The sequence below is a fragment of the Rhipicephalus sanguineus genome, chromosome 3 (genome assembly GCF_013339695.2).
Source record: "Rhipicephalus sanguineus isolate Rsan-2018 chromosome 3, BIME_Rsan_1.4, whole genome shotgun sequence".
NCBI classification, from domain to species: Eukaryota; Metazoa; Arthropoda; class Arachnida; order Ixodida; family Ixodidae; genus Rhipicephalus; species Rhipicephalus sanguineus.
In genome coordinates, this window is record NC_051178.1 from 170,494,191 (window position 1) to 170,565,354 (window position 71,164).

A 71,164-nucleotide genomic window follows, 5' to 3' on the forward strand; every position below is an offset into this window, starting at 1 on the left:
CTGAAGCTGTGCACGACTTGATCGTTAAGATGAGGTTTCTGAAGACCAATTCGTGTGCCGTGCTCTCAATCATCAAGGAACTTGAGGCAGAGAGTACCCTGGTACACCAAGTTTATCCCATACTGGGGGTTCGTCTGCACGCACTCATCAGTCAATGGCGTTATCCAACCGAGGTCTTCGCATCAGATGTCGCAAGTCTGTTGGACCTCCTTGACGAGACTGACCGCTTAACGACTGTCGCAGACTTTCACGGATACTGCGCGGCTCTCGCCGAAAAGTGGAGACAGACATATGAGAGGAACGTGTGCGATCAACTCCAGTACACCAAAGAATCGTTTTGGTACTGTGTTCGAATTGTGAATCCAAATGTGAAGCATGAGCTGCCCTGCGCGTTCGAAACCTATGCGCCTATTTTTCAATTAGTGTTTCTTGAAACTGACGACATGAGCCAGCTGCTGAGTGATTTTGCGAACTATCAGTGCTATGAAAGATGTAACACTGTTGAACCCCTGTCGTTTTGGAGACTTCGCAATTTCCAGTAGCCAGTGCTTTCTCGCTGCGTGCTGCGTCTTCTGGCGCTTCCTGTTTCTAGCGCTAACGCTGAAAGGGCATTTTCAAAGCTGAGAGTCGTCAATCGAAAGCAGCGCTTCGATCACTGACAGCAACCTCGCAAAGTATGCTTGCTTGTTTTACCATAAGCTTTAAGCATAAGGTTTTTATACGCACAAATACAGGTGTTTTGTGTTCAAGTATTTCGCTTGTGCGTATGTGTTTTTGTGCAGTCAAACCTTCTAGAAAAAAAATGTGCGTCGTGTGTTCTGATGTTTTAGCATTCAGATATGATTTGATCTAAGATTTTGGGGTTTCCAGAATAATCCATAATTCCGAATTTCGGAGAACTCGGGACTTACGAGAAATAAACTCCAATAAACGCCGAATTTCTGCCAAAAATATAAACACTGATAAACACCCGCCGATTTTCAAGAAAAACAAACACCGAAAACGCGGAGCGCTAGTGATAGGCCTCAAGAACGGTGGTATTTTGAATTAGGGATAAGGTCAGTAGTGCATAAGGAAGAAAATATGCAGGTGAATATATGAAAGAAGATTTACTGAAAGCAAATCTGATGCATGTAATAGTAATTCTAATCAGCCTTACCTAGATATTAAGTCTAAGTAAACGAAAATAACGCATCACTAATAATTAAGGCGACTAGTTGAAGGGAATGACCCAAAGCTATATATATATATATATATATATGTTGTCATTTCCATCTTTAAATTTAGTACATGAGAAATTGGTCAGTGACGTAGAAATGAGAAATATTAAGACAGTTTTCGTTGGGCGTCCGCAGCAGTTCCACGGGTGCAGGTTGCCAGCCATTTGCAATGGCCCAACTAAAGCTGTCTCTTAACATGGTACTGCAAAACTACTGCAGCATTGCAGAAATAAACGAAGCGAGAGCCATATGTGCAAGTTTAAAATAGCAGTGTTATTTCGTGGGGATAATGATGAAGTACTTTCAGTATGGTTTATACGCGGCGAGTCTTGGGTATCTGAGCATTTAAATACTACTTTGAAGTGAACATGATAAAAAATGAAAAGAAAACATATAAAGGATAAACCGAAAGTATTGTGCGATTGTGAAATCAGAGCAGACATCTTTATTGATAACTTGAATGTAATATTTTCGAATAATGATACAAGAGTTTAAAACATTTTAAAAAAGTATTACTTTAAGAGTATATTTGGCGGGGGGGGGGGGTCTCTTACCTGCTTCGTTTTTCTTGCGCCTTTAGCAGCTTGTCCCTATTGGAAGTTCGTATGGGCTACTGCATAGTTTTTTAAGATTTGAGAGACAGCCGTGCCAGAGATAAGTAGTTGGTACGGTGACTGTCGGTGTTCCATTTAAGCGGGTGCGCAGTTTTCTGAATGATCCAAATTTAAGGTGCAAACGCGCAGTCAGTTATTGCTGTCGCGGTATGGAATTTTGTACACAGCTGATTCCTGCCGTGGCGGCCGTATTTTGATGAGCGTGACCTGCACAAGCGCTTATGTGCTAAAATGTGTGCTAGGAATTAAAAAAAAATCTATATGGTCAAAATTAACCCGGACTTTTCCATTGCGGCTTCTTTGACAGTCAACTCACGATTTCGGCACGTGAAAGGCTAGGAGAACTTGTTTGCAGTTTCCGATCTGCCGTGTATAGAGGAAAAAAATCACGCCATATCCACGAAGTGAATGTTGATGAGTGGGCGAAGCTCCGGAGGTAATCTGGTAAACCGTCAATCCCGGGCCCGTAAATTTTGCCCACTCGATGATCATATAAAGACCTGACACACAAACGCGGGGGTCCTCATATATGACGTTAAGCTCAGGGGAACGTTTGTTGTCGGCGCTGCCGTTTTGCCTTTCGAGGGCGAGAGCGCGTTCACGATCGTTTTCATCCATGGCAGAAAGAGAATGTGTGGTCTGGAACGCGCTTACACTTCATGGTCATCAGCGTCATCGTTATCGTTATCACGTGTAGTGGGTACATTCCACTATACTGGAACGCGCTTATTCTTCATGGTCATCAGTCGTCATCGTCATGGAACGCGCTTATACTTCATGGTCATCAGCGTCATCGTCATCGTTATCACGTGTAGTGGGTACATTCCACTATACTGGAACGCGCTTATTCATAGTCATCAGTCGTCATCGTCATCTTTATCACATTGAGTGGATACATCCCACTATGCGTGGCTACCTACTACTACAAAGGACGGACAGGCCCACACCCTGAGGAGCTTCGCCCCTAAAATCACAACCAGGGACGCTATCCCTGTTTGTGAAGCCACACCACACGAACTGTCTGCGGTGTGGCGTGGCTAGAGAGCCTCTACAGTGTTACCTGACTGAACTTAGTCTATCACTTCGTTTTGTTTCGCGCGCAGTGCTGAGGGTTTGATGATCGAAAACATCGCTCCCAAAATTTAGGCACATGCGTCGGAGAGAGATTTGTGCTTTACTCGGAATGCGCTTACGCGGGCGCAGTAGCCTGTGTAAATATACCACGATTTAAGGCTCATTCACGCCTGCGACTTCACCGGTCGCGCGACCATTTGCGAATGGCGAAGAAAAAGCGACTCAGGGCGACCGGTGCTCACACCTGCGTGCGACTTGTACCCGTCGCCACGCAGAATTGACGTCTGCTCGCATATGACTGGCATTTGCCATTGCCCCGTAAAATAGGCTGACTTTCTAATCCTGCGCATCTCTTTGCTTCAGAGGCTTGCGATTGAGCCAATGCAGTCGCTTTACGACAAAAGCGGCCATTTTCGAAAGTCACTTTGCGACTAACTTGATAGCGCGACCGGTTCTAGTCGCAGGCGTGAACGAACCTTTACAGCGGCCAAGCCATGACTGCATTGATCGACGCTTGCTTTTGATGCGCATACACGCAGAAAATATGCAAATACAAACGCGGCCTGCTCATAGATGCACTCATTCTCATGCCGCTGCAATGCCAGTTTGCTGCTTCATTCTTTACTGACGCGCGCCACATGTTCATGAAATTTCAACAGCAGGAACACTATAATGGAGCCGTCACAGCAACGACACGCGTAGTCGCTTACACACACACTGTTCAGGCTGCGCCGGAGGAGGGCATTACCTCTCCCTCGAATCTGAGAGTCTTCATCGACGACACCCTGGGCACGCAAGTCGTGGAAATCGGCAACGCAGAGTCAGGGTCGGTCGAGCTGGGCACCGACTTGCGTCGCGCCTGTAGGCGAAGAGACGCTTTCCTGGTTTCCGGGAACGGTCTGTTGACGCTCTTAATCACGGTCATTGTCGGTTGGGACGCGAGCTCTTCGAACTGCTCCGCTCCTGCCGCTTCGCACAGTTCGGGCACGGAGCCCAGACTGGGAGGCTGGCTCACAGGCCCCGCCGCCGACGACTGTCGTCGTCGCGTCACCGGCAGCGCCCTCAGCACGACGCGCTCGCTGGACGCTCCCGCGTGAGAGGGTCTGCTAGTAGCCGAGGCCCAACGCTGCCGCGCGAAGTCGCACGGCTTCGGTGACTGCGCCCGGGCTCTGAGGACAGTCAGGCGCGCCGTCTTGGAGCTGACGGACCTGACGGGAACGTTCGCGGCCGAAGGGCTCTTGGTGTACGCGCCGCCGCTCGCCACGCCGCGAATGCTGATGCGGCTTGGCGATGCCGGACCGAACGAACCGTTGCTGCAGCTCACCACAGGCGATGGAGACGAGACTTGGACGGTTGACGAGAAGTTTCGACGCCTTGTGGACACGTAGGACCAGCCCGCCATGGCGTCCGGCTGGATTTCTCACGGCGTTAAAGGAGTGAATTTACGTTACTTAAACATTTCTATTTCTGGTGGCGCGCCAAATTTTTTTCCGCCTCGATCGGCTCGGTTCCGAATCTGCCGGCTTCACATCGTCTTTCCTTTTGTGACTGGTCGAAGTAGCACGTATGCTTAGGGTAGCCGATGTTTCGTAGCTGCGCACATGTCGTGTTATCAGAACAACTCGCGGAAAAGGAAAGAGACGAAATGGCAAGAAGAAACATTTTATGAAACCACTCACAGTTAGAGTTGAACAAGAAGAAGAACATGAGAGCGGGGTAAATTGGGCGCGCAGTGAATGCGCGCCCAAATGCGCATTCATTTCAATGAAACTCGGTGCATATAGCGATTAGCGAAGTGTCACGCAGACAGACGCAATGGCGTTAGTTATATGAGAAACTGAATGCAGGTTAGCGCTTTGCTTGTCAGCTGCGAAGTTTGTATTTATTTCGGGAACGCTTTATATATCGCCCCGCCACGGTGGTCTAGTGGTTATGGCGCTCGACTGCTGACCCGAAGGTCGCGGGATCGAATCCCGGCCGCGGCGGCTGCATTTTCGATGGAGGCGAAAATGTTTGAGGCCCGTGTACTTAGATTTAGGTGCACGTTAAAGAACCCCAGGTGGTCGAAATTTCCGGAGCCCTCCACTACGGCGTCTCTCATAATCAAATCGTGGTTTTGGGACGTTAAACCCCAGATATTATTATTATTAACGCTTTATATAGTTGTGAAAACAGTTCCTGCCGTAGTCACATGTGCTGCGAAAACGCCATGCAGTACTGGCTTAAGCGATGAAAAGGATGATGTCTGCGTTGGGTACGATAACAACAGCAATGACGACAACAACAAACGAACAAAAAAAGAACATCAGCAACAACAACATATGACGACACAATGCTATAACATACGCCAACATGAGAAAGAAAAAAAAACGAAGTAGAAACTGTTTTCACTAGCTTCTTTCACTTTCTTTTTCTTAGCGCAATACACTGGTGTCGCGAAAAATTCGGTGACATATTATGAGTTCTGCAGAACATGGATACGGTAAGGCGGGCTAAAACGCGACAAAAATTTGCAAATAGTGAATGTTTTCTTTTATTAGTTCATTCGGTATCATAAAACAATAGAACAGGAACTTCTTTTGGGTGCAAGACATGCTGCACATAAACATGGCCATCTTCCCGCTGTTCGAAAGTTTTAAAAAAAAAGAAAATAAAAAAAATGTCACAAACGTCTCGTTTTGCCCCGTCCAGCGGGGAAAATGAGACGCAGAGCGGGGCAAGACGAGGCAGTGTACAAAAAAATGTGGTTGATCCCTCTGATATAGGAATCGGTATAGAACACGAAAGTGAAACAGTTGGCACATAAGAGGAAGTTTTTGAAAGACTCGCGACCGGGATGCATTGCCCGGAGACACTGCATTGCACGCGCCGGAGCATCGCGCAAATCACACGTGAACCACAGGCGTTCGCAAACCGTGCAGGCGAAACCGAACGGATTGTCACTGAATCGTTTGGTCAACTCGCGGTCCACTGCAGCGAAGGGTGCATGATTTGCGGGTCGTGGACCATCCTGTGGGTGTGCTGGGCATCCTGCGTCGTATTGTCGAGCGGCGTCCCGCTGGCGGGTCGCTTCGGCGAAGGTACGCTCATTTCGGTCTGGTTCGGTGCGTGTATGACAGCCAGTTGGGTCGCGATACGGTCAACTTCTGGAAAGCGAGAGGCAGAGTTCTCAGCTTGAGCCGTGAACGCGCGAAGACCTCCTGCTCCCCCCTGGCGTGCCCATCGCTGCACCAAACTCACTTGCGCGACGTTAGCTCGCCGACGTCGTTGTCTTTCGACGGCGCTTAATGCCGCAGTTCTCGTAGTCGGTGCCATCACACTCGTATCAGTAGACAGCGGAGAAACACCGTTTGTGCATATGGAAGCTGCATTACGCTGCACACGCTAGCACACTGCGAAAGGCCAAGCACGTAACTGACACACTAATACAACGCGAAAGACAAAGCACGTAACTGAATCGTCACCGAGTCAAATCAGCGCGTATAGCGCGTCGCAATTGCAGCCTCCGCAATCAACTTCGGAAACATTTTCAGAGCTAATTGCGGAGGCCACGCTCCGCTGTGCTGAGTAGGGCGAACACCACCTAGGTGGCGTTGGTAGTGCTTCTTGATGCCAGCCTCCCTTCGAATGCTGGCATCGAGGCGTCGTAGTGCTGAGACCACCGAAGCGTTCACTGTCGGTGCGCGTTAGTGTCATAATGCAGTACTTCTCTTTTCTGCTCGTAGGCGGCGGCACCGCCCCGAGCAAGGGCGCGGGTACACGGAGGAGTGTTAGATATATAAGGCGCGTCTGTGCAGCTCTCTGCAAATGCGTTTGTGGCGCAATGGGTTAAACGCTCGGCGATCTATCGTCGCGGACCCGAGAGGTCGTGGGTTCGATTCCCAAATTTTCCATCTTTGTAAAACTTTTTCTTCTGGTTTTTTTCTTTGTATTATGTTCGTGTACATTTTAAGAACGTCATATCCGTGACGGAAATACGTCAGTGAAGTCTTGGTGGACCCCGGCATAAAACACTTTCGTGTTAAAATATTTAAGTAGTTCAGCTTTCCAAAACGAGCGCTTGAAGAGCAATACGTGAGCGCCCGCGCAGGGTTCATGAACCAGCGCTTTCACGCTCCGCTCGCTGAATCTAAGCGGAGCCTTGTGTTGTGGTCCTCCACAATTACTTAAAATGCAGTATCACAAGACTTTTCTTTAGCACGATAAGCCGTTTTTCTTGTTTGTACGGTAAAACTCGTCGTTCCGATTTCAACTCGAATTTGTAAAATTCCATTTCCTGACGCGTCCCTGAAGAACATCCTTAGAGACACCGAACAACCTTGCAGTAGCGCCATTGAAGTAATCATGATGATGATGAAAAGACTCAAAGGAATATTGGCACCTGCCCACTCAGTGGGATTGGCTGAGAATAGGGTGGATATAAGTGATCTGAAAAATCTTACTTTACGTTAGAACTGACAATACCGGTTCGAGACGTTCAGGACAAGGTTGTAAGATTGATATTTATTAAAAGTAGCAATTTTAGAATGTTGTCCTGAATGGCTTCTAATGCATCTTTTATGCATCTTTCATTTTTCATCTTTCATCTTTCATTTCCGTTAGTCAGCGCCGTGGTTTGTGTCCTTTACTCGTCCCGTCTTTTAGCGCTGTTTCTACAGTTATTCATCCCAAGAATCTCTACATATCTCTCTCTATATATAATTTTCTCCTGTACGTCTGCATCATATTAAACGAAAAATATGATATAATTCGAGTAAAAATTTTTTTTTTTTGCTCAGTAGGAAACTTTTTATGATGATTCAACGTCTTTTTGTAGCGTTTTGTCATTTCAAGTGCCCCACTTTAAAAAAAAAATTCCCCTTTTTGCCTTTTGGCAGAATGTAGCTGGTGGTACAGAGCAAAAATGTCAATACTTACGTTGCTGTACTGACGCAGGAGTACCTTCATGCAGGGCTCCGAAAATTTCACCGATCAGAATTTCACCCCTTTTTAGGCGGATCATGGATTCACTGGCAACATTCGCGCATTCCCCTCCCCCCCCCCCCCTCGAACTCTTCAAACAATCGCGATGTTTTTATTATCAAAAAATACATTTTTTAATCATAAGTTCTGACAGATATTTTCGAAGTCCCATGAAGACTGTATTACTTACCCGCAAAGGCCAACATTTGCAGTGATATTTTGGGAACAGTTGGTGAGCTGCAGTTGCCATTATTTTTTTTACTGGTCAGCGACGGCAATTTTAGCCTTTCTCTTTTAACAATGATATTGTTGACGTGAAAGCTTTCTTTATGCCTGTCCAACTTTATCCAAGTTAGAATGCCTACCATTTTTAGTGATATTTTTTGTAACAGGTCTGCCTGTTTACAAAAATTAATGGCAGCTACACGGCGGTAGGGGTTTGCTCTCATTTAAGATAGCCCCCCTCCCCCTTTTTTGCAGTAGACAGACTGCACTCGTGACAAAATATTTAACGTCACTCAATGCTAGGTGATACGATATACGATACTCGCACGACTTTTATATATAGCATCGGCGATGATATTTCAAATAGACCATAAGGCAATATTACACGTCAAATAAGATATGGCACGGGTATACAGTTAGTCGATTTAGCCGGTCGCAGTAGATTCGTCATCCTGTAGTATAGGGCAACCTCCCCGTTTGCTCTGAGCATATAGTTGCAATGCCTGTGCGCGCAATGTCTAACGCAAGAGAACGCTACTACAGCGCTTTCGTTGCGTGGTGCAAACCGCTGCTCCCAGGACACATTGGCCTGTAACACGTGCTCCTGTGCTACAACCTTAACGAAAACCAGCGGATAATGAAACCAAAGAACGTAGAAGGGACGTTAACTGTACTGTTTTAAGTGTAGTGTAGTAAATGTGATATACAGATGTGAGGCACGTAAAGTGGACGAAAAGGCAACTTGCCGCCGGCAGGGACCGAAACCTGCTGCCTTCGGATTTCAGGTTCGGTCCCTGCCGGCGGCGAGTTACCTTTCGGTCCACTTTACTTTGCTCACATCTATATTACAATTACTACGGCACACTTAAAACAGTACAGTTAACGTCCCTTCTACGTTCCTTGGCTTCATTATCTGCTGGTTTTCATTAAGGCTGTGTCAAAGAAACGATCCCTCAAAATTCCCTTCCTTCATGCTCCTGTGCTTGTTACTTATGCATGCTGCGTGCCATGCGTTGCATGCATGAGCGGGACATTCCATGCATCGCGCTTTTCATCTGGAGTACGGCATGAAGGAAGATGGAGGTATTAGCCAACTTGCCTTGTCTCGCGTAATGCGCGGCTCTGATGGAGGAAACTAAGGGAAACCGCGACGTTCGAAGTAACGACAAAGACAATGCACCCGATGTGCAACGCTCCCAACGTACAACACAGTCGCCCACTATCGAATGGCCAGTGGTTTCAAAGGAGTTCACTGGAGGATGCTTTGCTGGCAGCGCATCTGTCCCCGGTATCCACTGGCCCACATCGACGAATCGAGTATGCGCTGCGTACGTTGGTCCCTCAGCGATCTCCCTCGGGGAGCTAAGGAAGGGCAGGAAGGCATCCTGTCTTTCTACATATGCGATCTATATATGTAGTCACGAGATATTACCAAATTCACGAAGATTGATACGTAAGCTCCAGAGCGCAGCCGCGTTTCGGTTTTCATTCAACCTGCCAACGAATATCACGTGTTTACTTACAATGTAGAAAAAACTGGCACAGTGGCAGCTCGAGAGAATCGAGTCGTCTCTTCGCAGTAGTGACAAGCAGACGAGAAAGTCGTTACGCTTTGATAGGGCATACACAAAGAAAAATAGAGTGATTTTTTTTCAGAGCTTTGCGCCCGCCACGACGGTTCGACGAAGTCACCACGAGCAGCGGGCTAGACAGTGGTGAGGCAGACGACTCTGCCGTAGCTGTGCAGGGGCTCTCTCTTGGTGTACACCAGGCGCCAGGGCTTCAGTTCGCGGGTGCTCAACTTGTCGAGGATGGGCCGCGTGGCAGTGGAGCGCAGGTAGAACGCGGCCACCACGTCCACTTCGTCATCGTGACTGCACGATGCCAGCAGGCTGTAAGTAATGACTCGGCTGTCTCGACGTCGTCGGCGAAGAGCCAGCGCAGCACCACGCGACCCTCCCTGTCGCGCTGCATGCCGCCGTAGCCACAAACGTTTCGTTCGTTGTGCGTCGCCACGCGAACGTCGAGTCCGACTTCCTGCAAGGTCGAGGCCAAGTAGCGCTTGCGGCTGAAGCCGAACACGTGCTTGTCGTACGAGGCGAGAGCATCGAAATACTTCTTCTTGTACTCGAGCACCAGGACGGTCCGTTTGAAGGCGGAACGCGAAAACCGAGCCGGCCCACACAGGATGCCCGTCGCTGGGTTTGACGGGAACTTGTAGATCTCGTGCAGCTCCCGACATGCGGGCTCGGGCAGCACGGTGAACAGGTTCTTGCCGCTAGTGACGTGCAGCATCTGGTTCCACAGCAGACAACCGATGTGCTCGAACGCGTACGTCTCGAGGACGTGGCAGAAGCCGCTGAAGGCGACCTCATCGTCGAACATGAGGACGCTTGCAGCGCCGCAGATGCCACCTGTAACGAGCGGGCGCGATCACTAACGCGCACCTGTACCATAAGCGCGCGCAGGTTTCTACATTATAGAAGGAACCAAGTTTCGCCCACCCCCCTCCTATCGTTCTAGTCCGAAATAAAACAAGCTTCCCAATGAATGAGAGAGTAAATATGAAGCCATGACGTGCTTCTCACAACGGCCTTCCTTTGGTCCCTGGCATAGGCGTGCGCACAGGGGGGCAGGGGGGGGGGGCGGCCACTCCCCCTAATCGCCGAAGAGGGGGGCCGCAAAATCTGCCCCGTACATTGACCCTTCTAGTCACCTAAGAGGGGGGGGGGGCGCAAAATCTGCCCCATACATTGACTTAGTAGGGTGGGGGGGGGGGCGCTGCCATGAACCTTTTCCCCTCCTGATGGGGAACCCTGCGCACGCCTATGGCCCCTGGCTTCCCGGGGTAAAAGTGTGAAGTAAACAGTTCGCTGTCATTATCGACAAAAACCTGCATAACCAAAACCCTACACTTCAAGCAATGACCAGGCAGGTTAGATTGAGTGAAGGCATTGGGTTGACTTGACGCTCCCTTAAGTGACTAGCGCCCCCCCCCCCTCCCTTTGCGCACGCCTATACATTCTATATACGCATGGTCAGGCGAACAAAAAAGAATGCAGCAAGATGGCAAGTTGGGCCAGTTGGATTACGTTCATAATTGAAAATTTTGTTGAAGCGCACTAAAAAACAGACGGACAGAAGAGACTGACAAGGACAGCGCTTGCTCTCACAACTGAAGGTTTATTGATCAGAAAAAGGTATTTAAAGCGGTTACATGGCTCATCGCGCATGTGCAACAGAACAGGGTGCAACAGAAACCACTCGTATCGGTATTACATAATTAGTGCGCTTCGTATCGGTATTACACATTTAGTGCGCTTCAACAAAATTTTCAATTATGAAAAAAGAATGCGCCAAGTGCGCTTATAAGAAACGTATAATTATGACGTCAACAGCTGTACATCGGAAAGTAGAAAGCTACTTGTCCGTTACAGTTGTGTTAATTTCGAGGGATGTTTCCTCGACGGTTCATAAAACACCGAGACCAGGAGCAAGCTACAGCTAGTGCTGCTCGGTGAAGGGGTGTATGCTGCTACGATATTCTAAAAAAAAAAAAAACAGATATGTGCGACTCTTTTCGGTGAGTTCTGACTTGCCACGTATATGACTCTCTTTAAGGAGACACGTTAACTCTCTTGTGGATTACACCACTCTCCGAAGAGAGTATAATACTCTCCAAAGAGAGTTGACGTCTCTCTTTAAAGAGAGTAATATAGGTGGCAAGCCAAAACTCTAAAAAAGAGTCAAATGACTTTTTTCTTAGAGTGTTCTATTGCTACTATTACTACTACTACTACTACTACTACTACTACTACTACTACTACTACCACTACTACTACTACTACTACTACTACTACTACTACTACTACTACTACTACTACTACTACTAATTAGTATAGTAATACTAATATTAGCAATAAAATAGCGTTGAGTGCACAACGACTACGATGACCATCGAGTACCAATACAATGGTGATTGGTTGGCTCAAGGTGCGCACCAATAGATTATTTATACGCTCGTCTGAATGTCGAGGAACGAGCAAGCGACAATTAATGCCCACCGTATGTATATACTGGAAAGGGTAGAATGCAAAGTGTGCTGGAGTCGATCTAGAATTATTGTATATATATTGGCACACAGTCGTGGCCACCGGGTTTTTTAGGAAAATGCAGCATGCGATGAGGCGTATTTCTGGGGTGCGCTGCATAGTGGCCGTTTAATGAGACGTTAAGATCGTCTGACAATTTCAACCAGCTAGCGTGCGCTTCAAGAAAACAGCTTTGTTTTTGTTCTAAGGACGAGTACATGTTTATGGACGATGTTAAGCAAGGTGTCCGGAGAGGCTCATCGACTTCACTTTCTATTTTCTTAGCCACGTGGCCAGAACAGAGCGGTGTTGCAACTGTCTTGAGTGTCGTTTGATATTGAATTACACACACACATATATATATATATATATATATATATATATATATATATATATATATATATATATATATATATATATATATATATATATATATATATGTATATATATATATACATAGTAATATCTGGGGTTTAACGTCTCAAAACCACGATATGATTATCAGAGACGCCGCAGTGGAGGGCTCCGGAAATTTTGACCACCTGGGTTTCTTTAACGTGCACCTAAATCTAAGTACACGGGCCTCAAACGTTTTCGCCTCCATCGAATAGATATACAGTGCACGCTTACCTCGTAAGGTGTCGACGGCGACGAAGAAGGTGCTTGGGCAAAGCGTGTGCCTCGTGACGATAGCAGCGGGCAGGATGTACTTGGATTCTGGTTCCTTCCAAGGCAGATACATGATTTCTCTGACGTCGTCACCGGTGGCAATTCTCAGCTTGATGACGTCACCCACGTCAGGAGGAACGGGGGCAAAATACATGGGCTTTTCGTGCAGGCCAAAGCAGATGAATGACTCAAACGATTTCTCCGGAGAAGTGTACTTCTTGCAGCACACGCACTCGCTCCAATCGATGTCAGCGGCGCTATTCAAGCTCTCCGCGGAGGCCTGCTTCACCCAAGGCCGCTGATTTTCTTTTGTTGCAATCGCTGTAGCAGTTGCGTCTGTCCTTTCAGGTTCTCTAACGGTTCCTTCGCTTGAGGGGAAAGACGACGAACGTGTTCGTTCGTGGCTCTCGGCCGAAGTTCCAGTCACGGTCGGTTTATCTGTTTCTATCAAATTCGGCGCTGAGTAAGCTCCGTCTATAACAACTTCTAATGTGGCGTACCCCGGGTCCTCCTCTCTAGGGGCTTGTGTGGCCAAGTACGCTCCATTACTCTCTCCTATTTCAATATGCTCTCCATGCTGTGGTGTCTCTTCTCTAGACGCTTGTGCCGTCAAGAGTGCTCCATTCCCAGCACCGATAGCGAAAGGCGCTTCATGCCTCTCGTTACGTGGTGTCTCTTCTCTAGAGGCTTGTGCTGCCAAGTGTTCTCCGTTCCCCGCTCCTATTTCGACGGGTGCTCCATGCCTCGCGTTAAGTGGTGTCGGCGCGGGCGCAGCAATCGCTCCAGTCGACGCTTCCGCATTTGCCAATGAACCCAGCGAACTCGTCCGCGAAACGGTTGCGTTCGCAAATTTAAGTGGCTCTTTGCCCCAGAGTTCTTTGTGATTCTTTATTACGCCCCCATCGAGCATAGTTTGCACAATATAGCCTTCGACAGAAGGTGCACTATGCACCGAAGTCGACGAGGCAGTCTTCCCAACGTTCACACCTGGGCTGCTCTCGTAAAATTTCGCCTTCTGCGAAGCGCTAAGTACGCCCTCGTTGCTCTTATATAATTGATTGCCCAACACGCGCCTCGCAACTGCCTCTGCGTAGGCGTTCCTTATGGCAGTTAAGCTCGCAGTAGGTGACACAGTGATCGGTGCCAGTTCGTTCAGCCTCGTGCCTGAGGACGACACCCGCATAGTAGGTGTCGTGATGTGGTCGAAAATTTCGCTGACCAGCACTTGCTCTTCCGCCATTACCATGTCGGTTTGATTTTCTTGGCTTATATCTGGCGGTGACACTTCGACGAGGTAAGTTAGAGCTCCGGGTTCAAGTTTCCGAATGACACATCTGGCACCGCGACCGCCCAGTGATGAGAACGAGAAGCGACGTTCCGTATGGGAACTGCTCGCCATCTGAGTGTCGCTCTTCCGTTGAGCGCCTAACAAAGAGCGGTGATAATCTTCGACGTACTGGTCCCCCAGCCTTTGTGTAGTCGCCGTCTGGTAATACACCGGTATTTGCTGTTGTCCAATGTTGGGCGGGAAACCTGGAGCTTGAGCGCTTGCGAAGTCTTCTTTCTCACGCGCGAGACCACGTTTGTGGATGTCGGATCCACTGACGTGTTGCTGGATCATTTCTTCGATCAACTCTGCGATCGAACTCTGCGATCGAAGCTGAGGCATGGCTTTCTCTTTCTCCTGCTGTACCTTCATGTCGGCAAGACGGCGTTCCTGTTCTCTGCGTGATGCGAGCTCATTTGCAGAAGTGTCAGATGAACTCGAACGTAGTTTCCTCGAAGCGTCCTCTGTCGAAGGCGAGCAGGGAAACTCCTTAAACCGTTTAAAGGATTTAGTAACTTCTTCGCGCTTCGCCGATAATTCGCGCTTCGCCGCTTCTTCGATAGCTGCCGCTATAAGGCGCCTCACCGCATTTTCGGACGACTGCTTTTTCGCGAAAACTTTGTCCCGTGTTTCAACACCCTCGACTTGCGCCGCCGTCAAAGAAGCCCTTTCGGGCATTTGAAGCACTTCTTTAACTTGCACAGCAGCTGCACTTTCTTCTCTACCCTTCGCAACAGGCACTTTGCAGCGGCGTCTTTCTTCTCGAACAATATCAAATGATTTTACGGGATGGAGCCCTTTGCCTTGAGCCTCTTTCTGTTCGGCATATTCACCTTTCCGTTGCTCGTGTTCTTCCGCAATTACATGTTTCTTTTCTTGCGTATGTGTTCTAACAGCGTAGGCGTAGTCTCCAACCACCGGCTTCGCCTCTTCGTGAGCGTCCACAGAACGCGATGCGCCTGCGTCGACTGGCTCTTCTGGCTCTGGCTCCGGTGTTCGTTTCTCAGCGCTCTCGTAAAATTCTTCAAGAACACCCGCATACCCTTCTTGGTCAATGTCCGGAACACGTTGTTCAATTGTCGCACGCTGCTCAGTTGCCGTTGGCTCCGGTGTTCGTTTCTCCGCACATTCATAATATTCTTCAAGTACACCCGCGTACCCTTCCTGGTCAATGAGTGGAACACTTTGTTCGTTTATTACAAGCACATCAGTTACCTCTGGCTCCTGAGTTTGTTTCTCAGACGGCAGCTCAGTTACTTTTGGCTGTGGTCCTTGTTTCTCAGCAGGCAGCTCAATCACCTTTGGCTGTGATGTCGGTTTCTCAGCAGGCAGCTCAATCACCTTTGGCTGTGATGTCGGTTTCTCAGCAGGCAGCTCAGTCACCTTTGGCAGTGGCGTTTCTTTCTCAGCCGGCAGCTTAGCCACCTTTGACAGTTGTGTTTGTTTCTCAGCGGGTAGCTCAGTTACCTTTGGCAGTGCTGTTTGCTTCTCAGCAGGCAGTTCAGTCGACTTTAGCTCCGGTGTTTTCTTCTGAGTAGGCAGCTCAGTCACCTTTAACCTCGGTGTTTGTTTTTCAGCAGGCAGCTCAGTTACCTCTAGCTCCTGTATTTGTTTCTCAGCAGGCAGCTCAGTCACCTTTAACTCCGGTATTCGTTTCTCAGCAGGTAGCTCAGTCACCTTTAGCTCCGGTGTATGTTTCTCAGCAGGCACCTCAGTCACCTTTAGCTCCGGTATTTGTTTCTCAGCAGGCAGCTCAGTCACCTTTAGCTCCGGTGTTTGTTTCTCAGTAGGCAGCTCCGTTAACTTTGGCAGGGGTGTCCCCTTTGACTCGGATGATTGTGTCTCAGCAGGCAGCTCAGTTACCTTTAGCTCCGGTATTTGTTTCTCAGCAGGCAGCTCTGTCACCTTAAGCTCCGGTGTTTCTTTCTCAGCAGGCAGCTCAGTTAAATTTGGCAGTGGTGTCCCCTTTGACTCCGGTGTTTGTTTCTCAGCAGGCAGCTCAGTCACCTTTAGCTCCGGTATTTGTTTCTCAGCAGGCAGCTCAGAAACCTTTAATTTCGGTGTTTGTTTCTCAGCAGGCAGCTCAGTTACCTTTGGCAGTGGTGCCCCCTTTGAGTCCGGTATTTGTTTCTCAGCCGGCAGCTCAGTCACCTTTAGCTCCGGTGTTTTTTTCTGAGTAGGCAGCTCAGTCGCCTCTAGCCTCGGTGTTTGTTTTTCAGCAGGCAACTCAGTCACTGTTTGCTCCGGTGTTTGTTTTTCAGCAGGCAACTCAGTTACCTTTAGCTCCGGTGTTTGTTTCTCAGCAGGCAGCTGAGTTACCTCTAGCTCCTGTATTTCTTTCTCAGCAGGCAGCTCAGTTACCATTAGCTCCGGTATTTGTTTCTCAGCAGGAAGCTCAGTCACATTCAGCTGCTTTTTGTGTTTCTCGGCAGGCAGCTCAGTCACCTTTAGCTCCGGAGTATGTTTCTCAGCAGGCAGCTCAGTCACCTTCAACTCCGGTATTTGTTTCTCAGCAGGTAGCTCAGTTACCATTACCTCCGGTGTTTGTTTCTCAGCAGGAAGCTCAGTCACCTTTAGCTCCGGTGTATGTTTGTCAGTAGGCAGCGCAGTCACCTTTAGCTCCAGTGTATGTTTGTCAGTAGGCAGCTCAGTTACCTTTGTAAGTAGTGTCCCCTTTGACTCAGGTGTTTGTTTCTCGGTAGGCAGCTCAGTCATCTTTAGCTCCGGTATTTGTTTCTCAGGAGGCAGCTCAGTCACCGTTAGCTCCGGTGTTTGTTTTTCAGCAGGCAACTCAGTTACCTTTAGCCTCGGTGTTTGTTTCTCAGCAGGCAGCTGAGTTACCTCTAGCTCCTGTATTTCTTTCTCAGCAGGCAGCTCAGTTACCATTAGCTCCGGTATTTGTTTCTCAGCAGGAAGCTCAGTCACGTTCAGCTGCTTTTTGTGTTTCTCGGCAGGCAGCTCAGTCACCTTTAGCTCCGGTGTATGTTTCTCAGCAGGCAGCTCAGTCATCATCAACTCCGGTATTTGTTTCTCAGCAGGTAGCTCAGTTACCATTACCTCCGGTGTTTGTTTCTCAGCAGGAAGCTCAGTCACCTTTAGCTCCGGTGTATGTTTGTCAGTAGGCAGCTCGGTCACCTTTAGCTCCGGTGTATGTTTGTCAGTAGGCAGCTCAGTCAACTTTAGCTTCGGTGTTTGTTTTTCAGCGGGTAGCTCAGTTACTTCTGGCAGTGGTGTTTCCTTTGACTCGGATTTTTGTTTCTCAGCAGGCAGCTCAGTCACCTTTAACTCCGGTATTTGTTTCTCAGCAGGAAGCTCAGTAACCTTTAGCTCCGGTGTTTGTTTCTCAGCAGGAAGCTCAGTCACCTTTAGCTCCGGTATTTGTTTCTCAGCAGGCAGCTCTGTCACCTTAAGCTCCGGTGTTTCTTTCTCAGCAGGTAGCTCAGTTACTTTTGGCAGTGGTGTTTCCTTTGACAAGGATTTTTGTTTCTCAGCAGGTAGCTCAGTCACCTTTAGGCCCGGTACTTGTTTCTCAGCAGGCAGCTCAGTCGCCTTTAGCTCCGGTGTTTGTTTCTCAGCAGGCAGCTCAGTTACCTTTAGCTCCGGTGCATGTTTGTCAGTACGCAGCTCAGTCACCTTTAGCTTCGGCGTTTGTTCCTCAGCAGGCAGCTCAGTTACATTTGGCAGTGATGTTCCCTTTGACTCGGATGTTTGTTTCTCAGCAGGTAGCTCAGTCACCTTTAGCTCCGGTACTTGTTTCTCAGCAGGCAGCTCAGTCACCTTTATCTCCGGTGCTTGTTTCTCAGCAGGCAGCTCAGTCACCTTTAGCCTCGGTGTCTGTTTCTCAGCAGGCAGGTTAGTTACCGTTAGCTCCGGTACTTGTTTCTCAGCAGGAAGCTCAGTCACGTCTAGCTGCTTTTTGTGTTTCTCAGCAGGCAGCTCAGTCACCTTTAGCTCCGGTGTATGTTTCTCAGCAGGCAGCTCAGTCGCCTTTGATTCCGGTGTTTGTTTCTCAGCAGGCAGCTCAGTTACCTTTGGCTCCAGTGTTTCTTTCTCAGCAGGAAGCTCAGCCACCTTTGGCTGTGGCGTTTGTTTCTCAACAGGCAGGTCAGTCCCATTTAGCCTCGGTATTTGTTTCTCAGCAGGAACCTCAGGCAGCTCAGTCACCGGTAGTTCCGCTCTATGTTTCTCAGCAGGCAGCTCAGTCACCTTTAGCTCCGCTATTTGTTTCTCAGCAGGCAGCTCAGTTACCTTTGGCAGTGGTGACCCCTTTGTCTCGGATGTTTGTTTCTCAGGAGGCAGCTCTGTCACCTTTAGCTCCGGTATTTGTTTCTCAGCGGGCAGCTCACTTACCTTTAGCTCTGGTATTTGTTTCTCAGCAGGAAGCTCGGTCACCTTTAGCTCCGGTATTTGTTTCTCAGCCGGCAGCTCAGTCACATTTAGCGTCGGTATTTGTTTCTCAGCAGGAACCTCACTCCCTTTTAGTTCCGGTCTATGTTTCTCAGCAGGCAGCTCAGTCACCTTTAGCTCCGCTATTTGTTTCTCAGCAGGCAGCTCAGTTACCTTGGGTAGTGGTGTCCCCTCTGACTCGGATGTTTGTTTCTCAGGAGGCAGCTCTGTCACTTTTAGCTCCGGTATTTGTTTCTCAGCGGGTAGCTCAGTCGCCTTCAGCTCCGGTATTTGTTTCTCAGCAGGAAGCTCGGTCACCTTTAGCTCCGGTAATTGTTTCTCAGCCGGCAGCTCAGTTACCTTTGGCAGTGGTGTCCCCTCTGACTCGGATGTTTGTTTCTCAGGAGGCAGCTCTGTCACCTTTAGCGCCGCTATTTGTTTCTCAGCAGGCAGCTGAGTTACCTTTGGCAGTGGTGTCCCCTCTGACTCGGATGTTTGTTTCTCAGGAGGCAGCTCTGTCACTTTTAGCTCCGGTATTTGTTTCTCAGCGGGCAACTCAGTTACCTTTAGCTCCGGTATTTGTTTCTCAGCAGGAAGCTCGGTCACCTTTAGCTCCGGTATTTGTTTCTCAGCCGACAGCTCAGTCACATTTAGCTGCGGTGTTTGTTTCTCAGCAGGAATCTCAGTCACCTTTGGATGTGGTGTTTGTTTCAAAGAAGGGAGCTCGGTTACCTTTGGATCCAGTGTTTCTTTCTCCGCAAGTAGCTCAGTAACTTCTGCCTCCGGCGTTTGTTTCTCAGCAGGCAGCTCAATCACCTTCAGCTCCGGTATTTGTTTCTGAGCAGGCAGCTCAGCCATCTTTGTCTCTGGTGTTTGTTTTAAAGCAGGAAGCTCAGTAACTTTTGGCTCAAGTGTTACTTTCTCAGGAGGCAGCTCAGTTACCTTTGACTGCAGTGTTTGTTTCTCTGCAGGCAGCTCAGTCACCTTTGGCTCCAGTGTTTCTTTCTCTGCAGGCAGCTCAGTCACCTTTGGCTCCAGTGTTTCTTTCTCTGCTCTGGCACACCTAATTGTGGTCGCAGACCGCTGAGACACCTCTGTTGTGTACCTTTCATGCTCTTGAGTCAGGTCGTCTTCGCTGCGTCGCATAAGGAGCTCTTCTTCATAGGTCTCGTACCTTAGCTGGCCAAGAGACTCGATTCCTTTAGATGATCGTACCGCGAGTACGTCGTCAGGCAGGGGTGCGTAGTGGTAGTGAGAGCTAGCTTCGATCTTCTTTTCCACTTCATGAACTATCTGTGCCAGGATGTACTCATCAGGCGTGTACTTTAGGAGGCTGCTATCCATGTGGGGCTGCCTCTTTATCGTCACGATGACTTCCTCTTCTTGTTCGCCGACGTATTTAATAGGACCTAGTTGGGACTCTGTAAGCGACTCGCTTGCTCGCGCCGGTGTGGCGCCTTCTTGCATCGAGAATTCGTATATTCTCCTACTGGACGTCTCTTCGTACCCACTCTCCTGGTCTTCGACATGACTCGCCGATTCAGTCATATCTCTGTTATCGGAAAACTCTAGCTGGATTCGCCTGTGGCTTGTTTGAATGACTTCGGAAGGCTCTTCAAAAAGGGCAGCAGCTTCTCCCAGTCTAGTGCTACGGTTCCCCATAATGTCAAAGCTGGGCCAATTCAATGCGTCATTTTGATTGTTGGCTTTGGAAAGAGATCGCTCATTCTCGCTTGAATGAATCTCTTCCGATGATGCTTTAGGAGTTGATCCAATCTGTGAAAGCTCCGGAAGCGGCGTGAGCGCAACGGCTGTTGGACTTTCGGGTTTTTCTTCAACTTCATTCTCTTTATGCGTGCTTGTATCTTCCGCACTCAAGACTTGATGGGTTAGAGGTGGTAGTTCAGTTACTGAAGGAAGTGCAACAGCGGCTTGTGTGGGTTCGCTGCTTGCCGTCCCTTGAAACGTCTGGTATTCAGATTTGATGCCGCGTGACGGGAGCTGGCTGCGTTGCGTGGTGTCAACTGTTTGGTAGTTAGATCCTTCGACTCGCTCAAAGAGCCGTTGATGAACAGGTTCATTGGTCTTCCATCGCGTGTTCACTTTTTTGGTCATGGTCAGGTGTGCTCCTGTGGAAAGCGAATAACTATTCGAATCTGTTTCTGCAGGTTTTTGCTCAATAAGATCTCGAACAGTAGAAGACTTAAATGTTTCATCCTTTGCATCAGAAGAAGCCAGCGCTTTAGGACGTTTAGTTGAAAGAAAGGTTTGATGCGCTGATTCCTGAATAATTGAATTCGAGGATCTTCTTTCTGGAGCACACGACGCAAGATGCGTAGGTTCATAAACATTTGTCTTCGAAGGCATTTTCTTTTCCAAAATAGCAGACATCGAGGGACCAGAGCTGTCGCGCACGTCACGCATAGCGGGTGCTGTTGATTTGTCAAAAATGACTTGATGAAGTTTAGCGTGGTTGGTGGAAGTAGATGTCGCGCTGCTGAAACCCGTTGTTACTGCTGCTCTAACTGGTTTGTCTGAAGAGGTTTGGCGTACGGGCTCTAGCGTAATCGTTCCTGAAGATGTTTTCTTCGGAGCAGTACTTGTACATAACCTGGGCCCTTCACTCGAATCCAACAGATTCAATGCTGGCTGGTCTAGAAGCCTGGGCTGAGAAGCATCTTGGTTCGAGGCATCACTCAAAGCTTTGCCCCTGGCATCGGCCACTCTTGACGCAGCAGTCACGTTCTTCGAAGGAAAGTCGGCGCGGTCCGTTGATTCTTGAAATAATGATTTTGACGCACTTTCCGAAGTTGAACTCGGTGTTACTGAAGAAGCAGACAACGTCTCGCCTTTGGCGGAATACAGTGCTGACGTATCTAAAGTCCTGTCCGATGTCAGGCTGGTTTGGAATAACGGCTGTTGGTTCACCGGCGCTGGGAAGTCTTCTTTTCCAAGGGATGCTGGAATGAGCATGGGAGCTGGAGAAGGCTTTGTCGACGTATCGAGAGCGTTGTCCGAAAATAAACTGCTTCGATGTGCCGACTGCTGTACAAGTGATTTAGAAGTTCCCTTTTGAAGAAGGCTCGGTGTTACTGAAGAAGCAGCCAACGTCTCGCCTTTGGCGGAATGCAATGTTGACGTATCTAAATTCCTGCCCGATGTCAGGCTGGTCTGGAATAACGGCTGTTGGTTCATCGGCTCTGGGAAGTCTTCTCTTCCAAGGGATGCTGGAATGAGCATGGGAGCTGGAGAAGACTTTGTCGATGTATCGAGAGCGTTGTCCGAAAATAAACTGCTTCGATGTGCCGACTGCTGTAAAAGTGACTTAGAAGTTCCCTTTTGAAGAAGACGCGGAGTCATGAGGCTAGTCTTCTCGCTTGAACCTGGTATCGTTGTCGCTGTTGCGCCACTAGAGAAATTTGTGTTATCGAAATCGTGTTTACTAGAGAAAGCCCGCATTCCGCTCTCGATGGCTGTTGTCGCTGAAGCGTCAGGTCTCATTTCTGAAGAAGCGGTTCTCTTAGCTGTTTCCTGAACATTCAGCCTCGAGAACACCGTTTGCTGAGACCAAGCTGGACTTCGAGTAGAAGTATTAGCCGTCGTGAGAGTGAGTTGCTCTTTTTGGTGTTCTCTCGCAGGCTGCACAACGGTCCTAACCTCAAGCACAGCTGCACTTTGGGGGGAAATTTCTTGAATGGCCGTGGTGGTGCCAGTAAGCAGCTGGCTCCGAACCTTCGTGCTCTCGGTGGTAGTTCTCGTAGCAGAGCCCGACGAGGGCAGCCTCGACACTCCTGACAAGTCCTCGCGAGACGATGCGACCGCTTCGTGCTCTCGTCTTTGGACCGCACTGTCAGCAGCCGACGTCACGCCCAACCCAATGGACGAGGTCCTACTTTTTTCGAACAAAGGTCCGCATCGTTTCGATGATTCGAGCTCGGTTTTGGACGCCGACGTCAGTGTTCCCTTGCTACCGGTGTTTTCGAGGGTGCTCGAAGTTCTCTCGGCAGAAGCCGCTGTGCGAGAATCGTGCGCCTGCCTTGAGCTGTGTACCTCGTTGAGCATACTCCTTGGAAACGGTGAAATGGCGGCGATCGACGAGGAAGACTGCCGTTGCGATTCGCGCTTCGGTTCGCTCGAGCCGTGCAAGCTCATTGACCTCGTGGGCGAGTCGACTCTCCCCTCTCTGGATGACGTACCGTGGGCGTCGACTTCCACGAGATCCTGCAGGGTTCCACTGTCCTCTCGGTCGCTGGGGGACCGAGAGAATGACCTGCGGGTGAGCCGCACCTGCGAGCCGCTCCGGCGACGAGTCCTCTTCAAGGAGCTGTCGTCTAGCTGCCGCTCAAGGTATAGGCCGCTGCCCTCTCCGCTTCGAGCCCTGCCCCGGAGCCTCTGATCACGAGAGGCACGAGACCCGAACACGGACTCCATTGCGCTGCTGACGGGCGTTATCTGTATGGATATGGGAGCGTCCAGGGTATGCCCGGACGTCCTGTGCCCAGCGATTCTTGTCTCGGACAGGTGCGCCGTCCCGTGAATGACCGAGTCGCTTCGCGACAGCATTCGCAGATGAGCCTGCTCGGTAGCGCTCAGAGCTCTCCCGTGGCCTGCGAAACGGAAATGCGACGACGAAGAGCAAATGGGAATAAGCGCAATACTGTAGATTATTTATTCACTACTTCTTTTCGGTAGACAAATTGTATGTATATTATTACATATTTGTAAATGGCCCCACTTCTAGCCTTAAGGAGTCATACAGTGTTTGCACGTGTTTTGCATTTACTTACTTATAGAAATAAACTTAAGACTTGAATAACGCACTCAACACTCGTGTTTGTGTGTCCCTGATGTATTGCTCCCTCAAGTCATTATGAAACCAAATAGTATGACACTGGGTTTTTCTATTCTCTAGAATAGGCATTTACTTTCTCTGATAGGTAATCTAGCTCCAAAAACCGAAACAATAACGTCCTATTGGGAACTGTGAAAGAGCGCCGTTTACAATTTTTTCTTCTTTCCCGGCTTAATTTCTTAGCATAAGGAGTTGCCGAGCCTCAAATATTCATTTATTTGCAAGGTGGCTTCTTGCGTTAAATGATACAGAGACTTCGAACGGTAACGCCAAGTTTGAAAGGTTGAAGCATTGCGTAAATAAACTTAATTTTAAATGGACGAACTGAGGACCGACCTTCTGTGTTACGAACTTCGGTTTTGACGTACAGGTGTACGGAGTTCGCTAGAATGAATCTTTGTTTCATTCCTCTCAGATGGAGCGTGGCGATTAGTTAGTAATAAATGTAAAAACTCTCAGGAATTTTTCCACCAAGAATTAAATGACCGGAAACGCCCTTTCTTTTCACTTCGGTAACATCGAGAAGGAAAACAGGACAGAGTGATGGTAGCTACGAAGGAAACGATTTGAAATACAAAAAAAATTCAAGAGCCATTCCATTCTGTAAAAGTGGATGACCAGTGAAGCTGTGTAGCATACGGCACAAAGGTGACACTGAATTTTCATGAAAGGTAGAGAAAGGTGCAGAAAGTCCCTTTTGGATTTAGCCCATTCAAATTTGAGCAGCATGCTTCTTTTTCCCGCGACATGCGTCGTCTTGTCAGGGCTTGGCGCATGCGCTTGGCGTTCCGTTCGCGATCTTGAGGAGCAATTTGAGCAGCATGCGCCTTTTTTTGCCGCGTTGTCCGTTTCGTGACACCTTAGTGGACAAGTGGTGAGCAGAGAGTGATTTTTCCAATTTTTGCGGCACACACGTTTTTGCCCGCGTACAACTTCTTCATTTCTAGTGGACCAGCGGTGAGTGGTGGCGCCCGTCCAGTTTCAGCCCGTCCAGTTTCAGTGGTACATACATGCGCTAGGGGTTTTCTGCGTACGGACGGATGCTTCGCCGAGTCACATGCAACTTCGCTGCGATATCTGTTAAAGGCATTGTTAACACCGCACACGTGTATAGCCGATTATATCGAACTAATCAGTGGGTGAACTGATTATCTGAAAGGCTTGAAAATTATTTTGTCATTTGTACATCAAAAAGTACGTGGGTCTACGGTAAGGTATGCTTACGTATTCATTAAACAACATACTAATGTGAGTAGGTTTATTTAATGCGCCCTGGAAAAAAAAAAGACGCCACAAATCACACCCAGCGCTAAATGTAGCTCAAATCCAGCGCTAATGTCGTTCTGTAGCGATTGGTGTAGTTCTAAATCCTGCGCTAAATGCAGCCCCACTACTGTGAAAGCTGAGGAAGTACGCAGCACGGGCCCCCGGAGATTCCTGTTGCGCTGTTGTTAGCCTCTGTCTATGAATGATCTCTCGCAGGAATTCGCAACACCTGCGCCGGAGAAGCACCGGTGAGAGGAGGAATCGCGCGCCTTGCGAGGCGGTGCCGCCCTCTCTTGGGCGGCGTGGGTATCAGCCGCATGTTCCCGAAGCGTTTTTAGCGGTTTTAAGTTAATTATTGCGATTACTGCTCGGTTATTTCTGTTAATTATATTATTTTAGACTTTGTTCGTTTATTTTAACCCTGTTTTGAGCATTGCTAGCCCTGTTTTACGCCTGTATTGACCACTTGACTGTGAGCGTGATCACGCCGCCTGAGATCTACGGATATGGACGAGCAGGGCCCCTAAGGTACTAGGCGCTTAAAAACACATTTTTATGCCTCCATAATTTGCGTGGACGTGTGGCTTATTACCACGATCCCATTTAGGTTATTCGCCAGTACAGAGCATAATTGCTTATACGTAATCACGTCGTTAATTCGAACACGAACAGTTACCAAAATTTTCGATCGTGTCGATCCAGGTTCAGTTGACTCTGGAGCACTTCCATACTTGCTACAGAGCAGGTACACTTCGCATTTCAGTAACACATGCTTTGACAGCTAATACAATGTTCGAGTTTAAATTTATACTGGTGCAAGATCTCAATATGACACTGAGCAATGGCTTTACATGTACGCATCGCTCGATCACAACAATGCTCGAAACAAGGGAAGATTTGAGGTGTGGTTTTTCTAGAGGAGCTACAGGCATTGCCCTTGGTACAACGCAGTATTAGCATCCGGAAATACTTCTATCTGTACGCTAGAAATTCTAATAGGAAGGGTCACTGGTCAGTTCCCGGAATTTAATTTATGAAATACTAAAAATAAGAAATTTTATCATTATTTTGTTTAGATTTAAGCCCTTACACCCCTAGTCGCTACCCGTACCGCTGAACTAGTGTGGGCGGGCTACTAACTGCCTGTCTTCGTAATACTCCAAACTGCTAATTACAACAGTATTTGAACGTGCTGCGGTTTTACGCACCATAACCGCGACGTCACTATGAGGCCCGCCAAGATGATAGCGCACTGATATAAATGTAAGTGCACGAGTGGCTTTGCATTCCGTCCCCATCAAAGTTCGGCCGATACGGCCGGGATCGCACCCGCGACCTGGAGCTCAGCAACGCAGTGCCTGGGCCACTGGGCTGCCTCTGCGGCAAGCGTAACACTTGTGTAGCTCATAAAGCTGCCTCTGACGCAACAGAGTTCGTTCCGCCGCTGCAGAAGCGTGGTTTATTTATAGTGTTGCTTAAAGTGTAATAGCTTGTGCAGGTTGGTTGGCTACTATGTGAGTGAGATACATGTCCACGTCTTTGGTAATTAAAATATTGTCTCGTGTTCGAGATGTAAAGAGTTACATTAAATTTTACATGCCCTGCTTCAAGAGACTTGGGCTATATCACTGTCTGTTGCTTATAAATTTGCTGACAGTTGTCGCTCACCCGCAGCGCTGCGGTACGTGGACGACGCGGATCCCGACGGCGTTAGGTTATGGCCCGAATGGATGGAGACGTGCCTGTTGGCTCCGACGCTTCCACCGGGTCCGCTGTAGCTGTTTACGCTGCCGCTGAACGCGACGAGCGTGCGGCTCCCGCTGCCCAGGCCAGATGAAGCGGAGGGCCTCGGCGAGCTCAGAGCTGTGGCCAAATGCGACCGGCGAGCCGACAGCTCGGCGCCGGAATTTGTGGCTCGCGTTCGAGAGCCCGAGCGCCTCATGGTCTTCTCTTCGCCGCTGGCTCGCCGTGACGGCCCAGCCACTCGGCGAGAATAGGACGCACTGCTCGGGCTTCTCCAACCGCGAGGCGGCAGTGAAGTTGAAGTTGAAATCCTGTGTGATTGACTCGCACCCACTTTAGGGATTGTCCGGGAAACGGACAGTCTAAGAAAATTTGGCGTAGATGAATTGTAAGACTTTTTAAAAATTTTGTATTAATCATATAAATTATTATTGGTAACATAACTGAATAATTCACTGATTGATTGAATCATCAACACTATAGTACATACCCACTTTGGGGAATTAGACAAGACTGCGTATCGTAACGTTTCTATGATAACTTGAAGAATGCTTATTAATAAAAAAATAAAATAAGATTAAATAGAAAAAGAACGAAATAACAGCTAAGATATCAACGAAATTATGCAGTTATTGTGCGAAGAATTTTGACCATCGTTGTCGCCGTCTTTTTCGGATTTTGCCTGCGCAGTTCGAGTGTGCGTTGGAACTAGAGTGCTACTGCTTGAGGCAAAGCATCGTGCGAGCTGGAAACAAAAGAACGAGTGGTGGCGGTGGTGGTGTTAAAGGTGTCGCATTTGCTATAGATGGGTACGCTTCTTCGCACCCTCTTGGTACTTACCCTTTTGGAGGAAAGGGTAGGGGAACGAGCTTTAGTAGGAGATGGGAGGCGAGGGGAGGGGGTGGGGCGGTGTCCATAAAACAGTCCATAAAAGGTGCCGGTCCACCGCTTGGCCTTCTTCATTGCCGGAAATTTACCGGCCGTTAACGGCGAGGGGAGCTTCTACGTAATTTTTTCCGCCAATTCCATGAGATCCCTGGATAATCGCATAGACTCGACATTAAATGTCACCGCTGGTACTTTGGCACTGAAATCTTAAAAATAAAAACATTCCGTTATAGCCTACGGCATGCAGAGCTGAACTTCAGGCTCATAGCTTTGAAGCGTGACGGTTTGTTTTATACACTCCATTATGCTTAAGTGTTACAGAGCAAAGAATACGCATCTTTGCCGAATATTCTTCGCGCTGTTTTTCTCAATCATAATGGAGCTTTTCTTATCCTGTAGCGGCTGCCTCTTCTGTCACATGGCACAGAAACTTGCGTTAAGAGTTAAGAAGCCCCAGTGCACTTGCACCTGTATTGGGAAGTGCCCACATTTTTCACTGAAGGAAACATGTCCACACTGCCCCCCCTTCCAGTGACGGAAACAGATGCCTATCGTTCAGTGTGGACTTATCGTGACTTCCAAGTGGCATGTTTCTGCCTACTACTGCATACCGGTCTCCGCTACAGCGCCTTGCTGCACCGCAAGACGCTGACTGAATTTATGCGCAGCTGAGGCCCTACAGCAAACACGTAATGGTATACCAGGTGTTTCTACGAAGATTTTAAGTAATATTTGAATATATAGTGGTTTTGAAATGAAAGGGAGGTTCCTTCGGACACATATGCCATCAACAGTGGTGGCAATGGGGTAACGCTGGATACGTGCTAATTAGTCACAAATTAAGAAAAAAAATTACCAGGTCTGTGCGATGATTCTACAGACACCCTTTGTTGTTTGCGAATGCGAAGTCCAGACTTCACTTTATGACGTCAGACAAGATTAATGACCGTGTGTACAATTTCATTGCTATGAAAGCGTCCGCGTTGGCAAGGCCACGCGAAAACTTATGCTCTAGCCGCTGATGATGATTAGTTTTGACATAGCCCTTTGTATTGCGCGGACAGCTTTACTGCTACGCCCCGCTACGCCGTTTACGTGACATGACACATGGTGCAAAAGTACGCATCTGCAGTGTTTGCAACTACGTAGATGCACATGTGACACCTCGCGTGATAGAAGACCACTGTTGATGTTGCTGCTGGTGATGACCATGAATCATAGCTGAGCTCTTTGTCATAGGTGGCCAGCTTTACTGCATTTACAGTTTGCGCGTTTAGCTTGGCGTTACAACTGGTGCACAACTACGCCATCGCATCGTTTCCACTTTAGTGGCTGCGCACGTGACCATTCATGATGTTGAGGACGCTGCTGCTGCTGCTGCTGATGATGATGATGGTGATTATCAATGTGGTGTGACCATTTGTGGGTCGGCTACCTTAAAGCGCCTACTTCATATATGTGGAAGCTGGTGCGATACTGCAGGCACGAAATGTGCGACTACGTAGCTAAGCACGTGACTTCTCGCGTGGCAGAGTGGCTCAGAAGCGCGTATATGTTGGGAGGGTGGCTGAGCGGAAGAACATATTACTCCCATGCAGAGTGCCCTGTTCAGTACCGGCGCAAACTGCACGTTCCTTGCTCATTTTGCGCGATGGCTGAGACCGACACCAGCGGCGGTGGCAGCGGGCGACAACGCCACCGTAAACGGCTATTAGAATGGGCTGATAACAGTTTACGCTGTAAAATATATTGCCGCGACGTCAAAACCGTGGTTGTAAAAGTCAGGATGAGAGGAACAGCAGCAGGTCGGTCTTTTTAATTCCGCGCGCTAGCGACTTCCTCTTTGTCTTCATGCCTTTTTTGAAGCGTATTTGCGTTGTCTTCGTATTTCTCGCAATATGCACGCTTTCAATCTTTCTGCATCTAATAATCTCAGGGGGCTCATTGTAACTTACAAATGGAAGCGAGCTTTCTGTAAGTGTCATACCAACTCTTGTGTATGAAAAAAAAAAAGCGAATACCCGTAGAACTGCAGTACCAAACACTCACAGGGTCCACTTTGCATCCGCCTAAGATGACTCGAAGGCGAAAGCCATCTTTTTCTTCCTTTTTTCTCAATCGGTGCACTGATCCTCCCCCGCCCCCTCCGAAAGCTTTCTGCCCCTAACGTGGCTTTGCACTGCCTCCAGGATCGGAGGCATTTCAAGCTTTCAGCACCTCACCTGGTTTTGCACTGCCTCCGTGATCGCCCATCTTTGATCAAGCGACGATGACATGTAACGACATCATCATGTAACGTCACGCTATCATGACGTCGCAATTTTGGCGATCTGTGACGTCATGACGACGTCATATGGTGAGGTGATCACGTGGGGATTTTTTGCGTCACCCGTGTTGACACCGACGCCGCAGGACGCCGACGCTGATCCGACGGCTAATTTTCACGTTTGATAAGGCATCTAAGGCTTTCGCCTTAATAATTCTCTTTTTCAGAGTGCGTGAAACCAAAACTGGCACCCGTGGCCGCACATGTGTGAAAAGCGTCTTCATTATGAAACTTGCTGAAGACCGGAAATGCACGTCCAACGGTGCCATGCCGTCCAAATACCAATGGACATGACGCAAATTTGAGATGTCGCTGTGTTACAGTGGTTACGGTGCTCGGCAGCCAACCCAAAATCGCGGATTCTTTCCTGGCGGCGGTGACTGCATCTTGGATGGAGACGAAAATGCTAGAGGCCCCTGTACTTAGATTTAGGTACACGTTAAAGAACCCTAGGTGGTCTAAATTTCCAGAGCCATCCACTACGGTGTACCTCATAATCATATCATGGTATTAGCACATAAAACAGTTATTACATAGTGAAAATCTGTGCTGTTATAATTTTCTTGACGTACGATCCACATGCAAAGGCATCAGTGAAGAAACGTTTTACTTTCGCGTTATACACACTCCTATGTAATTTGTTTCAGTGCTATACCGCGTTTGAATGCGTATAGGATGTTTAAGTTACAGCAAAAGTGCAGATGTATCGCGGTGTATGAAAAAGGCCACCGTGAATTTTCAGAACACACGTTAATTTCAAGGAAGGCTTTAGCCAATTCATTCACTCGAACAATAGAAGCGTGGCATGACGGTTCATGTGTTCGTTTGACGCCAGCACAGCGCCCATCCTTAAAGTGAACAAGTAGCTTTTTACTAACAGTAAATAGGCACCACAGAAATGCGATAGTACTTTTATTTCTATCCAGAATCTTGGCCGTAAAATTATTCAGAAATTTTCAAGAGGGGCTAACAACTATGGTAATATTACGATGACTTCGAAATTGCCGGACAAATTACGTCGGCGGAGCGGTCGAAGTGTTCGTGAGAAGCACGTTCCTACGCTAAAATGACTGGCGTTCGAACCCTCACGCGATCTATATACGTCAAAACCTACGTTATACTACAATTCATCTCTTTAACATCGTTTATAACCCCGTAAAATTTCCGTCACACGAACGTTTGTTCATCCCATTAGTGCGCTGTATATTTCGATTCCGACGGCAAATCGCACAATACACAAAGGAACATCTGCAGTGCCTAAAGTTCGTTTAAAAGCGGCATTCGATTGCTGGCGTGAAGCAGCCTCTCGCACACGGCCTTCCTTACTATGTTCTTCGAAAGCCGTGGAACGCCTGAAACATAGAGCCACCCTCCGTGATTCACGTGCGCCTCCTCCAGGAATTTTTATTCATAACGCGGATGACCCGTCCATCGTTTTAGATGAGGGTGAGGCTGACAATCTTGTCGTATCTTAAGAACGGTTCCCTCTTGTTGTACAGCAAGGTCCAAGGCTCCATGAACTCCTTGTCGACACTGTTCAGTATAACGCCCGTCGCGTGGGACGCCGCGTAGAAGGCACCCACCAAACCCTTCTCTCGGATCTTGGGACACGCCTCGACGACGGCGTACATCAGCGCTAGCGCCGCTTCGTCACCGTCAGCGAGCAACCAGCGAAGCGCGGGCCGCCCACGCTGGTCTGCCTGAACGCCCACGTAGCCGACCACCGCTACGTGGCCTTCGGAGGACGCGACCGTCGCCACCTTGACCGTCTGCTCCTCTTCGGCGAGCGCGACGCGCAGATAGTAACTCCTGTCGAAACCGAACACGCCGTGGTCGTACTCGATCACGGCCTCCGAGTCGCGCTTCAAGTCCAAGTCCCTGACATGCACGCCATCGCGGCTTGCGCTGGGAGCCGGGAAAGAGCCCCGGCGTAACGTGACGTGGCAGTAGATGATGTCGCCCCAGTAGGACACGTGGAAATGGTAGCGATCCAGGAAGGGCAGGGCGCGCACCTGCGGCATCGCGGTGCACACGTTCTTGCCCTGGCAGGCGTCGAGCATCCGGCTCCAGAGCATGCGGCTCAGTCCCACGTTGTCGCGCTCCCGGGAGACGTGGAAGAAGCCGCAGAAGGACACCTCGTCGTCGAACGTAATGACGCAGGCCGACGCGCACACGTCGCCGCCTGTGAGAAACCGCACGCGCGCGCGTGACGATTGAGCGCCATGAAGCAGCTTACTTCGTAGAGTGGAAGTTGAGGAATGGCTCATCATGTTTTCCACTGACGGTGCGTGTTAACAACATCGGCATCGATAAAAATATATATGCCGTTTTGGCAGTAAATACGAGAGAAATGTATCAGCACAACGTAGGGAGCATTATAAGCGTAAGGGGCATTACAAGGCAGGCATTAGAAGCGAAAATTAGCGTCCTCCTACTGCGCATTATGTGCAACGTATGCGGTCTTAAGTTACGAAAGAAGTGCTCTAATTGCAGGTTTAAGGCTTGCGTTAGGGATAATACAGTTAGCATCCTTGTAGTTAGAATGCAGCGCTGAAAAGTTGAGATAGACGGGAACAAGCACACATGATCAGCCACTATCATCTCATTGTCAGTGCTGGTTTCAGTTTCTGTCCCCATTTTGCAGCGCTCTATATAACTACAGGCATGTTACGACAGTACTATAGATAGCCAAGCTTTAAAAAAAATCACGCCATATTCACGGAATGAATGATGATGAGTGGGGCGAAGCTCGAGAGGGGAGATCATCGGTAAAACCGTAACTCTCCCGTGAAAGTTCGCCCATTACATCATTAAGAAAGACGTAAGACTCGCAAGTTCACTTCATAGAACTCGCAACTCGTAAGACTCGCAAGTGCACTTCATAGAACTAGGCGGTCACGTACCACGAAAGACATGCATGTACAGACCCACGGCTTTAGGATGTATAGCGTAGTGGGTTCCTCGCAAGTGCACTTAAAATTATGATGATTTATAGCGTAGTGGGTTGCTCGCAAGTGCACTTCATAGAACTAGGCGGTCACGTACCACGAAAGACATGCATGTACAGACCCACTGTTTTAGGAGCTTCGCCCCTAAAAAATCAGTATAGTTTACATAACAATTCTCCATGTCATATACACAACTGACCTACACAGCCGAGCGACCTTCGATCCAGCATCTGTTATGGGTTGGATTACCTTAACAGTTGCTAGTTATGGCAAACTACCGCTATGCTAGAAATGGCACAGAAAGGTATAGCCTGCATGAGTCGGATAATACCGCTCAATGCACCACCCCACCAGGATATTGTGTACTTTCATGCATGAAGGTAACTATCGCGAAATACCGTGGCTTGTGTGTTGTATATTGAGTACTAATGAATGATTCGAGCGACACGTAGTGGCAAAAGTGGCGTGACAAATAACGCGCACGGCAGTCAAAACACGCATGGCTGTCGCTTCATAGACTTGAGTTATGGGCAGGGCTTACAGTCAGGGTGGGCCCGGGGGCCTCGACAGTCCGACGGTGGCACTGCAGCACCCATTTGACAAGTGCTGGAGCTCAATTTTTTGGCAGTAGTGCTTTGTGCGGGGAAATTATACTCTGAAATTTTCCGAATAATGATTTAATCGCGAATGTTTGGTTGACGGGGTGTTAGCAAAACAGAAGAAAACAGGTATCGTCGTACTGCTGAATGCCATTCACTGAGACACTGAACACTACGCGCAAGGCCTCCTGAAACCGCGGGTCACCACCCTGTTCGACAGAGCGTCTTGGCACAACATACTGCTTCACAAGGCACCTGAGTGTCAAGCTACCTGCTCGTGAATCAGTAATAGTTCACCTTGGTCTGTTTAGTATGCCACTCAATCTTCATTGTTTTAGCTGTGCATCACAAGCCTGTAATTGCAAAGACGCATGTATTTTGCCTACTTTATTAGGCAAGAGGTAGTGAAAATAAAATATAGCATTGTCGTGCCTGAGGTTCTGAATCCAGTGAGTCAACTAATGTTACTTACTTTGAGCTCACATATATTTTAAGCCTTTACATCAGGAGTTATTTTTGAAAAATCGTTCCCAAAATAATTTCATTTAATGCTTGATTTGATTGACACGTTGAATAACTGCCCGAAATACATTCGGAATAATATATGTACTTGTATAGCATTCATAAGCATTTGTTCAGTTCTAGAGACTGAACAAATGCATCACTGGACTGTGATCATCGCAAACACCTCTCTTAACGCTTAATCTATAGCATATACAGTGAAATCTCGTTGATACGATTTAGCACAATACGTTTTTAGCCTAATACGTTTTTGTTTTTATTCCCGGCCAACATCCCTTCCAAATAATGCATTTTCATGCGTTTATTAAGATCACATTTTTGCCCGAAATTGGATAATACGACCGCGAAAGTGGATCTTAACCGATATAGCTAGAAATTCTGCGTTTATTCTTCGGTATGGTAGCTCGCATCGCGTTCCAACAACCCACGATCTGCGCGTTGCAGAGCCGCTGAGGCCACAGCAGCATCGGTTTTGCGGCGAAAATATCGCTGCTAGGCGATCTTTTCTTCGAGATCTCTCACACACACACACACACACACACACACACACACACACACACACACACACACACACACACACACACACACACACACACACACACACACACACACACACACACACACACACACACACACACACACACACACACACACACACACACCACACACACACACACACACACACACACACACACACACACACACACACACACACACACACACACACACACACACACACACACACACACACACACACACACACACACACACACACACACACACACACACACACACACACACACACACACACACACACACACACACATACACACACACACACACACACACACACACACACACACACACACACACACACACACACACACACACACACACACACACACACACACACACACACACACACACACACACACACACACACACACACACACACACACACACACACACACACACACACACACACACACACACACACACAATATATATATATATATATATATATATATATATATATATATATATATATATATATATATATATATATATATATATATATATATGTGTGGCGTTCTTTTCCGAAATGGGCTAAATCCAGAAACCGAAACTAGCTCAAATATTGCTCCATTGGCAGGTACATTATCTCAACTTTCCTCTAAAAGAGAGATCGGAACGAAATGAGTCAAATACCAACAGCTACGTGTGCTCACAGATCCCGTTTCAAAACGAAATTGAGCCAGATCCATGCGCTGTATGGATCGAAATGAGTCAAATCCAGTATGCCGAGAGTAGAGCGCTTCGGCGATCACGTGATTCGGCGAACGTGGAAGCCTCCGTGTGATTTCCCGCCTAGCCTGACTACTCTGCCTGTTTTCTGGGTGTTTGTGCAAGTTTTTTTTTTTGCCCTTTCCGAGCTGGATTATCATGGATTCTGGTGGAAGTGAAGAGATCGGCGAGAGATCGGTCCCGAGACATCGACGACATCGTGAACAGAAGCAATGTCGACGCCGACGAAGCAAGAATGTGCCACTGCCCGAATTTCAATAAAGTTTTTTCGAGAATACCGCATTGAATTCCATGTCTCAATTCGAAATGAGTCAAATCCAAAGTTATCATGCTAATAATGGTGAAATCCGCTGCATATTTTTTAATTGATTGTGGCCAGAAACATCCCCTAGCCGACATGTAAAACATATCATAGAATAGCTTTGACAGCGTTGTATTTAGTTTGCATAGCAAATTTTTGCCGTTTTCTCAAATTCTCTTTGAATGGATTTGACCCATTTCGAAAAAAAACGATATATATATATATATATATATATATATATATATATATATATATATATATATATATATATATATATATTGTCGCTTTATGAGCCCCCCCCCCCTCTAATAAAGGGAGACGTTAAAAGCCCTGGTTATCAGAAACCTGTTGCGCATATCATGTACTTTTTTTTTCCTGGGTCATATGCGGTGCTTACCACCTAAACTTGGAGAGAGACTTGTAAAAAATGTTAACTGGTACGTGCATCAGCTAAGGAATACGTTACTCACGAGATGTCGGTCGTTTTTCTCTCTCCCTGATGATGTAGAAGGAACTGGGGACGCAGCCGTACAACGACCACACCGAAGAAGCAAGGATCGCGGTCTCTTCATCTCTCCAGGCTTGCCGCAGGACGTCGCTAACGTCGTCTTCGTCAGCTACACTCAGCACGTACTTCTCAAGGAACTGCGGTGTAAGTGGGACTCCGCTTGTGGCGGCAGGAATGCCTGCATCCCTGTGGTAACTCGAGCACATTTCGGCGTGCGGTGGGTTACCGCGGAAGAAGGACTGCCCGCACAGCTTGCAACGAAGAAGTGACTGTACCTCACCGTCGTGGTGCGGCGGACTAATCTTTTGCGGCCAAGCAGCGCTGTGAGAATAGTCCGAGCGTAGGAGCCGACTTGTGGAAATGTCGCTCTCAACGTTTTCCCTCCTTTCGCTCGATAAATTTGAACGCGAAGGATGCGTGGATTCGTTGTATGGTTCTCTAGTTTTAGCATCTTGTTCGGCTCTATCGGTCTTCTTCTCCTCAGAGCGGCGAGAAGGCGAGCTATTTTCGTCATCCTTACATGATATACTAGAATTGAGAAACTTAGTTAACTTGCAGGGCTCATGAAGTTCCGGAAGCTCGCCTGTACTATAAGGCACGGCCTGTCCCTGTTGAAAGTTGGCCTTGAAATACTGCCTTGCGGGAGACCGAGGACGCGAATTTACAGCTGTAGGGCTGGTCTCTTCATCATCGTCGTCGGCTATTCTCACTAGACAGCAGGAAGAGCTCTTATTTATTGACGTAAGCTGTCCACGAGGCGAACTACCGCCGCTGCTAAGATACACGACTTCATCTGTGATGTCCGTTTTTTCTCTTCGGCAAAGGGGACTTCCAGCATAAGAGGAGGCCGACTTTATCGTGGTGAAGACGAGGCCCGTGCTTAGGTTGTCCATCATAGAAGGGTAATCGGAAGTGCCAGTCGGCGTAGTGAACTTAAGTGTACGAGTCTGAGGTACGGCGCCGCCGTGCTCGCCTCGCGCTTTAGCTTTTCTTTTCACCAGTCGCGAAAACGATGGCGTTTCCCTTGATTCTTCAACAATTTTCTGGTAGGTCACGCTTTCTGTAACCGTCATAACTTTCTCGCTTTCACATTGTCCGAAAGAGAGCGATCGAAGTTGAAGGTCGTCATGAGTAGAACTTTGATCCTCAGGAAGTGCGTCCTTTTCTCTAACTGTAGACGGGGACCGCCACCCGTCAACCATTACAGCGGACTCGTCTCTTCCTGAGACAGGGGGCTTGCGCAGAACCAATTCAGTACCTGGTACTTGTTCGTCATCCTCTCCAGAAACTGCAGATGGCAAGACTTCGCTGATATGCTTTTGTTCTCCTGTGTTCAGTACTTTTTCATCCCTTTCGTACCCATCCTGTTTATTTTGTCCAGTTGGTACTACTCTTGCATCCTCGGAATGCGTGCCCCCTTCCGCAACTCCAGGCGATGACTGCGATCCTTCAGCCCCTCTCAGGGACTGATCCTTTCTAGGATGAGACTTCTGGTCAGTTAATTTCGTACTCGTCAAATTCATGTCGTCCTCTCCAGGGGATCGCTTCGTTTCGGCTACATAGGGCACTCCTTTGGTCATATGACTTTTTCCTCCTGTGCGCTGTATATTTCCAGTGCCTCCGAATCCTTCCTGCTTACCGTGTTTCGGTAGTACTGCATTTGCATCATCTGGAAGAGCACGCACTTCCGTAAGTCCATGCGGTGCCTGCCATCCATCAACTTCCTCCAAGGACTGATCCTTTGTAGAAAGAGGAGGCTTGTGTTCATGCATTTCTATGTTTCGCAACACCACGTTTTTCTTTCCGGTGGATATCTTTTGTTCCACTGCACTGGCTAATGATTCGTTTATATTCTTTTCTTCAGTGTGCAGTACTTCTTCAGAACCGCTGAAGCATTCCTGCCTGCCGCGGTCTGGTGCCACTGAACCTGCATCCTCAAGAAGTGCATATCCTTCCTTAACTCCAAGTGGTGACTGCCAACCTTTGGCCCCACTTGTAGACGAAAAATTTGCAGGAGGACAAGGCTTGTATTTCGCCACTTCCGTACTCGTCAAATTCACGTCTTTTTCTCCAGGAGATGACTTCGTTTCAGCTGCACTGGGCAGTACTTCGGTCATACGCTTCTCTTCTTCGGTGCGTAGTATCTTTCCTGAGCCTTCGAAAGCTTCCTGTTTATCGTGGTCTGCACTTGCGCCCCCAGGAAGTGCGTCTTCTTCTGCAACTGCAGGGGATGGCTGCCTACCTTCGTCTTCTTCTGATGGCGGCTCCTTTGTAGAAAGATGAGGCTTGTGTTCATTCAGTTCTTTGCATGCTATCGCCACTTCCACCATTTTGGTAGATGGTTTTCCTTCGGCAGCAATCGCAGAGGCTTCAGGTGATGTGCTTTTCTTCAGCTTTCAATACTTCCCCTGTGATTTTGTAGCCCTCCAGTTTACCGCGTTCGTGTGATGCCGCGCTTGCATCTTCAGGAAGTGCATGCTCTTCCGTAACTAAAGGCGGTGACTGCCAGCCGTCAACTCTTGCCATGATAGCTTCCTTGGCATTTATAGCTGTGTACGTTTCGAGTTCTCTTTTTCGTTTGCTTAAGTGCCCTTGTTCCTGTATGTCATGTTTTTTATTAGATCCACCAGAAGTTATGCTGGGCTGTTGATCGGTTGTCTGCGCTGAACCACGCTGTTCGAAGAATCCTGCTAGACTGGCAACAGGGTCTGGTATCCCCTCTGGAAGAAAATCGTCACTGTCTGCTAGCGAATTAGTCTTATCATGGTCAGTTGTAGTGACACTTGATGAACTTGCACGTTGTGCAATAGTTTCAGAAACGACAGGATGCATATCTCGTGTTATGGCAAGTGGCGCTTTCTTTTCTGCCATGACCTCATCTGATTCATGTTTCTGCTCCGGTGCCTCTTCAAATTTTTCATCAGCGTTCCTGGCTTCCGCCTGTCCAGCTTTATCAGCTGTTTTGAGCGTACGTTCTGCTGCTGCAACATCTGATTGCACCATGTGCTGGTCTGAGACTGGAAGCTTGTGCCCAACTGAAGTAGCTCTAGTTACCTCGTCGACAGAAGCTGGCAATGGCGCTGGTTGTCTGGATGGTTTCTTTTCTATGTGAACCACTTCCCACAATTCTCTGCCCGTTGAGGCTGGGGTGTTTCCAACCAACGAAACTTCCCCTGCCGTTCTCGTATCTGGCACTTGCACTTCTAGATGCGGCTTGGACACACGTCGTTCCACATCAGGGACTTCATCCTTTCCTGTAGTCGTAACTCCCGCACGTACTGCGCCCTCTTTGACACCGACTTCTTCGCGATACTCTTTCATGTTCTCGTTTTGTTCTTGTATTGCGCTTCGAATTATTTCCCGCAGCTCTCTTTCATCTTCACGGATGAGCGGGCTAAGCAGGTTTCCTGCTTGTTTTTTCTGAATCAACCTGGATGGGATTTCAGGTACACCAGTATCTGAAAAAGACCTCCCACCATCGGCAAGTGTGCTGCTACTCGAGTCTAGTTCATGGTTGGCAGGTGAACCCAATGCCTTTTCATTGCCGACTTGTTCATGAATTTTGTGGCTCATGTCTTCTGTATCCTCCGGCTCTGAAAGCGACACCAAATATGTTAAAAAATAAAACCATCCTGTTGACATCGCTTTTAGGTGCTATAGCTAGAATGTACTTTACGGCTATATAACGATTTGCAATGTTTCTACAACATGTATGGCTCTATCAAGAAAATAATTGCCAGGTGTTATAAAGGCAAGCTTAAGAGACTGATTATGGTTTCTGGTTATCTGTAAAGCTTGCCATAATAATTAAGACAAGAAGTATTTATAACATTCACTTACTCGTTTTTCCGCCATCGTCCTCCTTTTCTTTAACGGGCTCCTTGCGTTCAGGGGGTTGCTTTCTCAAGTTATCCAATGGCTGTACATCAAAGGGACGATGGTGCTCAGATGATATGGCAGGTAGCACGCCACGTTCAATAGACGGCAAATGCTGTCCGACTGGAGTAGACAGCAAGTCTGAGTGTCTATTCTTATCTTTGATGGCCACATCCATATCCGTAGTCGGCACAAATCCAAGCTCTACTTCCAAGGCCTTTTGGGATGTCACAGGAAAGTTTTCCTTGGGGTTGGTGATCTCATCATTAGCCTTTGAGGACGTAGATGCGCGGTCGAGATAAGTCAGGTCTGCATCGTATTGGAGGCCATGAAAAGGAATCCTTGCATCAATATAGGCGGGTTTTTCTTCCTTTCGTTTTGACGTGTTAGCAACATTTTCAGCAAGCGTCCAAGACAGAGAACGCTTTGGTACAGATGAAGGGAGCTGAGTCTGAGAGGAAGTGTCAGTCAAGGAGCGCTTTCTAACACTGAATGAAAAATGTGTATCTGTACCAAATACAGCTCTTGCTTTTCTTTCGATTTCATCAAGTAATTCCGTACTGCGAAGATGGCTATTATGTTGTTCGACCACCGCGGATATGTCCCCTGGCTGTGTTTTGCTCTGGTCATCGCTTAGCTCTCTGCTCGAAGACAAAGGCACGACTTGAGCGAAATATCTGGGCGCCAGTTTTTCAGCAAGAATTCCACAAACATCAGTATCTGACGTACAAGGTGCAACAGAAGGACCAGGAAAGGCTTCTTTGGCTACATGTGACGTACTTTGTTGATCCGCCGACACGGTTCTATCGACGGCGGCGAAATCTTCAAGCGAAGACTTCTCCCGTTCTGTTTTTTCACAAGACATGTATGTCTTTACCTCTGACCCGGAGACGCGACCAGGCATCAAAACGTAAACTTCTAACAAACCTCCTGTCACCATCGGATAGGTCCACACAAATTCTCCCGATAGAGTTCCCGAAGGAAAAACGTGAGCACTAGGTGTCATTCCGCTAACAATAGATGACTCGTCAACAAGTGCAGAGCGGCTTTGTGGTATTACCTTTCGCATGCATATATTTCCTTCAAGGTCAACGTCAGTGAATCCTTGTATATCTTCAAGCAGTCCTCCCGCCACCCTCGGGTTCAGGGAAAGTTCTTCCGCAAACTCATGCGCTTGATTATCTACTTTTGATTCAGGCTTGCCTAAGTCCGCCAAAGAATGAGTTTCAGAAGGTGCTTTGCGTGCTACCAGTGGTGCAGCTTCAGCTACTGGTGAACTTCCTTCAACATGAGATGAAAACTCTTCAACTGCTTCGATTTCTGTAGGTTTATGTGTTTCTACCAATGTCATGAACTTCCCATGCCTGTCGCTTAAGACACAAGGTTCGGCGACTAGGGTTGCTGCTGTTGTGACGGCTTCTACAGATTTGAGATGTTCCGTAATTCTGCTGGCCCCTTCTAGCAGCCCTCCAGTTACCATTGGTTGAAGTAAAGTTCCGGCTATATTTGAAGGCTGCTTACGATCTGCTTCGGCGTCACGCTCGCCTGCATCCACAACAGCTGTAGCATCACCAAGAGGTCGTTGCACCAGTGCTGCAGTAGAGTGTGATGTCGCTCCTTCCGGCTCTTCTAGGATATCGTCTTTAGTTTCACCTGCTTCGTGAGGTTCACATGCTTCTACCAAAGCTTTCGTCTCCCAAAATTTCTCAGTTATCGGACAAAGTACAACAGCCAGTCCTCTAGATGATTTGTCTTCATCTAGAGGCTTGGTAGCCTCCATATTATTGCTATCACCTTCGAGAAGCCCTCCCGTCACCTTTGGTTGAAGAAAAAAACCAATTTCCGCTGACTGAATATCGACATTGAGTTCAGGCTGCACAGCTCCCGATGCAGCCTTAGATGCAACAGGGCCATTATAATCCACTTTTGGGGCAGCTCCAGCTGCGGCTGATGCTCCTACAGTGTGTGCTTCAAATAAATCGGTTGCTTTGGCTACTTGCGTTTCGACAACATACACCAGTGATCCGGTCCCCCTGGATGAATTGACTAAGTGACCACCTTCGACAATTGGTCCTGCCACTGTTGCTTTGGTCTCTTCGGATTTGGCAGGTTCAATAATCGTGCTGTCCGCTTCTAGTATGCCTCCCGTCGCACTCGGTTGAAGGAAGAACCCGTCCTCAATTTCAAGCGGCCGAGCATCGAGTTTGCGTTCACTTCTAAGAGTTTCCGTTGCTCCTTCAGTGGCTGGCTTGGTTACTGGAGTTCTTCTGGCTTCACTGTGCGGTTCAGCAACTTCCACCAACGCTATTGCCCCTTCAGGCTTATGCACTAAATGATAAGGCACGACAACTGGCCCTGACGAAGCAGCATTGGTCTCATCAGATTTGTCATGCTCCATAATAGTGGTGTGTCCCTCGAGTAGGCCTCCCGTCAACCTAGGTTCATGAAAGAACTCGTCCTCAATTTCAGATGGCTCAGCATCGCGTTTGGTTTCACGCTTAACAGTTTCCGCTGCTCCTTCAGGTTCGACAACAGATCCTGCCACGGCAGCTTTAGTCTCGTCACCTTTGGCACGCTCTATAATCGTGCAGCCCTCTTCGAGTAGGCCTCCCATCGCTCTAGGTTGTAAAAGCAACTCTTCCTGAATTCCAGGCAGCCGAATATCGGTTTTGGGTTCACGCTTAACAGCTTCTGCTGTTCCTTCATTAGTTGGATCAGTTAATATAGTTCTGGCTTCTCTATCTGGTTCACCAATTTCCACCACTGCTCTTGCCGCCACAGGTATATGTACTAAGTGACATGGTTGGACAACTGATCCGTCCACGGCAGCTTCGGCCTCATCAGATTCGGCATGCTCCATAATCGTGCTGTCGCCTTCGAGAAGGCCTCCCGTCGCCCTAGGTTGAAGAAAGCACTCGTTCTCAATTTCAGGCACCCGAGTATCGAGTTGGGGTTCACGCCTAACAGTTTCCGTTGATTCTTCAGTGGTTGGTTCAGTTACTGTTGTTCTGGCTTCTGCATGCGGTTCACCCACTTCCACCAACGCTCTTGTCTCTTCAGGTTTATGTACTAGGTCACAAGGTTCGACAACTGATGCTGCCAAAGCAGCACTGGTCTCTTCATTTTTGGCATGCTCCATTACCATGCTGTCTTCTTCGAGAAGGCCTCCAGTAGCACTAGGTTGAAGAAAGAAGTCGTCCTCAACTTCAGGCAGTCGACTATCCAGTTTGGATTCATGCTTAAGAGCTTCAGTTTCTTCTGCGCTTCGTTCAGTTACTGGAGTTCTGGCTTCTCGTTGCGGTTCACAAACATCCACCAACGCTCTTGTCGCTTCAGGTATATGTACTAAGTGATAAGGTTCAACAACGGACACTGCCACGTCACCTTTTCTCTCTTCAGATTTGGGATGCTCTATAATCGTGCTGTCCCCTTCGAGAAGGCCTCCCGTCGCCATAGATTGAAGGAGGAACTCGTCCTTCATTTCAGGGAGCCGAGTATCTAGTTTGGATTCACGCCTAACAGTTTCCGCTGCGTCGTCAGTGGTTGGTTCAGTTACTGTAGTTCTAGCTTCTCCGTGCGGTTCACCAACTTCTTCCAATGCTGTTGCCTCATCAGATATATGTACTAAGTGACAAGGTTCAACAATTGATCCTGCCATGGCAGCTTTGCTGTCTTCAGATTTCGCATGTTCCATAAGCGTGATGTCCTCGTCCATTAGGCCTCCCGTCGCCATAGGTTGAAAAAAGAACTCGTCCTCTATCTCAGGCAGCCCACTATCGAGTTTAAATTTGGATTCTCGCCTAACACTTTCCGCTCCGGTTTCACTGGTTCGTTCAGTTACTGGAGTTCTGGATTCTCCCTGCGACTCACCAAATTCCTCCAACGCTGTTGTCTCTTCAGGGATATCTACTAAAATACAAAGTTCGACAACTGAGCCTGCCACTGGCGCTTCAGTCTCTTCAGATTTGGCATGCTCCATAATCGTGATGTCCTCGTCGAGCAGGCCTGCCGCCGCCCTAGGTTCAAGAAAGAACTCGTCATAAAGTTCAGGTGGACGATTATTGAATTTGGGTTCACGCGTAACTGTTTCATCTGCTCCCTGAGCAGTTGGTTCAGATGCTGCAGCTCTTTTGGCTTCTCCTTGCAATTCACCAACATCGATTAATGCTCTTGTCTCTTCAGGTATATGAAGTAAGCGACAAGGTTGGACAAATGATCCAGTCATGGCATCATTGGTCTCTTCAGAACTGGCATGCTCCATACCAGCGATAGTCCCTTCGAGTAGGCCTCCAGCCGCTCTAGGTTCAAGAAAGCGTTCGTCCTTTATTTCGGGCCACCGAGTATTGAGTTTGGGTTCACGCTTAAGAGTTTCAGCTTCTCCCTCCGAGGTTTGTTCACTTACTAGAGTTCTGACTTCTTGCGGTTCACCAACCTCCACCAACGCTAATGTCACTTCAGGTATATATACAAAGTGATAAGGTTCGACAACGGACACTGCCGCGTCAGATTTTGTCTCTTCGGGTTTGGCACTCTCCATAATAATGCTGTCCGCTTCGAGCAGGCCTCCCGTTGCCCCAGGTTGAAGAAATATTTCGTCCTCAGTTTCAAGTGGCCCTGTATCGACTTTAGATTGACAATTAACCGTTTCAGCTTCTTCAGCGGTTGGTTCAGTTACAGGAGTTCTGGCTTCTCCTTGCGGTTCACCAACTTCCTCCAACACTGTTGTCTCTTCAGGGGTATTTACTAAAACACAAAGTTCGACAACTGAGCCTGCCACTGGCGCTTCAGCCTCCTCAGATTTGGCATGCTCCATAATCGTGATGTCCTCGTCGAGCAGGCCTCCTGCCACCCTAGGTTCAAGAAAGAACTGGTCCTGGAGTTCAGGTGGCCGAGTATCGAATTTGGGTTCACGCCTAACTGTTTTATCTGCTCCCAGAGCAGTTGGTTCAGATGCTGCAGCTCTTCTGGCGTCTTGCGATTCACCAACATCGACTAATTCTCTTGTCTCTTCAGGCATATGAACTAAGTGACAAGTTTCGACAAATGATTCAGTCAAGGCAGCATTGGTCTCTTCAGAATTGGCATGCTCGATAACAGCGCTGTCCCTTTCGAGTAGGCCTCCCGTCACCATAGGCTGAAGAAAAAACTCGTCCTCAGTTTCAGGCTGCCGAGCATCGACATTGAATCCACGTATAACTGTTTTAGCTTTTCCTTCAGCGGTCGGTTCAGTTCTGGCTTCTCCTTGCGGTTCACCATTTTCCGCCAACCCTCTTGTCGCTTCAGGTGTCTGTACTAAGTTATAATGTTCGACGACGGACACTGCCGCGTCACCTTTTGTCTCTTCGGGTTTGGTATTCTCCATACTGCTGTCCCCTTCGAGTAGGCCTCCCGTTGCCCTAGGTTGAAGAAAGAACTCATCCTTATCTTCAGGCTGCCCAGTATGCACTTGGGGTTCACGTCTAACAGTTTCAGCTTCTTCAGCGGTTGGTTCAGTTACTGGAGTTCTGGCTTCTCCTTGCGGTTCACCAACTTCCTCCAATACTGTTGTCTCTTCAGGGATATTTACTAAAATACAAAGTTCGACCACTGAGCCTGCCACTGGCGCTTCAGCCTCTTCAGATTTGGCGGGCTCCATAATCGTGATGTCCTCCTCGAGCAGGCCTCCCGCCGCCCTAGGTTCAGGAAAGAACTCGTCCTGAAGTTCAGGTGGACGAGTATCGAATTTGGGTTCACGCCTAACTGTTTCAGCTGCTCCCAGAGCAGTTGGTTCAGATGCTGCAGCTCTTCTGGCTTCTCCTTGCGATTCACCAACATCGACTAATACTCTTGTCACTTCAGGTATATGAAGTAAGCGACAAGGTTGGACAAATGATCCAGTCACGGCAGCATTGGACTCTTCAGAACTGGCATGCTCCACAACATCGATATCCCCTTCGAGTAGGCCTCCAGCCGCCCTAGGTTCAAGAAAGAGTTCGTCCTCTATTTCGGGCCACCAAGTATTGGGTTTGGGTTCACACTTAAGAGTTTCAGCTTCTCCATCCGAGGTTTGTTCACTTACGAGGGTTCTGACTTGTTCTTGCGGTTCACCAACGTCCACCAATGCTAATGTCACTTCAGGTATATATACAAAGTGATAAGGTTCGACAACGGACACTGCCGCGTCACCTTTTGTCTCTTCGGGTTTGGCATTCTCCATAATAATGCTGTCCGCTTCGAGTAGGCCTCCCGTTGCCCCAGGTTGAAGAAATAATTCGTCCTCAGTTTCAAGCGGTCCTGTATCGACTATAGTTTGACACTTAACCGTTTCAGCTTCTCCTTCAGCGGTTGGTTCAGTTACAGGAGTTCTGGCTTCTCCTTGCGGTTCACCAACTTCCTCCAACACATGTTGTCTCTTCAGGGGTATTTACTAAAACACAAAGTTCGACAACTGAGCCTGCCACTGGCGCTTCAGCCTCCTCAGATTTGGCATGCTCAATAATCGTGATGTCCTCGTCGAGCAGGCCTCCTGCCACCCTAGGTTCAAGAAAGAACTGGTCCTGGAGTTCAGGTGGCCGAGTATCGAATTTGGGTTCACGCCTAACTGTTTTATCTGCTCCCGGAGCAGTTGGTTCAGATGCTGCAGCTCTTCTGGCGTCTTGCGATTCACCAACATCGACTAATTCTCTTGTCTCTTCAGGCATATGAACTAAGTGACAAGTTTCGACAAATGATTCAGTCAAGGCAGCATTGGTCTCTTCAGAATTGGCATGCTCGATAACAGCGCTGTCCCTTTCGAGTAGGCCTCCCGTCACCATAGGCTGAAGAAAAAACTCGTCCTCAGTTTCAGGCTGCCGAGCATCGACATTGAATCCACGTATAACTGTTTTAGCTTCTCCTTCAGCGGTTGGTTCAGTTCTGGCTTCTCCTTGCGGTTCACCATTTTCCGCCAACCCTCTTGTCGCTTCAGGTGTCTGTACTAAGTTATAATGTTCGACGACGGACACTGCCGCGTCACCTTTTGTCTCTTCGGGTTTGGTATTCTCCATACTGCTGTCCCCTTCGAGTAGGCCTCCCGTTGCCCTAGGTTGAAGAAAGAACTCATCCTTATCTTCAGGCTGCCTGGTATGCACTTGGGGTTCACGTCTAACAGTTTCAGCTTCTTCAGCGGTTGGTTCAGTTACTGGAGTTCTGGCTTCTCCTTGCGGTTCACCAACTTCCTCCAATACTGTTGTCTCTTCAGGGATATTTACTAAAATACAAAGTTCGACCACTGAGCCTGCCACTGGCGCTTCAGCCTCTTCAGATTTGGCGGGCTCCATAATCGTGATGTCCTCCTCGAGCAGGCCTCCCGCCGCCCTAGGTTCAGGAAAGAACTCGTCCTGAAGTTCAGGTGGACGAGTGTCGAATTTGGGTTCACGCCTAACTGTTTCAGCTGCTCCCAGAGCAGTTGGTTCAGATGCTGCAGCTCTTCTGGCTTCTCCTTGCGATTCACCAACATCGACTAATACTCTTGTCACTTCAGGTATATGAAGTAAGCGACAAGGTTGGACAAATGATCCAGTCACGGCAGCATTGGACTCTTCAGAACTGGCATGCTCCACAACATCGATATCCCCTTCGAGTAGGCCTCCAGCCGCCCTAGGTTCAAGAAAGAGTTCGTCCTCTATTTCGGGCCACCAAGTATTGGGTTTGGGTTCACACTTAAGAGTTTCAGCTTCTCCATCCGAGGTTTGTTCACTTACGAGGGTTCTGACTTGTTCTTGCGGTTCACCAACGTCCACCAATGCTAATGTCACTTCAGGTATATATACAAAGTGATAAGGTTCGACAACGGACACTGCCGCGTCACCTTTTGTCTCTTCGGGTTTGGCATTCTCCATAATAATGCTGTCCGCTTCGAGTAGGCCTCCCGTTGCCCCAGGTTGAAGAAATAATTCGTCCTCAGTTTCAAGCGGTCCTGTATCGACTATAGTTTGACACATAACCGTTTCAGCTTCTCCTTCAGCGGTTGGTTCAGTTACAGGAGTTCTGGCTTCTCCTTGCGGTTCACCAACTTCCTCCAACACTGTTGTCTCTTCAGGGATATTTACTAAAACACAAAGTTCGACAACTGAGCCTGCCACTGGCGCTTCAGCTTCTTCAGATATGGTGTGCTCCATAATCGTGATGTCCTCGTCGAGCAGGCCTCCCGCCGCCCTAGGTTCAAGAAAGAACTCGTCCTGAAGTTCAGGTGGCCGACTATCAAATTTGAGTTCACGCCTAACTGTTTCACGTGCTCCCTGAGCAGTTGGTTCAGATGATGCAGTTCTTCTGGCTTCTCCTTGCGATTCACCAACATCGATTAATGCTCTTGTCTCTTCAGGTATGTGAAGTAAGCGACAAGGTTCGACAAATGATCCAGTCAAGGCATCATTGGTCTCTTCAGAATTGACATGCTCCATAACAGCACTGTCCCCATCGAGTAAGCCTCCCGTCACCCTAGGCTGAAGAAAAAACTCGTTCTCAGTTTCAGGCGACCGAGCATCGACGATGCATTCACGTACAACAGTTTTAGCTTCTGCTTCAGCGGTTGGTTCAGTTCTGGCTTCTCCTTGCGGTTCACCAACTTCTACCAACCCTCTTCTCGCTTCTGGTGTCTGTACTAAGTGATAAGGTTCGACGACGGACACTGCCGCGTCACCTTTTGTCTCTTCGGGTTTGGTATTCTCTATAACAATGCTGTCCCCTTCGAGTAGGCCTCCCGTTGCCCTAGGTTGAAGAAAGAACTCGTCCTTAGTTTCAGGCTGCCCGGTATCCACTTGGGGTTCATGTCTAACAGTTTCAGCTTCTCCTTCAGCGGTTGGTTCAGTTACTGGAATTCTGGCTTCTCCTTGCGGTTCACCAACTACCTCCAACACTGTTGTCTCTTCAGGGATATTTACTAAAACACAGAGTTCGACAACTGAGCCTGCCACTGGCGCTTCAGCCTCTTCAGATTTGGCATGCTCCATAATCGTGATGTCCTCGTCGAGCAGGCCTCCTGCCACCCTAGGTTCAAGAAAGAACTCGTCCTGGAGTTCAGGTGGCCGAGTATCGAATTTGGGTCCCCGCCTAATTGTTTCATCTGCTCCCTGAGCAGTTGGTTCAGATGCTGCAGCTCTTTTGGCTTGCGATTCATCAACATCGACTAATGCTCTTGTCTCTTCAGGTATATGAACTAAGTGACGAGGTTCGACAAAGGATTCAGTCAAGGCAGCATTGGTCTCTTCAGAATTGTCACGCTCCATAACAACGCTGTCCCCTTCGAGTGGTCCTCCCGTCACCCTAGGCTGAAGAAAAAACTCGTCCTCAGTTTCAGGCGGCCGAGTATCGACAATGCATTCACGTACAACACTTTTAGCTTCTGCTTCAGCGGTTGGTTCAGTTCTGGCTTCTTCTTGCAGTTCACCATCTTCCACCAACCCTCTTGTCGCTTCAGGTGTCTGTACTAAGTTATAAAGTTCGACGACGGACACTGTCGCGTCACCTTTTGTCTCTTCGGGTTTGGCATTCTCCATAATAATACTGTCCGCTTCGAGTAGGCCTCCCCTTGCCCCAGGTTGAAGAAATAATTCGTCCATAGTTTCATGCAACCCTGTATTGACTTTAGGTTGACACTTAACCGTTTCAGCTTCTCCTTCAGCGGTTGGTTCAGTTACAGGAGTTCTGGCTTCTCCTTGTGGTTCACCAACTTCCTCCAACACTGTTTTCTCTTCAGGGATATTTACTAAAACACAAAGTTCGACAACTGAGCCTGCCAGTGGCGCTTCAGCCTCTTCAGATATGATGTGCTCCATAATCGTGATGTCCTCGTCGAGAAGGCCTCCCGCCGCCCTAGGTTCAAGAAAGAACTCGTTCTGAAGTTCAGGTGGCCGACTATCGAATTTGGGTTCACGCATAACTGTTTCATGTGCTCCCTGAGCAGTTGGTTCAGATGATGCAGTTCTTCTGGCTTCTCCTTGCGATTCACCAACATCGATTAATGCTCTTGTCTCTTCAGGTATATGAAGTAAGCGACAAGGTTCGACAAATGATCCAGTCATGGCAGCATTGGTCTCTTCAGAACTGGCGTGCTCCATACCAGCGATATCCCCTTCGAGTAGGCCTCCAGCCGCCCTAGGTTCAAGAAAGAGTTCGTCCTCTATTTCGGGCCACCGAGTATTGAGTTCGGGTTCACGCCTAACAGTTTCGGCTTCTCCCTCCGAGGGTTTTTCACTTACTAGAGTTCTGACTTCTTGCGGTTCACCAACTTCCACCAACGCTAATGTCCCTTCAGGTATATATACAAAGTGATAAGGTTCGACAACGGACACTACCGCGTCACCTTTTGTCTCTTCAGGTTTGGCATTCTCCATAATAATGCTGTCCGCTTCGAGTAGGCCTCCCGTTGCCCTAGGTTGAAGAAAGAATTCGTCGTCAGTTTCAAGTGTCCCTGTATCGACTTTGGGTTGACGCTTAACAGTTTCAGCTTCTCCTTCATCGGTTGGTTCAGTTGCAGTAGTTACGGCTTGTCCTTGCGGTTCACCAACTTCCACAATCTCTCTTGTCGCTTCAGGTACATGTACCAAGCGATAAGGTTGTACAATGGACGCTGCCACTTCACCTTTCGTCTCTTCTTGTTTGGCATCCTTTATAATTGTGCTGTCTCCTTCGAGTAGACCTCCCGTCACCTTAGGTTGAAGAAAGAACTCGTCCTCAATTTCAGGCGGCCGAGTATCGAGTTTAGGTTCACACTTAAAAGTCTGAGCTTGTCTTTCAGCGGTTGGTTCAGTTACTGGAGTTCGGTCTTCTCCTTGCCGTTTACCAGCTTCTACCAATGCTCTTTTGTCTTCAAGTATATGTACTAAGTGAAAAGGTTGGACAACTGATCCTGTCAAGGCAGCTTTGGTCTCTTCAGTTGGGCCATGCTCCACAACCTTGCTGTCCCGTTCTAATAAGCCTGCTGTTGCCATAGGTTGAAGAAAGATCGCGTGAATTTCAGGCTGCCAAGTGTCGTGTTTGGGTTCGCGCTTAAATGTTTCAGCTTCTTGTTCAACGGTTGGTTCAGTTACTGAAGGTCTTATTTCTCCGTGCGGTTCATCAAGCTCCACCAAAGCTGCCGTCTTTTCAGGTGTATGACCTATGTGACAAGGTTCGACAACTGCTCCCGCCACGACAGCTTTGGTCTTTTCAGTTTTGGTATGTTCGATAATCGCGCTGTCCTCTTCGAGAAGGCCGCCCGTCGCCCTAGGTTGCAGAAAGAAGTCTTGAATTGCAGGTTGCTTTGTTTCTAGTTTGGATTCATGCCTAAAAGTTTCAGCATCAGCCGCAGACTCAACAGGTGCTTTAACTTCCACGCGGTTGGAACCTTCCGCTGTGGCTGTTTCTCCTTCAGTGGCTGGTTTAGTTACTGCAGTTCTTCTGGCCTCTCCGTGCGGTTCACTAAATTCCACCAAATCTCTTTCCTCGTCAGGCATATGCACTAAGTGACGAGGTTCGACAATTGATCCTGCAACTGGAGCTCTTATTTCTTGAAGTTCTGGAGGTTCAGCACTGCTGCTGTCGCTTTCGAGTAGGCCTCCCGTCGCCCTTGGGTGCAAGGAATGATCATCTCCTATCTCAGGTGGCTGGATATGTCCCTTGGGGTTAGGCTCTACAGTTTCCGCTGTTGCCGTAGACGCATCAGCAGCGCCATGTTGTACTTGTGTTTCAATTTCACCGGCACGCACTGCTCCTTCAGCGCTCGCTTTAATTTGACGAGATTCTGCTGCTTGTTCTTGTCGTTTACCTACTTCTACCAATGCTGTTGACTCTCTTGATGTATTCACATATTGACAAGGTCCAGCGACGGGCCCGACCACCGCTACTTTGACTTCTTCATGTTCTGCATGTTCAGTAGCGCTATTGTCCCTTTCGAGCAGCCCTCCCGTCGCCATTGGGTGCATGGGATGCTGATGTCCTATCTCAGGCTGCTTCATATATTCTTTGGGTTTACGCTCTACATTTACCGCTGTAGCCGTAGATGCAACTGGAGCCTTATTTTGTACTTGCTCTTCACTTTCACCGGCATATGCTGCTCCTTCAGCCCCCATTTTTATTTCATCAGTTTCTGTTGCTTCTTTTTGCCGTTTACCTACTTCTACCAATGCTCTCGTCTCTCTTGATACATTGGCAAACTTAGAAGGTCCACTTACGGGCCCTACAACGGCTACTTTGATTTTTTCATGTTCTGCGTGTTCAGCAATGCTTCTGTCTCTTCCGAGTAGCCCTCCCGTCACCCTTGAGTGCATGGAATGCTCATCTGCTATTTCAGGTGGTTGGATATCGGCGATAGGTTCTCGCCGGACAGTTCGTGCTGCAGCAGCAGCCTCAATGGGAGCTGAAGATTGCACTCGTGCTTCCGCTGCGGCTGCTGTTTCTTCAGTGGGAATTTCCAGTTCCTCAGTTGCTTTGATTTCTTCTTGAGCTTCGCTTACTTCCCCCAATGTTCTGGCCTCCCCAGATATATCAATTAATGTACAAGATCCGACAAGTGAACCTGCCTCTCTCGATTGAATTTTTTCAGGTTTTGCGTGATCCGTAATCCTGCTGTCACCCTCTAATAGCCCTCCGGTCGTCATTGGGTAAATGAACTGCTCATTGGTAATTTCAGGTAACCGAATGTCTGCTTTGGCTTCAGGTTCGCCTGTTCGCGCTGCAATGGTTGGTTCGCCAGAAATTCTATTTTCTTCCTTTGTCATATCTTCTGCAGGTGACGTGCTTACTCCACGGTCGGGTAGAACTTCTTGAGCGATTTTCGTTTGTGCTTGAGCTTGTTGCGCTTCCGCCAATTCTCTCGCGGTATCGGCGACCTGAGTTCTCTTCGGCGGCGCACCTTCGTACTCTGGTACAACCCTTAGAGCATGCCCTGAATGTCTATCCATGGCTTCTTGAGCCACACCTCGTTGCTCACGTCTGCCAACCTCTGCAGCTTTAGCCTCCATTTGGGTAGCACTTCTTAGAGCTCTTGTAGCTAATTCAGGTTGGGCTTGAATTTCGTCGGAAACGGTTGTTTTAGGCTCCGCTTGAGGCTCCTGTTCTGGAGATGTTCTTTCGCGACTCTGACGTTCTGTTGGCTCTGCCGCTGTAATTCCATGCAAATATGTTTCAGCTTCAGCAAAAATTTCTTCAGCATTTGTATCTTCAGTCGGTTCCTCACTTTTGCGTTTTCCTGAGCGAGCTGAAGCTTCTTCTAAACTTTTACTGTCGAATGCTTTGGTTTCGATTCGTTTCACGGTTTCTTCCTCTTCTTCAGATTTCAGTCCTTCGTGGCTAGGCGGTGCCTCTATGACTGTTGCTGGGCTAAGTGTTGTCTTTACATCATCATCCATTACGTGTTCCTCTGGTCCGAAGAGAGTTCCCATAAAAACCGGCGTTTCCTTGGTAGCTGCGTCGTGTGCAGCTCGGATCGATCTATGTTCCTTGTCGATTTCAACAAGCGCCGACGCGTCCATCTTCTTCCTTTCTTCTCGCTTACTTTCGAGTTGGTCTGCTGAAAGTACAGGTGCTCCAACTGTCGCCTCAGTCGCTTCAGTTTCGTTGCGACCGCGCTTGCTAAGAAGGGCCCTCGACTGATAATCCGGTTCAGAAACGCGTACACCAATTTTGGCCGTGGGAACGGGAGCAGAAGCATCTTCCTCCGACACTCCAGCAGCTGCAGAGGAAAACAAGTTGTGTTTGAATATTAAGAAAGCTACAGTGACTTTGAATGGTTCGGAAAATCCGACAGTGTTCTTTTTGTTCGCCTTATCCGAAAAATATCAAAACCAAAAATTCTGCCGTTGCGTCAAACAAACGAATACCGTGTAATCTAGACAGAACGTTAGAAAGCTCAACTTAAATCCAAAATAATTTCGCGGCTTTGCTCAGTTATACAGAATGAGGAACCTTTTTGACATAAGCGATTCTCCCTTCTACGTGTAACGGTTTCTATGATTTTGGTCGTGCATGAAAAGGTGGTACAAGTTCTACTAGAACTATGGCAGTTAAATGTGCTTACATACGCTAATTTCCCATTGAAACTTCTAACGGTATAGTGTGAGTGCACATACAAAACACAGCTTTTCGTGCTGAATTTTGCAGTAAAGTGAATCGGTTAAGTGTCATCCCAAGCCAAACGTTCCAGCCATTTTGGCTGCCGCTTCAAGCATGTACCGATTAAAAAAACTGTGGGGATTCATTGAATTAAAAACATTGAAGTGCTAGAATATTGTCACGTGGTTGTGACGTTGAGGAAGGTAGAAGTCGGCGTGTTCATGACGAAACTCTTTATTCGGGCGAACTTGTGCCCGGAAAATGAGTAGTCATGGTACAAGCACTTCGCGCCGTGCACTGATAATGGCGAACAGAGCTTCGGCCGTCGGTAATCTGATCATTGGCGGAACGCGTCCTCTTTTATACAACAATCATCGAACCTTGCAGAAATATCGCTGGTGCTCGCGTAAGCTCTCGAATAAACTTGACTATTCGCGTCCTGCGCGTAAGCTCAACAGAATGACCTCAAAGAATCGCGAAGCTTCCCAAACGTTGCGGCGTGGTCTGCGCCTAGCCTTGATAAGTTCTTGCGGCTGAAACCCGAACATATCAAAATAAAGCTATAAATGCGCGTGGCAATATTTCGAAGACAAACAAAAATTGTTGGCGTTGGAGTCTTCAGAGTTTTGCATGATGCCATTGAGTGATCTTAGTCCGAAAATTTTGTCTATACGAGTGTCATTTCTTGTTTCAACACATTATTTTGCTTACATATTAAGCAAAGGCGTTTGTGTGAGGTGTTGGCCGCTCAATAATGTTACTGCAATATTTTTGCTATATACTCTTCTAGAAATCTTCCCAAAACCTTCTATGTTTGCGTTTTTCTCTCAATACTGCACGATATACGAATATCTGAGTAATCAATACTTACTCTACGCAAGGTATACTTTGCGTTAAAAACATTGTCAGTCCACTGAGGTTTGTAAATATTACCAGAAAAAAAATCACGGATCTGTGGAAAACGTCATTTTGTTCCACATTGAGACACAATTTACACCACGTGCTGCTCCTACTAAAAATCAGCTTTATACCTCACTCGAAAGCAAATAAATAGTTCTTCTTATATGGCAAGTCTTACCATATATTTTTTTGTTGTTGTTTTAAGGAAGAAAATAATTTTTGATGTTCCTTATTCAAGGCAATCGGGAACTTCAATGGCGTCCTCTCTTCTGTCCCCTCCTGTCGGTTGCTCTGATTTGCACTCATATCCATCTTTCAAAAATTAGGTTGAAGCACACCACAAAACGTGGGCAGTAGAAGTGAACAGGACAGCGTTTACTCGTGTCGCGAAGCTCAGTTGGACAGGTTGGGAAAAGATAAAAGATTGCAATGGACGCCGACTGTCGTTAATCTGTGATTGCCCGGGTTGAGTTGGGAGACAAGAAAAATACTAGATGAAAGCATTTGCAATGGCATCAGAAGTGTGGCGGGTCTTGCCGTCATGGCATGTTCCAGTAATATGTGTTGCAGATTTAGTTTTATTTAGACATGAGTCAAGTATACGCCACTACTTTCATGTATTCTTACCGGCTTGAATTATTAATTACTCACAATAATCCCGTTTCGCGTTTCTTAATACGGGGTTTAACGTATTGCTGTATTTTTTGCATCGTTCTTTTAAAGCCAGATTAAAAAGTTTTTCGATTTTCTATATAGGTTGTCTGTATAGATTTTCTGTATAGGATGAGGAAGCTGCCGCGTGAACAAATGTGAAGGTAGCCGTCAGTGGGGAAATTAAAAAAAAAATTGAACAGAAAACGTAATGATAACATTTGCCTCATGAGAAGAACCATTTATTTGCTTTCGATTTAAGTATAAACCTGATTTTTAGTAGGAGCACCACGTGGTGGAAATTGCATCTCAATGTGGAACAAAATAATGTTTTTCTCACACTGATTTTTTCTCGTAATATTTACAAACTTCAGTGGGCTGAAAATGTTTTTAAGGCAAAGTATACTTTGTGCAGAGTAAGCATTGATTACATTCTTGGAAACATTTCGGCGCGCGCACAAAAGACGGAAACGAAAGGCGAGAAGACAAACGGGCGCGACCGTTTGTCTTCTCGCCTTTCGTTTCCGTCTTTTGTGCGCGCGCCGAAATGTTTCCAAGAATGTCCTCAAACCAACTCGCCCAGCTCTCCATACTATTACAAAGCATTGATTACTCAGATATTCATACATAGCGCAGTATTGCGGAAAAGAAATGCGAACATGAAAGATTTTGGCAACATTTCTACAGGAGTATATGGCTAAAACCTTGCAGTAATATTATTGAGCTTCTAACACCTTACGCAAACGCCTTTGCTAAATATGTAAACCAAATTAAGTGTTGAAACAAGAAACCATACTCCTAGGATGAATTTCCTGACAAAGATCACTCAGACGACATTATGCGAAATTCGGAAGGCTGCCACGTAAAGAAAATTTTTTTCGCTGCGAAATATCGTAGCAATTCACTGTTTGCAATGCAATAAATCGCCACGGTTTTTTTTTTTTTCGAGCACGTTTGAGATTGTCGCGGAAATGGCTGGGATGTTTGGCGTGGAATAGACCGAAGATGAATCGCGGGACAGCACAAGTGCTGCGGCATTATTCCAAGTCAGCCTTCGATGACCCGGAAACCAGATTAGCCTCGCCCTATTGGGGAGGGGCGGGGGAAAGACTTATGGCATGATGGGTCTGTCTGCGTATTCGACCGCGCGTCGAGAATGTGAATCGTGTCTCGACAAATGGGATTTACACGCTGGCGTGGTTGCGTAGTCCGTTCTTTTGTTTCTGTAGGAAACTTCAGCGGAAGGTAGTTTAAGTCAAAACCGACAGCTCACCATTAAGCCGCATATTGATGAGCTCTGCTTATCAAATGATGGCGAAGCATGTGACAACGCGTGTTGTCAACGCAGTCAGATATCGGCGAATAAAAATGGTGGGCAAGGAAGTTACTCGATGGTTACCTTTCAGGCTGGCGGCGCGTTTGAAGCAAGGCGTGCTCTGGCATTTTGCGTAGGGGAAGTAATGAAACAAGTACTTTTATAATCAAAGTTCTCGTCCTTATTTGTCTCTTTGAACACTAATTTGCGACGCGCAAGATTTAGAAACCCTCCCGCGGTCGTCATTCTTACTTCTGAAAAATCTAACACCGACATAGTCTGTCGTGGCTAGATTCACCTGCCGGCGGCAGCTCTGCACATTCGTGGCACCACGCTCTAAGAATCTTTTTTTAAGATCACGCTCTAGACGTCGCGCAACGTGGCGTGCGAAGGAACCAAACGAGGTAAAAAAAATGTCCTGATATCGCATCAGGAAAGATAACAGAGAGAGAGAGAGAGAGAGAGAGGTGTTTTATGACCGATCGGGCTGAAACAAGAAATAAAATAAAAATTCATGGGCCATTACACTTTGTGTAGGTGGATAAGGAACGAAACTGTGTAGCCCACGGCCCAGAGGTGACGCGGAATTTTGATAAATGGCGCAGAAAGGCGCAGAATTAAAAAAAAAGTACAGAAAGCCCCTTTTGATTTCGGCGTATGCTCCTTTAAAGCAATTCCACCTCAATCTGCGTCGGCCAGAAGTGCGCTGAACTTTTTTATTTTTATTTATTTACTTAATTGTTAATAAATAATAAGATTAATAAATGATTTATACTTTTTCGCCCGCGGACAACTTTTTCATTTTTTGCGGACCCCTGGTGAGTAGTGAGGTTTGCCCAATTTCTGTGGCATACACCTGATACGGTTTTTCTGTTGAGAGGGTCACTGTTCGTGGAGTCACGAATGGCCTAGTTATACGCAGCTTCGCCGTAAAGGTGAGAGCGTTGACTTGTGGCGAAGTACTATTGCCTGACTCGCCACTTGGCGTCGTTAAGTACTTTCCACTCTCTCCATAAACGTTTGGTTTAAACGGCACGAGTATCACTACTGTAACCACAGCTGTAACGCATAATTACGAGGCGCACAAAGTGACAGCACTTGCTGCATGATTAGCACGACTTCCGCACTCACGTGGCACTTCCTTGGTAACAGAAACTTCCGCCGGAGGTGGCTGAGATCTTGCAGCACCTCTAGTGGTGGCGTCTTGAGCTGGCTCGTCTTTTAATACCAGTGCCATTGACGATGCATGCCCTGCCGAAGATCTCCTGTGGTATTCCGATGTGGCCTGAAGGCCTTCACTCTTCACTACTGGCTCGTCGGACATTTCTATATCGTCAGACGATTTGGATGGCTCAGGTCCTGGTTTCAGCCGTACATCCACTGAAGACTCGCGCACTGTCTCCTTGGCTTCCTCCACAGGGGGTTCGAGTCGGGGCTCTAAGCACTGCGGTTGCATCGTCTTCGGTTCCGGAAGCTCACTTTGTTCTTCAGGCTGCTCGGAGTTCGACTCCGGAATGGCGGATCCGACGGTGGCACCCTCGTGTACGCTGCTTTCCGGCACTGTCGCCATCAAGGGGGCACCCGTAAATGTCAAAGAGCGTCGATGTTGGCCCTCACGTTTATCGGTCTTGAGCACTTCTCCTGGCAGCCTTCCAGAGGCGCTGTACCTTCGTGGCGTGAGCTCTATGGCATGCGCTGGCGGCGTCCACGCCACGGTGGTCGTGACAACTTTGGTGCTCACTTTCGTGTCCAGGAGGGGTCTCCTGAGGGGCGAGCCGGGCAATACGTTCGCGGTGCTCGAAGGCGAGACGGTACAGGTGTACTCGACGGAGCCGGATGGCGATTGAGGTGACCTCAGGTGCACCGACAGCGTTGAGTCCTGGTGCCTCGGCCTGCTAATACCGTCTGGTTCTAATATGGAAGCTTGCAAAGGCCCGTCGGAGCTCGAGAGGCTCTTGCTGCTCCTCAGCGAAAACATGAACTCACTGCCGTCTTTCACTGCGCGCCTGGAGGAGCGCACGTGGGCGCCGAAGCTCTCGTTGCAGGAGCCGGCGCTGAAGCTGCAAGAGCCTTGAATTTTGGAGCCGCTGTGCTCGCGGGACGACGAACGACTTCCCGCAGCGTGAATTTTGTCCTGGGCGGCCATGTCGGTGCGGCCCCCTGCGCGGGTCCTGTGGACGGCCGCGGGGCTGCCGCTGCTCCGGCTGGTCGAAGCGCTGAGTGCGAACGATCCCCCGGGCGACATGTGACCGCCCAGGCGAGGGCGTCCCGTCGCGAGCCAGCGGTCCTGGCTGCACGTCCCTTGAAGCACCGGCGCCACCCGTACCCCGGAGATGGTAACGCCCTCATGACTGACCGGTTGTGGCCTGGACGGTGGCGTCGGCCGGGACGGCGGCCCTGACATGACTCCCTTACGACCACTCTCCGGGGCTCCTCTTCTTCGTCTTTCTTTCGACGCGGTTTTACGGAAGCCATGCTTGACTCGCTTCCCGCTACTTTTGGTATATTCTGCAGATGATGATGATGCTCCTGGGAATTTTGGCAGCTACCCACTCACGGGGATCGGCCAAGAGTAGGTGAGATCCTATGGTTTTAAATTTTTTCACATCCTCCTATATGTTACTGCGTCCGCTATAAAGAAGAGCTATTCCTTATAAATCCCATTTTAAACTGCTAAATAACTAAATATAATAAAGAAACAAGAAAATCATTATGACAAGCACAACGCATATGTTGTCAATTTTCTTGCGTGTGTTACGCGCGACCTTCTAGTCAGTAATTCCGAGCTTTCCAGAAGGCGAATGGTGTTAATGAAACATTTTTCTATTAGATTCGCTTTCGCATTGACGATAGGATAATAATGCAACAAGACGTCAGTAAATTGAAGTTTACATTTAGAACCACGCTTTTATTCTGGAGTGTTCTGTTTACATATGAATTTTGTCACGTGCTGCTTGGTTCGCAAGTCTTACTGTCGTTACAACATGCGCAGCCAGACATGACACGGCATTTTGCGTTCACAGAAAATTTGCTGCTGTAGCGGAGGTTCGTCCGATGCTGGCGCATATATTAATAACAACAATTACAATGCTTTTGTTTGTCAATACATGAATACGTGATTGTGATGGTACTCAAACGAAAGACGCCGAAGTGAGTCACCTAACTAGACCCTAGCACCTTTTTTATTCTTTTATTCATAAAAATTATTGATTTACTTTATTATTTATTTTTCCGTAAGACTAAAAACTAAAAATTACGATTTTCTATTTCTAAATCGTGGATTTTCCTCTTTCCCTCCCTTTGTCTTAATGTTTTCACTTACTTTAACCGGCGGCTTCATGGCCAATCCCCTATAGTGGGTAGGAGTCAGCACTAAGGAAGAAGCAAACAAGCAAACCATGTGCCACCTGCACACAGACAGAAGAAAGATACTAGGAATTTGTGCAGTAAAAGTATTGTACTAGACCAAGTCGAGCATACAGCAGGAAAGTTTAGGCTTTCTAATACAAGATCTACATTTACAAAAAGCTTATACAATAAATCTGTTAAATGATAAGTTTCACAAGGGGATCAATGCAAGTTGGGGCAATTAATACGGTAAAAAATAGAAAGATTCAATTTGTGACAAAATAGGCAGGATAAATAATATTATTCATAAAATTAAACATAAGAAGCAGCTCTGTTATATTTTTTATTGGCCCCAGTATGCCATACAGCATAAGGTAAATAAAGAAGAATAGTTCGGTTTCCTGGATAAATTCAGGAGCGGTCGATGCAGACGCGGTAATGCATCCAACACGTTAAGTCAGGTGGTCGCCCGGGGTGGTGGCCAGGGCCTCGTAGTGGGCGGGTGCGGGCCCCAGCAGCTGATACAGCATTGCATCTATCTATCTATCTATCTATCTATCTATCTATCTATCTATCTATCTATCTATCTATCTATCTATCTATCTATCTATCTATCTATCTATCTATCTATCTATCTATCTATCTATCTATCTATCTATCTATCTATCTATCTATCTATCTATCTATCTATCTATCTATCTATCTATCTATCTATCTATCTATCTATCTATCTATCTATCTATCTATCTATCTATCTATCTATCTATCTATCTATCTATCTATCTATCTATCTATCTATCTATCTATCTATCTATCTATCTATCTATCTATCTATCTATCTATCTATCTATCTATCTATCTATCTATCTATCTATCTATCTATCTATCTATCCGCCTACGACTTTGTGCAAACGTGGTTTCGCTTACTTGATATATACCAAAATTGGTTTGGCATGACAGGAATGTATGGAGAACCTGAACGACAGGTCGTAACATGAAAAGCTTGACGTGTATGTTTTGCACGTGTTGAGTTACATGGCACGGCCCTGGTGCTCTCGCGGCCGTTTCATCAACCTGATATATACCAAAATTGGCATGGAATGATATGTGTGCATGACGAACGTAAATTACAGGTCGTAAAATGAAAACCTTGCCATACATGTCCTGTCCGTCATGTTCTAAATGACGCGGTTTTGGCGCGCTAGTGGCGATTTCATTATCTTTACATATATACTAAATGTATATACACATTTAGTATATACATGCATTATACATATATACATATAAACTTGCATTTAGGTCGACGTTAAGGAACACCAGCTGATCCGAACGAATGTACAGTCCTCCATTACAGCGTTCCTTTTGAATGATTATCCATTTCCGGGGCATTAAGCAACAAAAACAGTATTCTTAACAAGCACATATAAGCGCACCGCGTTTAACTGTATGAATTGCAATCACCGGATTCTGTAAAGAGTTACATTGTGTCGAACAGAAAATATCCGTTACTCTTGCATAATTCTTCTCGCTCCCAGTTGAAGCACGTATGCCATAATTAAAAATAGTTCGGCTGATAGGGCCGTGCAAGTTACAACACCTCCATCGTTTCAGGTGAAGCACCACCTGCAAGGAGCAGGGGCGTAGCCAGAAATTTTTTTCGGGGGGGGGGGGGGGGGGGTTCAACCATACTTTATGTATGTTCGTGCGTGCGTTTGTATGTGTGCGTGTATATATACGCAAGCAAAACTGAAAAATTTCGGGGGGGGGGGGGCTGAACCCCCCCCCCCCCTTGGCTACGCCCCTGGCAAGGAGTAACACCACAACAGCTTATCCACTACATTGCAGAAGAGGAGCAGGAAGAAGAGCGGTTATTGAGCGGTATAGACGCTATTTTTTTTTTTTCGTTGGTTTTGATGCAGTGAAGCAGCCTTTACGGGAAAAAAACAAACAGAGCGTCTTGCGTCTTGCAAGCGCGTAGAATTTAAGGCTCAGGAGAGGCCAAGGTTTAGCCTATCTTATTTTGCTAATGTCTGTATTTCACTCTACGATGGTTAAGTGCTGCAATGCGCAAGGTATGCTGGCCCGATGTACCAGGAATGGCAACTGGCAGCGATTGAGCACGGAAGTCAAGCTTTTCCGCAAGCTGACCTTTTATGCGGCAGAGCATTCTTTACAGGCAAGGATACATTTTCTAGAAGTAGCGCGTGTATCGAAGACGGAATGGCGTGCGTTCTGATGATTTCGCCGAGGGCTCGAAAGTTTGAGACGTTAGAAAACCCTTGAGAGTGGGCTAGACACTATATTTGGAGGTGAAATAGAATCACTTCGATACTGAAGACTGCAACAGGTGCTGAACATTAAACCCGTTACGAAGAGTGGACACCGCATACAGCAGCGACTCGAGAACCACGTTTTGGGGCACTAACCGTAACTTCAGTTGTTTTTAGTGGCACGAACGCCGAGTGACACTCTTGTTTCTCCTCCATGCACTTCCGGCCGAGCGCCCACTTCCGGTTTTTCGGATATTCAGAAAAAGTCTTCCGAAAAAAATAAAAATGAATGGTTCTCGTTCAAGTTAAGAGTTACATTGGATACATGTGATTTGTAGCATAACTTGACTTGATTCTGTTTTCTCAAACACTTAAGGAATACGCCAGGTCAAACGAATGCCGAGGTGCGCGGTCCGCTACCAGACACCAAACTCAAGGAATGGAGCCGCCTCCAAATCTTCTTTTTTTCGCGTTTAGCAGCAACTGAAATAACAACAAAAAATACACACAAGAATGTCAGTGTCGAGTTTGATGTAAGCGCGAAAGAAAGGCGTTAAGCGTTACGTCGGGGCATGATGGGCCACCGACCGGATGTAGCAAGTGTAGACTGCAAGAGTGATCAACAACGCCGTCACTGGTGGTGCAGGTCTCGCACCTCAGCGGAGCGTGCACAAGGTGAAAGCGTCGACAACCTTCCAGCGTTATGAAAACGCGCTGGCTTGTAAGGGGGAAGCGGTCAACACTGAGCAAAATGCGTCATGCGTTTGAAAGCGCTTGCTCTCATGCGGCATGTTTTTTAACACAAAAGTGTTTTATGCCGGGGTCCACCGAGGCTTCAGTGACGTATTTCCGTCACGGAAATGATGTCGAAGAAATGCACACGATCGGATGGTAAAGAAAAAAATTTTTGTCAACGGGAGTCGAATCCACTACCTCTCGGTCCACGACAACAGATGCCGGGCCCGTTATCCACTGCGCCACGGTCACACACCCTGGAGGCTTTACAAACGCGCTTTTTATATCTCACACTTTCCTCTCACAGAGCTCTTGGTCGGCGGACTTATGTCGCCCTCTGGCAGCGGTAAAGTGAAGTAATGCATCATGACCGTGGCCTCCGCGATTAGCTCCTGCAACGCGTCGTTGCTACGCATCCGTCCCATTCGGCGCGTTTCCAATAGGATAAGTGCAATTTCGTCAACACCTTTACACACCGCGAGGTGGCCACCTTAGCCCAAGTGTCGGCCTCGCTCAAAGCATCCATCCATACCAAAAAAATAGCTATGCCACGCGCGTCTGCCTCGCCTGGCTGTTTCTAATTGTTTCTGTGAACAATTCTTTTGGTGCTGTCCGTTCTGTTGCTAACGCAAATAATAAGATTGAGCGCATGTTACGCCTTCTGTAACATCTGAAGGCAGAAAACATATTGCACTCTTGGTAATGCATTAAGTTATACAATAGGGTACCAGACTTCATTGAAAATGAAATTTTATTCCGCAACAAGAATGAGTTACGAGGACAGGTAAAAGCTGCGAGAACCGCTTGAGGGGTCCTGACCCCCTGTAAACGCAGAGATAGAGAGAAATGTAATGCGGAAAAGCAAAGATGTTAACCGGAAAATAAATATTTAGTTTGCTACCCTCCACAGGGCAAGGGATAGGGGGAGACAGAAAAGGAAAATAAGAATTAGAGAGGGAAGAAGGTAAGTAGAAACACACACTCACACACCGGAGTGTCATAATCGTTGAACGAGGCTGGTCGCTTCTACTTCAACAGCGCCTTCGTCGCTTTCTGGCGTGAGGCTCGATCTCTCCGGCATTCTAAGATTGATTGCTCAGAAAAGGCTGGGCGTCGATGCGCGCCAACACTGTTGTGAGGGACTGTCTCTGGGAGCTGTACTGAGGGCAATGACGTAGGTTGTGTTCGATGGCTTCGTCACTGCCGCAATGATCACATGCAGTCATACAGCATTTGTTATATTGAGGCTGAAAACAGCACAAGAACAATTCATTTGAAGAAAATAAGGAAAGCACGTTTTTTCTTGCTATATCTGACATTGTTCCGCGCACTCACACGACACCCCGCACCACCGGATTCCACCGCCCTATTCCTTCACCCTAACATCCCTCCTGGGAGACTGCGCTGGCCAGCTCTGAGCTGCAGGAACAGCGTCGGCTGATCCAGCGGGCACGAAGTGTGGCGCGAGCCAATGGGACCCTGAACTAAGGGCTCCACACAACGAGGACGATCCTTTAGGCCTGCATAAATAAATGTTTTTCTCTCTCTCTCTCTCGCCGTGCACTCATATTCTTGCCACGACTTACACATGAGGCCGCAACAACAACAACAAAAATGACGACAATAGTGAGCTTTAGAATCGAATGCCCAGGCCTTGGGTATGCGTGCTATTTCTAAAAAATAACACGCTTACCCAAGAGACTTGCGTGTGACGCATATGCACTGGCGACAAGCCAATACAAATGCACAGGCAAAGCTTTGAGTACCCTGTTCTAAAACTGCCTGTTATCCTCAAAATTTCTTTCAAAATCGCCCTATTGAAGTTTTCGATCAGCTGTAGGCTGATCGAAAATGAACTATAACCAACTAGCCCAGATTTCCCTTCTTGTTCTTTGAAAAGGAAAAGAAAGCGAAAACAAGTTGCATCTGTTTATATAGGACAACTAAAAGGTATAAGCTATTGTAAAAGCACGTTGCATTTCATTATTCGCTGTCATTAGTTTATCGCTAATGTTTCACATTTTCTGAGTGTATTCAGCTTTACCTCATCCTTTACCACCTGCTTCACTTTTCGTACAGAAAGACTTCCTTGAGATACCGTTAAATGTTTTTCATACCACTAAAATGTGTCTCAGCGACATAACACTTGTTTTTTTTGTTTTTCATTATACCTAACCAAATCACCGTCAAGAAACAATATTAGTGGCAGGATACCATCGTGACTTCACCGTGCACCTGCTTCTCGCACGCGACACCAACTTCATGAAGAAGCGAAAGACGACGAGAAGGTGCCACGTATTCTTTTTTGGCAGCCCGCACCCTTTCTAGAAGAGCTGGACTTCTGGCTAAAACTGGAGCTACCGCAAGCAGCGGTAGAAGCCCCAGCTGGAACTCGCACACAACAGGACGCCACAGCGCCGAACCCGTCGCCAGGGTCGTCGTCCCGGCCGCCCGGAGCGTATCGTTTGATGGAGGAAGAGGCTGAGGTCTCCATAGTGGAACACGAGCACCGACGACGACGGGACGCGAAGCCCTTCTTGTACGGCGCCGCGCTAGTGCTCTTCGTGTCGGCCTCGTTCTGCGCGGCCGCATACCTGCCGGGAGTGTTCTCGCGCCGCGTCTACGTCATGGACGAGGTTGTGTGCGCATCGAGCAGCTGCCAGGCGCTCTCGAGGCTCATCAACGCCTCCGTCAACGGAGACCTGGACCCGTGTGATGACTTCTACGCCTACGTCTGCGACGGCTGGCGTCGGTCGCACTCGCTCCGACCCTTGGAGTCGCGCCGGAGCGTCTTCGACGAGGTCGAGCAGAGCGTGCGCGCTCGTCTCCACGACGCGCTCTGGAAAACGTTTCGCCAGAGCATCGGGAACCGCACTGGTGGCTCGTTCGTCAAGCTGGCCGTCGTGTACGCCGCCTGCGCCAAGTCTCTGACGCCCGAGGGGAACGGAGTCGTCTCGATGCGCAAGTTCCTCAAGCACATGAACATGGCCTGGCCCGACGAGGAAGTTCCGCAAGGCGGCAACGCTACCGACCTCCTGGAGCTGTTGGTCACATTGTCCATGAGATGGGACGTGGACGTGCTGTTCTCGTACTCGGTCAGGTCGATGAGCAAGGAGAAAGGAGCCATCGTGCTGGGCCTTCCGGCGCCGCTTATACCGGGCACACTGACGGACGCGAAGAAGTCGCTCTACGAGAAGCTTATTGTGAGCCTCGCATTCCTGTTTGGCAGAAGAAGCGAGTACAGCGACTTCGCGCGGCGCCTCGTGGCCGTGGAGCAGGACATCGCGCGTCTGCGGGACCAAAACCACATTCTCCTCACGTACTTGGTGAAGGACCTGGGAAACCTTTGCGCGGACTTTCCGTGGCAAAAGTGGATGTCTGCGTTGAACAAGAACCTCCCAACTCAGGCTGCGCTGACGCCGCAAAAGTCGGTCATCGTGCAGCACCCGGCGTACATAGGACGGCTGCTGACGTACTTTCTTGGCCACGAATACCCGGAAGACATCAAGGCGTACCTGGCCCTTCGGGTGCTGCTCAGGTACGGCCAGGCGATCTACGACATCCGCCACGTCCAAGAAATCGTACTGCGCGCCGAGAAGGAGATTCCCGCCGATGAAGTGATGCGGACGTGCCAGCAGTGGCTCGCCGATCTGATGCTCGACACGTGGAACTCGTTCGTCTCCCAGTCACTCGCCAAGCGCGCCGACATCGAGCGACTCACGCAGCTCGTGTCGGACATTAAGAGCGTCTTCTACCGCCGCGTTCGCCAAGCCGAATGGATAGACGCGCCCACCAAGAACATATCTGTCCAGAAGGCCCAGAATATTGCCTTCAATATACCGAACATCGAGACGGACGCCACCCTCGACAAAGCGTACGAATCTCTCCTGTCGGACGTGCGCGGCGGAAGTAGCAGCTTCCTGGACTTGGTCGTACAGCTGGTGGAGGTCAACCACAAGAGCAACGAGCTGTCCGTGTACGGCGTCATCGGCCGCAGCGATTCTGCCACGGTGCACTCCAGGGTCAACGCCATGTACGTGTACAGCCTCAACGTGGTCAACGTGAACGCGGCGTTGCTGGCGCTGCCTTTCTTCACCCAGGGCGCACCCCTGTCGGTCACGTACGGCGGCCTAGGCGCTATTGTGGCGCACGAAATTATCCACGGCTTCGACGTGAGCGGCCGGCTGTACGACGAAGTGGGCAGCTTCGAGGACTGGTGGAGCAACGCAACCAACGCCGCGTACCGCGAGGCGAGCGCCTGCTTCGTCGAGCAGATGCGAAGCCTCGCCTCTTCGGCGAATGCGGGCTCGGTGACGCTCGAAGAGAACACCGCCGACAACGGTGGCGCCCGCTGCGCGTACGACGCGTACGTGCTCGCGGCAGAGCGAGCCCCCGTCGTCGTGCAGCTGCGCGGCCTGGAAGCGTTCGAAGACGAGCAGCTCTTCTTCGTCGCTTACTGCTACAAGTTCTGCGGCATCGAGCGGCCTTCCTCGGCGACGACGCAGCGCCTTGCCACGCACCCCGCCGACAAGCTGCGATGCAACGTGCCGCTTCTCAACATGCCCGAGTTTGCGGCCGCGTTTGAATGCGAGTCCGGAGCGGCCATGAATCCTGCGCGTAGGTGCGCGGTGTGGTAGCCGCCACGGACGCCGTCGGAACAGCTCATTCGCTGCGCATCGCTGCGTTTCGCTCCTGACCTAGCTGAAGCCAGCAGATCTGAAACAAACTGATCCGCCGGTCACCAAAAGGCGGAGCATTATTCACGATTTTTTTTTTCAAATTTATTTTACGTGAAAATGCTGCGTTATAAGGGGACACCATGACGCATATAATAAGCACTTCGAACAGGTGAATTGATTTAAAATGCGAAGAAAACAATTGGCAAAATGAAAATGCCTTATATAAAACGAATTCTTATGCAATAAAGTACGTAGCGCATAAAAGACATCGCCCGTCATGGTTTATGTCGTACGAGTAAATTCCGAAATTATGTCACTACGTCGCCATGTTGCACGAGAAACTTGCCATACATTGTCCGACATATTGCCGGAACAACTTCAATCACGTCAAAACATCACTCATGTCGTACGAACAATTTGTTAAATCATGTCAATGCAACATCCGTCACGTTAAGTAAATCGTATCCACGTAGTTATCACAGCGCATCGACCTGACTTCACATGTCAGCTTAACGCTTTTCGCTAGCCGCGTTTTTCATTACTTTCGGTTGACACGAGGTTTTCCCGCGGAAATGTCAAGTTCTCGGAGGTGCAGCTGGCTGCCGGCTGGTAACACGTGGTTCAGCTGCGCGTCAATTTCGTCTTCGTCCATTAACACGACGACTCCGGCCATTTCGGGCGTCGATATCCCGACGAACACTGGACGCGACATGACCGCCGAGAGTTCGTGCCACAGGTGGGGCTTGGACGTTGAGCCCCGAGGTTTCACAGCGTACAGAGTCGCGGTATCCAGGCTGCCCCTACATTTTCCGCGAAGCATGGCGGCCGCGGCTGGTGACATGGACGTCGAAGGAGGAGACGGTGACGCGGTGCGGTCTCGTGACTGGTCCAACGATCGTCTGAGGAACGAACGCCCTTTATTCTTGCGCCACGCCAAACTCGGGCTGCGCGACGCTTTGGCGTCCTTGTTGCCCGCGTCCGCCGGGCCAATTTGCGATGCCGCTTCTCTGGCACAGTGTTGCTTTTCTAGTACGGGCACCGTACGAATCGTAAGAGATGCACGTTTCACTAACTCTGGAGGCGTTGCGGCTTTGGCTTCGGCGGGGGCCTCCGGCACGACGCTAGGCACGACGTTTGTCGAACCAGGCGAGCGAACGGGAGCTTTGGATTCCTTATCTGGAGGCAGCGACGCGGGAGCTTCGTGCGTGGCTTCGGTTGTCTCTTGTCTGCCGGCATCGTGTTGCGAAGATGCTTTTTCAAGGGGCAAGCGAAAGTGGACATCGACCATTTCCGCTTCTTGGCGAACTTGAAGTTCCTTGGGACATGGCGCCTCTTGATCCACCGGAACACGTTCCTGACCTTCAGAGATGGCCTCAAAGTCTTCCATTGAAACGTGTGCCTTGAGACCTGCTTCGCTTGTCGGCAGACCCATCATTAATTTGACCTCCGTTTCGAGTGTGTCAGTAGCGCCGTTCGCGCTTTTCTGTGATGTTAATAAAGCAGAGTGAAGATTCTTTCCGCTTTCCTCCAGTATTCCATATCCGGGACTTTGGTCAGACAACTCTAGTACCACAAGTTTTTCATCTGCGTGGCCAACGAGATGGCCAGCGGAGTCGCGTAGCTGTTCCGTGAGCGCAGCTTCGTAGGTGGTTACCGCGTGATTCTCAGGGTCGTGAACAGGTCCCGACAGCGATGCCGGAAGGCAGGCACTTTGGGAGTCACGCGCTTGCTGTCTGGTGTCCGTTTCTTTCGCAGTCTTCGAGCTTCCTTGTTCGCTATCCCGCTCAACATTATCGAGCACGTCGACTGTAGTGTGCGAGACTGCGCCTTCGTCGTGAAGCGCGTTTTCAGTGTTATGCGGCAGGATAGGCACCGTACCTTTAGAAGGGATAGCTTGTTCCACTCCTGACAAGTCGGTTCGGCAAGCAACTTTGTGTGTACTATCAGACCCTTTACAAACCGCAGGCACGACGCTGAGACAGGACGAAGTGGGAACGACTTTACCGCCGTGTGAATCGAGCTGGGAATGCGACAGCGTATGGAATACATCACTTTGTTCGGTCACCTTGCGATCAGAGCAGTCTGGTACAAAGGAAAACGTATCATCCGACTGTGTTCGTCTGAGTCCTGAAACGGCTGTTTGTACAGCGGGCGGTAGCAAATAGCTGTGAAGGTTTTGTTCGGCGCCAAAACGTTTACCATGAGACGTAGGGCCTACAGTGTCAGCTGTAGAAGTTGCTTTATGGGGATCTGCGCTTCCTGTTCTGTGTTTTTTCTTCGATCGTTTGCTAACCGCTTTTGCAGGAACTTCGGGGCGACCAGAATCCGCTACGCCTCTTCCTGTCTCACCCAATTTTGGCTCTGCTAAAGCGACGGAACTCAATGGACCTAAGGTAGTTGAAGCACCCGCCAACACTATTGAACTGATTGGTCCGTGGCTAAAGGCGTTCGGAAGCACATCCCGCTCAGCAGCGTCTCGACTTGGTACTCTATACTCGCTAAGGCTTCCTGTTCCAGGAGACTGTCGACGAGGCGAGTCTGGTGTTGCGTGGCGGTCGCTAGGGCTCGAAAGCGACCTGGAGTCATGAGGCGACATGCCTGAGAGGTCGCGCGAGGAACGCATGTAGTACTTTCTCGAGAAAACTAAATGAGAGAAATCTGGCGAGATTTTAGCTAGCTGATCTATGTGCGCCGTTTGTCTCTGCAGGACATCATCTATGGCCTCATCGTTCCGCGACAAGAAAAAGTCCCTGGAGATCATGCTCGCCCGTCGATTTAACATTTGGTTTTCCAGCTCGATCTCTTCCCTCCTCAGCGCACTTCCGTCAGCAGCGTCAGGAAACAGGGCCTCGCTTTGCTTCAGTATTGCATCGGCCGTCGTGAGTTGAACTTCTCCCTTTGATTCCTTATGGTGGTGCTTATGTCTTTTCGCGGGCTTGTCTACCGTGGCAAGCTTTTGAGAATCCCCAGTCTGGACTCGGTGGTCCCGCTCGAATTCGTTAGCGTCGCAAGGTGTCAATTCGGGCTCCGCGTACGGAGGTTGCGAGGTTTCGTGCGGTTCTCGGTGTCTGTGCTTGTGCTTCGCGCCGTGATTATGCCTCGAGTCGTGCTTGTGTTTCTTCTTTGGCCGCTTTTGGGACATCTCAGCTTCGTAGCTGAAGATGCCAGCCATTTCTTTTCCACCGTCGATCACCGGCAGTAGAAGGTGATTCTCGGTCCCTCGAGTGTAAGAGGGATCTACGGTATCGATGTCATCCCTCCAACAAGTGCGGATCCCAAACGGATTGAACTCGGCTTGGGCGCTTGGTTCCTGGATTGCGGGAACACTTGCCACTGCTGTCCCGTGTAAATTTTTATGGCTCGGCGACGGATTTCCGCTCCCGTGTTCATGGCCAGCAGCACCGTTCTTGTGTTTCTTGCGATCCTTTGAAAACATTCGCTTGCCCTTCTTGCCATTGTGGTTGTGTCCTTTGTCACTGGAGAGACGCGCGTAGTCTTCGCTGGGCAGCTCGGCA

General features: G+C 48.4%; 3 protein-coding genes across 3 annotated transcripts; 1 reads left to right on the forward strand and 2 right to left on the reverse strand.

Annotated features, from left to right (window-relative positions):
• Positions 1–9,768: 9,768 nt before the first annotated feature.
• On the reverse strand, positions 9,769–14,101 carry LOC119385167 (uncharacterized). Its single transcript, XM_037652689.2, has 2 exons — positions 12,817–14,101; positions 9,769–10,509 (listed from the first exon to the last, which is right to left on the reverse strand). Exons 1-2 carry the CDS (start codon positions 14,099–14,101, stop codon positions 9,893–9,895), a joined length of 1,902 nt encoding a protein of 633 aa, XP_037508617.2. The 3' UTR covers positions 9,769–9,892.
• A 508-nt stretch (positions 14,102–14,609) lies between these two features.
• LOC119386088 (titin) lies at positions 14,610–20,725 on the reverse strand. Its single transcript, XM_037653436.2, has 2 exons — positions 15,225–20,725; positions 14,610–14,646 (listed from the first exon to the last, which is right to left on the reverse strand). The coding sequence occupies exons 1-2, from the start codon at positions 20,681–20,683 to the stop codon at positions 14,610–14,612; spliced, it is 5,496 nt and encodes a 1,831-aa protein (XP_037509364.1). The 5' UTR covers positions 20,684–20,725.
• Positions 20,726–65,351: 44,626 nt separating this feature from the next.
• Positions 65,352–67,607, forward strand: LOC119386090 (neprilysin-1). Its single transcript, XM_037653437.2, has one exon. It carries the CDS (start codon positions 65,439–65,441, stop codon positions 67,605–67,607), a length of 2,169 nt encoding a protein of 722 aa, XP_037509365.1. The 5' UTR covers positions 65,352–65,438.
• Positions 67,608–71,164: the final 3,557 nt, after the last annotated feature.

What these genes read in the sequence shown, in the direction of transcription:
- LOC119386088 (XM_037653436.2), bottom strand. Translation starts at nt 20,683, where the DNA reads ATGACCAAAAAAGTGAACACGCGATGGAAGACCAATGAACCTGTTCAT. An exon ending in CCGGACATTGACCAAGAAGG is followed by an intron (nt 14,647 to 15,224) that starts GTATGCGGGTGT and finishes CGCCTTCGACAG; the next exon opens with AGGACGCTTCGAGGAAACTA.
- LOC119386090 (XM_037653437.2), top strand. Translation starts at nt 65,439, where the DNA reads ATGGAGGAAGAGGCTGAGGTCTCCATAGTGGAACACGAGCACCGACGA.
- LOC119385167 (XM_037652689.2), bottom strand. Translation starts at nt 14,101, where the DNA reads ATGGTAATGGCGGAAGAGCAAGTGCTGGTCAGCGAAATTTTCGACCAC. An exon ending in CGCCGTCGACACCTTACGAG is followed by an intron (nt 10,510 to 12,816) that starts GTAAGCGTGCAC and finishes CGCTCGTTACAG; the next exon opens with GTGGCATCTGCGGCGCTGCA.